Source organism: Megascapheus bottae, chromosome 13 (assembly GCF_031878675.1).
Source record: "Megascapheus bottae isolate mThoBot1 chromosome 13, mThoBot2.hap1, whole genome shotgun sequence".
Classification (NCBI taxonomy): domain Eukaryota; kingdom Metazoa; phylum Chordata; class Mammalia; order Rodentia; family Geomyidae; genus Megascapheus; species Megascapheus bottae.
In genome coordinates, this window is record NC_143521.1 from 35009445 (window position 1) to 35081533 (window position 72089).

At 36.4% G+C, this 72089-nt stretch overlaps 3 protein-coding genes across 5 annotated transcripts in view; 2 read left to right on the plus strand and 1 right to left on the minus strand.

The window, feature by feature from the left end:
* The first annotated feature begins 16568 nt into the window (after positions 1-16568).
* Gnpda2 (glucosamine-6-phosphate deaminase 2) lies at positions 16569-37395 on the plus strand. 2 transcript variants are annotated; one of them, XM_090343652.1, is made up of 9 exons: positions 16569-16666; positions 18812-18959; positions 20540-20641; positions 21397-21579; positions 27943-28127; positions 29720-29894; positions 35088-35427; positions 36082-36131; positions 37257-37395. In XM_090343652.1, the coding sequence occupies exons 2-7, from the start codon at positions 18836-18838 to the stop codon at positions 35147-35149; spliced, it is 831 nt and encodes a 276-aa protein (XP_090199778.1). In that variant the 5' UTR covers positions 16569-16666; positions 18812-18835; the 3' UTR covers positions 35150-35427; positions 36082-36131; positions 37257-37395. The 2 variants fall into 2 exon arrangements, with proteins under 2 accessions (XP_090199778.1, XP_090199779.1); XM_090343653.1 differs by lacking the exon at positions 35088-35427 and having other exon boundaries at positions 37257-37391.
* A 1404-nt stretch (positions 37396-38799) lies between these two features.
* Positions 38800-56443, minus strand: Guf1 (GTP binding elongation factor GUF1). 2 transcript variants are annotated; one of them, XM_090343650.1, is made up of 17 exons: positions 56195-56441; positions 55068-55179; positions 54758-54906; positions 54527-54607; positions 53329-53406; positions 52487-52570; positions 51108-51172; positions 50135-50338; positions 48377-48516; positions 47011-47134; positions 46566-46698; positions 45542-45685; positions 44618-44751; positions 43419-43520; positions 42093-42212; positions 39906-39942; positions 38800-39431 (listed from the first exon to the last, which is right to left on the minus strand). In XM_090343650.1, exons 1-17 carry the CDS (start codon positions 56357-56359, stop codon positions 39294-39296), a joined length of 2010 nt encoding a protein of 669 aa, XP_090199776.1. In that variant the 5' UTR covers positions 56360-56441; the 3' UTR covers positions 38800-39293. The 2 variants fall into 2 exon arrangements, with proteins under 2 accessions (XP_090199776.1, XP_090199777.1); XM_090343651.1 differs by lacking the exon at positions 39906-39942 and having other exon boundaries at positions 39309-39431; positions 56195-56443.
* A 10934-nt stretch (positions 56444-67377) lies between these two features.
* The window catches only part of Yipf7 (Yip1 domain family member 7), a 15225-nt gene continuing 10513 nt past the window's right edge, over positions 67378-72089 (plus strand). Inside the window, 2 exon segments of the mRNA XM_090344079.1 lie at positions 67378-67493; positions 69884-70062. Of these exon segments, the coding sequence (XP_090200205.1) occupies positions 67378-67493; positions 69884-70062 (295 nt within the window).

A 72089-nucleotide genomic window follows, 5' to 3' on the forward strand; every position in this document is an offset into this window, starting at 1 on the left:
ATTTGCATTTCTTTTATGACCAGAGATATTGAGCATTTCCTAATGTGTCTATAGGACATTTTTGTTTCTTCTTCAGAGAAGACTCTCTTTAAGTCTTTGGCCCATCTTTTAATGGGATGGTTGTTACTTTGGAGATTAGTTTTGGAGTGATTCAATTTTTTGAGCTGTTGACATATTTTAGATATGAGGCCTTTGTCCGTTGTATGGTTGGTGAAGATCTTCTCCCATTCTGTAGGCTTCCTAATTAATTTACTAGCTATGTCCTTTGCCATGCAAAAGCTCTGCAGTTTAATGCAGTTCCACTTATCCAGACTTTCTTTGATTTATTGTGTCTCTGGGTCCTTATTAAGAAAGTTTCTACCTGTGCCAAGGAGATCTAGTGTATCTCCTATTCCTTCTTGTAAAGTTTTCAGTGTATCTGCTTTTACCTCTAGGTCTTTGATCCATTTGGAGTTAATCCTGGTGCAGGGTGACAAAGAAGGGTCCAACTTTAGTTTTCTGCAGGTAATTAACCAGTTCTGCCAGCACCACTTGTTGACAGGGCTGTCTTTCTTCCATTCTATTTTTTTGGCTCCCTTATCAAAGATTAGGTGGCCATAGGTCTGTGGGTTAATGTCTGCGTCTTCAGTTCTATTCCATTGGTCCTTCAGCCTGTTCTTGTGCCAGTATTAAGCTGTTTTGGTTACTATAGCTCTAAAGTTTGGTATTGAAATTCCTCCTTAGCTGTTCTTTCTGCTAAGAAGTGTTTTTGCTATACGGGATCTTTTATTATTCCATGTGACATTGGGATATTGATGGGTATTGCGCTGAATTTATAGATAGTCCTTGGCAAGATTGTCATTTTCACGACGTTAATTCTTCCAGTCCAGGAGCATGGGAGGTTTTTCCATTTCCTCAGTTCTGCTTTAATTTCCTTTTTCAGGGTTTTAAAGTTTTCATCAAAAAGGTCCTTTACATTCTTAGTTATGTTAACTCCTAGACATTTTATTTATTTTTTGGGGGGGCTATTGCAAAAGGAGTTGCTTTCCTGATGTCTCATTCCTCTCATTGTTGGCATATAGAAAGGCAGTTAATTTTTTTTTTGGAGTCCTGGGCTTGAACTCAGGGACTGAGCACTGTCTGTGGGCTTTCTGAAGGCCAGAACTCTACCACTTGAGCCACAGCACCACTTCCGGCCTTTTCTATCTATGTGGTACTGACGAATTGAACCGGGTCTTTGTGCACGCTAGGCAAACACTCTACCACTAGGCCAAACTCCCAGCCCAAGGCAGTTGATTTTTGAGGGTTAATTATATACCCTCCTACCTTTCCAAATTTTTGAAACAGTTCAAAAACTTGGGAATGGAGTCCATAGGTTTTTAAAATACAGAATCTCTATATACTTTTTTTTTTTGCCTGTTTGAGGGCTTGAACTCAGGGCCTGAGTACTGTTAATGGACTTTCTCAAGGCTAGAGCTCTACCACTTGAGCTAGTCTGTATGTGATACTGAGGAATCAAACCCAGGTCTTCATGCATTGCTTGGCAAGCACTTTCCCACTAGGCCAAATTTTTAGTCCTCTCTACACACTTTTGTAAAATGAGTGTTTACATTTTTTTGTCAATGCCTGTAATATACAGCAAGTTGCTAGGTGTCAATGCTTACCCTTATATCCCTACCTGCTCAGTATCCTGAAGTCTAAGAATTACAGTTGGAAGCCAGCCCTGCCCACGAAATTCTTATCCCCAATCCTTCAGGAAGAAGTTGGTAGCATAGCTGTGGCTCAATGATAGAGCATTAGTCTTGAGAAAAACAAGCTCAGACACAGTGCCTAGGCACTGATTTCAAATCCCAGGACCAACACATACTACAGAGCGAGAGAGAATGAGAGAGAGAGAGAGAGAGAAAGAGAGAGAGAGAGAGAGAGAGAGAGAGAGAGAGAGAGAGAGAGAGAGAGAGAGAGAGAGAGAGAGAGAGAGGGAGAGAGAATATAAACTATGTAACTTGTACTGGGATGGAGGGAAATGGAAGAAAGGAAAGGAAGTGCTAACATTGTCCAAAAAAGTACTATACTCATTTTCTGACTATGAAATGGTAATCTCTCTGTCTAATACCCTAATAATAATAATAAAATTATATATTTTAAAGATAGGGCAAAAGCAAATCTAATTCTGATTTTGAAAGCTGTGTCTTCTGGACTCATCAATTGTCAAAGTTCTTTTGCTTTATGAAGAGATCAGTCGTCTCTGTGAAAAGACATACCTAACCATTGAAAGAATCTTTTGGAGAGACTCTAGCAAGCTTCTACGTATAGTTTACATTTTCTTGACTTGCTTCAAACTAAATTACTTAGCTACTGAGTCATGAAAGTCTCAAAGTTTCCCTGAGTTGGGTTAGATGAAATAGACCATTAATTTCATATTCCCAGTAAGGTATTTCAGTTCTGATGCTTCAATTTCTTCCACAAATCACTAGATAGAAAACCATAGTTACTTAACTTCCAAATATAACCAAATGCATTCATGTTCCATTTAGTCTGAAACTGGAACTGCTACAAAGTAAGGGTCTGTGTACATTAAGTGTTCATACTGGTGACATATTAACCATAACTCATCAGTCAATAACATACTTACATGCAGAGTTCCAGTTCATATTTGTAATCTGGAGCATCTCTCCATATACTTTCTGTAAGAATAATTGCAATGACTAGATATGGTGATGTACACCTATTTAATCTCTGCTTCCTGGAGGCTTATGGGAAGAGGACTATGTAAGGAAGCAGAAGGGCAGGGAGGGATAGGGAGAGGGAGGGGGAGTGGTGGGGAGAGGGGGAGGGAGAGGGAGAGAAAAAAAAGGGTAGATGTTATCTGAGAAAAATAAACTAAAAATCAAAAAGAACTTGGGGGTGTACCTACCAAGCAAGATGATGAGATAAATCTCCTTACCTCCAAAAAAAGTAAAAAAAAAAGATTAATGAAAATATTCATATAGTTTTGCATTGCTGAGATAACAAAAGTAACAGTAACATGATCATTAATAATAGAAGTAGCCACAACAACTTACAATTTTCAATCACTAGGTCTTGCTCATTGTCTGCATATCCACTGTATGAGGTTGTGTTAGGTGGAGTTTAGAAAATATGATTAGTAAAATTCTGTGACCGAGTTTCAACACATGTTAAGTGGGAAAGAATAATGAATCCAATGTCTTAATTAGACAATAGCAGAGTTTGTGTTTCTAAGATCATGTAAGTATTGAATAATAAAAGTCCTGATTGTGAGCTCTTATAGCATTATAGTATTGATGGGAGATAAATGGTAGGTATTTAAGATAGCCAGGGAGGCCAAGAGTTTGGCCTAGTGGTTAAAGTGCTTGCCTAGCATGCATGAAGCCCCGGGTTCAATTCCTAGGTACCACATATAGAAAAAAAAAGCCAGAAGTGGTGCTGAGGCTCAAGTGGTAGAGCTCTAGCCTTAGGAAAGTCCAAGGACAGTGCTCACGCCCCAAGCTCAAGCCCAGGACTGGCAAAAAAAAAAAAAAGATAGCTAGGGAATAACTGATAAGGCACTTATGGTAAATAGGTGATAAAAAGTAAAGTTATTTTGTTCAAAGTTCCTATATTGAAGCATTAGTTATTCTGGTGAAAATAAAATAGAAATTATTAAGACATTAAAAACAAAATAAACAGTAAATAAAATAGAAATTAATGGGAAATAAAAATTTTCTCTTCTACTTCTGTAGTCATACAGAGTAAGAAAGACTATACATCCAAGCCACAGAGGTATGATGTGGTAAAAGTTATTCAAGTTATAGAAGCTGGTTACACCACAGTTTTTTTCTCATTGGTCAATTGAAAGTCTTGGCCTAGGCCATTGTGTAAGATAATAGTAGACAACCTATTTCACCTTTGCTGGAATGGCAAAAGTATGATAGGGGACACAACCTACTAACCAGGACATACTTCACTGACTTGCTTAGTGTTTGAGTTCTTTCGATGGAATACCAACAGATGTGACACTTTGTAGGCATGGCTTGTAAAATCCTACACCAACCCCTGTATGAAGGATCCTATTGCGCTTACTGAAAGAGAGAAGCACCTGGAGCCAACGCTACTCAAGCTCCGGAGGGCAATTCCCTCCCGCCTTGTGCAGACATAGAGTATAAAAGAAGCTGGTCCCTGAGCATAGCCTGAAGCTTAGCTATTGGCCAGCATAGCTGGCTCACAACAGGTTAAAACCTGAAAGGGGGGAAAAAGTGCATTTTTATTTTCTTTCAGCCAGTAACTTTTACTGTCTTTTTGGAAGTTGTCAGTATTGCTTTAAATGGCATCATGAGTATTCAGTGTTTAAATTTTAAATGCCTAAAGTTCTAAATAAATGCAGAATGAATAATGTTGTGCTCATAAATTTAATATATATAGAAGAAAGGTTCAATAGAACAAAACTATCAAGCCCTGATTCCTTTCCCTATGACATTTTGTCTTGCTTGTCACTTCTGATCACTGGGTTCTAATCATTTTATCTCTCTTTATTAAGGCATCACTAAAGTGCAACCTTAACATCCCCTATTATATTTCCTAAGGTCTTAATTCTACTATAATATTAAGTGAAAACTGTAATAAGGAAATTATGGTATTTTATGGTAAAAAATTATGCCAAATCGATTTCTATTATTTAAACAACTTTGCATTCAAACTTCAGGGCTAAACTGAAATATTTTTTTCATAATAATCACCTTGAGTTTTAATAAATATAAAAGAAGGGATACATCAGTTCATTCTTCCTCTGAAAAACATTATACTACATATTGAAAGTTATATTATGTGAAACTTGTTTTATTTATTTCTATTGAAATTAAACCTATGGAAATTGCTGCCATATTGTTAAGGAGCAAACCTCTCACTTGCTGCATATTATTATGTAACAAAAACCCCATCTTTCCTTTTTGTACTTTTTTTTTCTGGTGCTGATGATAAAACCCATGGCTTAGGAGAGAAGCATTCTATCACTGAATTACACTCACAGCCCCCAATTCCACCTTTAAATCCTCACTGACTTACAATATCTATTAAGGATTCCATGGATCAAAGTTGTGACCTGAATGTGTCTGTGATGATTCTTATTTGTCTAATCAAGCTGAGGAGAGAAGTACATTTGATCTTAAATGGAAATGCGAAAGGCATTCATATGAAGAAATATTCAATGCATACATAAGTGCTTTGATGTAATTTTCCAGAACAGGAATGTTTTAATTTGAGCCCTGATTGACAGCAGAAAGATTATTTCATATCATGGAAAACACAGGATGAACTAAGTTAATAATGTAGTGATGAGGGGCCCTAAAAACATTAAAAAAACAACAAGAGAAGAGGTGGGACTTGGGCCTGACTGAGACATGACACAATATCAGAAGGATAAATTTTGATGGATTAAAGACTTAACAATGTGGACTCAGGATTGGTAATTTTTGAGACAGATAATTAATTATTTTCCAAAGAGCTGCTGGTTTAAACATTTTACAAATAGCAAAATGATAGTTTTATGGTAAAGGGACTGGAATGGTGAAAAATTAAAGACAAACAGACATTTTCATAAAATTTGAAAGATACATATTGATAGATAATAACAGGTGGGTGTTGGTTGAGCAATTATTTATACACCAAGGTTTTCTTTTAGGTGATAACTGTTATCAATAGAGATAGATAATGGTTTCATAACTCTGTTAGTATAGTAGCAACCATTGAATTTTACACTTTAAATAGTGAGTTCAATGGCAGATGCCTTATATTTCAATATATATACACATATATGTACATATAAGTATATATATATATATGAACAAAGATAACAAACCAGGCTGACCTTGCAATGCTTGATTTTCAAATATAGCTAGTACACTCTGTAGTAATGTAACACTAGAAATGCATGAAATAATAGTAAGCGCATTTTTCTTATTTCACATTAGTTGTATAAAGGAGGCTTTTACCGTGACATATCCACATAGGTGTGTGATGTGTCTCAATCGCCCTGACCTCCTCAATTACTCTCCCTGATCCCACATCTCCTTCTTAACTTCATACTTGCACCCTGGGCATCATCTCTTACTCCCCTTGTTACTTCCCCCGCCTCCCCCCATACCCACCATGGAGCTCATTTTACTTTCTTATCATAGTTTTCAGTGCACATTAATTGCACCAAGGAGTGCAATATGTGCATATGTAAGATATGCACATATTGCATTTTGCACAGAATAATACTATTTCTTTGTCTCCCTTATAGCCCTATTCTATTCAACACTTTGTACTGAGATTCTTTATGTTGTCTTCATACATGCATGCATGTGTTATATATTATATATGTGCATATATCATGTATATACATACAGACATGCCATTGTAAAGGTATGTCTATTAAGTCCAGCTTCTACATGTGAATGAAAATATGATATTTGGCTTTCTGAGCTTAGCTTATCTTGTTCAATTTGATGTTGTTCAATTTCGTCCATATTCCTGCAAAGGCCACAATTGCATTTTTCTCTATGGCTGTGTAATATTCTATAGTATGCACATGCTATTTTTTTACCCATTCATCTGTTGTTAGACACTTCAACTGAAGACACAGTTTAGCTTTTGTAATGAAAGCTATAATGACTGTGTATGTGCGTGTGTGTGGGGGGGGGAGTATCTCTCTTCTATATCCATTTAGACTCTTTCAGACACATAACCATCAGTGGCATGACAGGGTAATAGGTCTGTTTTTAAGGTTTTGAGAAGCCTCCATATTGACTTTCGTCGTGCTTGTTCTAGTTTACATTCCTGTCAACAGTATATGCAGGTTCCTTTTAACACTGCATCCTCGTCAACATTTGTTGTCATTTGCTTCCCTGAGAATGGCCATTATGATTATGGTAAAGTAAAAACCACATGTAATTTTGATCAGCATTTCCTTGTGACTGAGAATTTTTCGTGAGTAAATTTCATGCTAAAGATTAAAAACAAAAATATATTTTAGAATTTTACTTAACAATATTTTAAGCTAGGTATTGTTGGCCCAAGTCTGCAATCAGAGCTACTCAGGAAGCTGGGATCTTTGTTTACAGTCAGCTCAGGCAGAAAAGTTCATGAAATTTTAAAGGCCAATAAACAAGCAAAAAGACAGAAGAGGAACTGCGGCTTAAGTGGCAAAGCACCAGCCTTGAGCAAAAATTCCGGGCCAGAGATAATGGACCTGAGTTCAGTCTTCAATACTGGCACAAAAAATAATGAATATAAAATACTTGAGGGCTGAGAGTTTGGCCTAGTGGTAGAGTGCTTGCCTAGCATGCACAAAGACCCGGGCTCAATTCCTCGGTACCGCATACATAGAAAAAAAAAAAAAGCCAGAAGTGGTGCTGAGACTCAAGTGGTAGAGCTTTAGCCTTGAGAAAGTCCAAGGACAGTTCTCAGGCCCTGAGCTCAAGCCCAGGACTGGCTAAATAAATTAATAAATAAATAAAATAATTGAATATTTTTATATTTTATATTTGTTATTTTTATATTGTGTCAGTAGGTTTACCCAAACTGAATATCTAAATAGGAAAGGAAATTGATTGATCTCACCATCAATTTTCTGTGTGCAGTGTATTAAACCCAGGGCTTTGCTCAAGTACTCTATTATAGCCCTTCATTTTGTTTGTGTTTGCTGCAGTAGCATCAAGCTAGCAGGCCTTGAATGTATGCTTCTGTACTTCCACTTTGAGTAGCTAGAATTACAGATGCACACCATCACGTCCAGTTTAGACAGTTCCTCTTGTGGGAAGGACTTCCATTAGAAAGAGTGTGGAGATCGCGGTACCTATATACAGCAGAATTTTACCCAGTCATTAGAAATAACAATGTTATGTCATTTACAGGGAAATGGATGGGTCTAGAACAAATCATATCTAGTGAAGTAAACCAAGCTCAGAGAAACAGTGCATGGTTTTTCTCATATTCAAAAGCTAGATCTTAAAAAAAAACTATCACATCATAAATTACATAGATTTCTAGGCTTACACACATACAGTGAGATGAAAGGAGGATATTCTCAGGAGAGGAACACAATGGCTCAGTATTTATAAGCCTCTGGTTGTATAAAATAATATTTAACAAAATGAACTCCAGGAAATGCAAACAAGAGGTGCTTTCTTTGTGGAGGGGGTGAGTGACACATGGCAACACTTATAGGCGGATTCTTCCCAGAAAGTGAATAAAAGTTCCTTGCATATCTCCAGTAATCTGAAAGATAATCCATGCAAATGATACAACAAAAATAACTGCAAGAACCTGGGAAGAATGATAAATGTAATACGGAATTGAAGGGGGAAAAAGGTTGTTATTAAAACCCGGATGGCAGGCTGGCATGCGGTGCAACAGCAGAATTCATAAAACATTCAGAAGCACATTTGCAGAATGTGGCGGAGGGAGCCATGATTTCCTAGGGGATCTCCGATGCCATATACACTCTTTATCTTCACATCTGCCACTTCTTGTGGGAGTGTACCACAGTGAAACCATTCAAAGATGCCCCTGAAACTGGAGTTGTATTCACTGTGGTGTGCTCTGTTAAAAACATGTTAAAGATTCTCCTAGAAACTAGAGAATTGTACATGTGCTATTACAGATAAGAGCAGAGTAGGTTTGTGACATAATGCATTTCTGTGGAGAGAAAGGGATATGACTGAGGACAAGCATTGTTACCGAGGAAGACACACAACTATAACGACAGAGGTGGGTCAAAGTTGTTGTCAGAACACATTAGTTCCCAGTCCCTGAGTTCACTTATCAGCTTGCGCTCCCTCTCCCTGTCCCTCTCTCCCTGTCCCTCCCTCCCTCCCTCCCTCCCTCCCTCCCTCCCTCCCTCTCTCTCTCTCTCTCTCTCTGTCTCTCTCTCTCTCTCTCTCTCTCTCTCTCTCTCTCTCTCTCTCTCTCGTTCATGCATACATACACACACAGACACACACACATATTTTTTACATTTTTATTGTAATTAATAGAAGAGTTAGTCATATTTGCCAGATAGAAGGTGCATTACTTCACAAACATTGATACCCCTTCTCATGTTTTTGTCCCTATTTCCCTTCCCCTACCCCCTCTCCTCATCTTGTTTTCCCCCCTTCCCTTTCCTATTTCAAATAAACAAATAAATGTATATACAATATACCAGATAACAAGATACTGTAACAATATGAGATAACCAAGGGACTACAAAAGTGATGAGAAATAGCATTGTACATTAAGAACAACAATCACACATTATATGGCTCTTGTTTCTATATACTGGAGGTCCTTTCATTTAGCCTCATCCTACATGGTGTTATGTATCTAGGTTTTGTCCTATTGTAAACCTCTGCTGGGAGAGTCCAAGATTTGTACTGATTATTACAAATGAGGGAAAACATTGAGCCTATGTTCCTTTGGGTCTGGCTTACTTCACTTAATATCACAGTTGCTTCTGTAATCTCTAGGTCCAGAAATAATAAAGGCATAATTTCATTCCAAGGCTGAAGTTCTGAGATCCACAAGAACAAATGATGTAAGTTCTAGTCTGTGTCAAAAGGCCAAAGAACCAGAAGTGTTAGAATCCAAGGTGGGAGAAGACAACAGTCCACTTCAAGCAGAGAGCATGATTCATCATAAGCTTTTTCTCTACTTTTGTATTCCATTCGGGCCTTCAAAGGATTGGACAATATGTCCCACATTAGTGAGGGTAATAGTATTCAAATACAAATCTCTTTCAGAAACACCCAACCATCATAATGTCTCCTCGCTTGTGTGGTTAAACCCAATGAAGCTGACACATGATATTTGAAGTCAGAACAGAGTTGCGAGGTTCCTATCCAAACTCTTTTTTTTTTAATGTCTTTTTTTCATATATTTTTATTGTAATTAATAGAAGGCTTACATTATATTTGCCAGATAGAAGGTATATTGATTCACGTACATTGATACCCTTTCTCAGGTCTTGGTCCCCATTTCCCTCCCCCCCCACCTCCATCCCTCATCTTGTTTTCCCCCCTTCCCTATCCAATTTCAAATAACCAAATACAAATATATCCAACATATCAGATAACAAAGTAAGATACTGTAACAATATGAGATAATCAAGGGATAGCAAAAGAGATGAGCGATAACATAGTATGTTAAGGACAACAACAATCACTCATTATATGGCTTTTGTTTCTATATCCTAGAGGTCCTTTCATTTAGCGTCATACTATATGGCCTTATGTATCTAGGTTTTGCTCTATTGCAAATCTCTGCTAGGAGAGACCAAGGTTTCTACTGATTATGACAAATGGGGGAAAACATTGAGCCTATCTTCCTTTGAGTCTGGCTTACTTCACTTAATATGATTTTTTTCTAAGTCTTTCCATTTCCTAACAAATGGGGCAATGTCATTCTTTCTGACAGCAGCATAGAATTCCTATCCAAACTCTTGTGTTGACATTTCTATGCAGCTCTTGTCTTTACTTTGTAGTTTCCAGTAGCAACCTTTAGTAGTTGATGTGAGGTATAGGCTGAAAAAGAAGAAAAATCAAAATTAAAAATGAAGATATTCAGGCAAATTGATATTGACATTCACTAAAACTGAAGGACTTGTATGATCCAAAGAAAGTGTAGTTATTGTACTAGTGACCTAAAACAGAGACTGTCAGTTTATGTAGAAGAGTTATTCCAATAGTAAAAGTGCATCACTGGCATACACCCATTGCCAGATTTGGGGCTTGAACTCAGAGCCTTAGGTTATTCTGATCTTTTTACTCAAGGTTAATGCATTACTACTGGAGCCACATCTCTACCTCTGGCTCTTTTGGTAGTTAGAGATAATTCTCTCATGGACTTTCCTGCCCATTTTGGCTTTGAACCAGTCCTCAAATCTCAGCATCCTGGGTAGCTAGGATTACAACATAAGACATCAGTGCTTGGCTCTGTTTTTCTTTTTGAATGGTCTAGTAAGTGGATGTTAATTTTACGTTGTTGTATACTTGAGTTTAATATCTTTTGTATGATTTGCTGTTATTTCTATTCTGTGGAAGATTACTCAGAGTGGACAAGTACCTATGAAGATGCACAGGAAATAAAAAAAATGGGGTTTCATACACCATATATCTGCACAGCTTTTCTGTTTCTGTTTCCTTCATGCCCTCTTGTACATTCCTGTAGCCTGGTCACACATAACTAATTTGTAGAACCCTGGAATATTCTATATAAGCCAAGGTCTGTTTCAGGCGCTCATTGAAAAAGTGACTTAACAGTCTTCATGAAGATTATATAAGATTATACAGGAATTGCTTCAAACATTCTAAAAGTTTAATTTCCATTCTAAAATCTCCCTCCCCCAGGAAGATTAAACATCTGATCATAGGATCTAAACTATTCCTGATTTCTTTTATGTAAAACATTAAATTATTATTTCAGCTTGCCTCTAGCTTTTGCTTAGCTTCTAGTGGCATATATAGGTATATTAGAATATACTTATTTTTATAGCTGTTTGGGTACAAAAATATATTTGTCACTATAATATATCCTGATGTTTCATTCTAAAACTCTTATTTAATCTGTTGTCACTGAGAAGCCATTATAACTATCATTTCATATTTTATTATTCCCAGGAAAACTGTTTTTATTAAATTAGAGTCAAAATACATGTTTTATTGTTATTAAAACTGAAATTCCCTGAATCTCATTATATATTCTTACCATCTGCATGTTTATGATTGTTGTCTAAAGAAATCTTCTGAGAGTCTCAATGATGATATAAATTCCTCAAATTTTACTACAGGATTTTTGTGGCTTTCTAAAACAAAATGCTTTTGTTTTAATGTAAGGGAATAGTAACTCGACTGTGATGGCTGCAAATAGGTACTTTATTACATGCTCTACAATGAAACTTTCCATAATAAAAAATATATTTAATGATGTAAACCATAATAGGCAAATGGGGTAAAAATCCATTTTAATGAAACATTTAATGATCATTATCCCTGCTTTTGTTGATAAAAAATTTCTGCTTCAATCATTTTCCATATTTTTGTTAGTGTATATTAGTTGTTAAAATGAGGTATATAGTGATGGGTCCTTAATGCATACCACATACTCCAACCAAACCCACCTCCACAATCACAGACCTTTATTCCATCTCAGAACATATTTAATAGGTTTTATTGTTCTACTTTCAGAAGTAAATATAGAATATTTCGACCATGAGTACCCCCTTTATTTCTTCACTTCTGAGACTGAATGCCATTTGTTATGGTTCACTTAACCAACTATGCATTCCAGTTGATTTTTACTTGCTAAGCCTTTTTCCTACCTCATTATTCATTGCATTAATCCCTAATAAGTTTCGATCAAAATGTCTTTTGGCACATTTTTATTAGTGTATATTAGTCATAAAAAGAAGTTAAATTGGGGCTGGGAGTGTAGCCTACTGGTAGAGTACTCACCTAGCATGCCTGAAGCCCTGGGTTTGATTTCTCAATACCATATAATCAGAAAAAGCTGGAAGTCACACTGTGGCTCAAGGATAGAGTGCTAGCCTTGAGCAAAAAGTGTCCAAGGCCAGGGCCCAGATCCTGAGGTCAAGCCCCAGGACTGGGACAAAATAAAAAAAATAAAAATAAAAGGAGTTACATTATGATGAAATGCTACTGATAATGACATAAAGTCAAACCTGAAGTGCAATAGAATAAAAGTAAGAGTCAACTAATTTTTGATAAGGCTGCTGAGACTATTGAATAGGGGAAATTCAACTTTTGAATATACAGTGCTGTGATAAATGAATGCCTTCATATAAAAGAATGTAGTTGGACTCCTATCACATCTTACATACTGTAATTAGCTCAATAACCTAAATATAAAAAGGCAAAACTGGGGCCGGGAGTTTGGCCTAGTGGTAGAGTGCTTGCCTAGCATGCACGAAAACCTGGGTTCGATTCCTCGGTACCACATACATAGAAAAAAGCCAGAAATGGTGCTGAGACTCAACTGGTAGAGCCTTGAGACAGTCCAAGGACAGTGCTCAGACCTGGAGCTCAAGCCCACAACTGGCAAAAAAATAAAAAAGCAAAACTATAAAAGTGTGGGGGATTTTTGTGGGGGTCATGGGGCTTGAACTCAACCTGGGCACTGTCACTGAGCTCTTCAGCTCAAAACAACTACTCTACCCTTGAGCTAAAGCCCCACCTTTTGTTTTCTAGAGGTTAATTGGAGATAAGAGTCTTAAGTCCTTTTGTGCCTGAGCTGGCTTTGAATCTTGATCCTCAGATCTCAGCCTCCTGAGTAACTAGGATTACAGGCGTGAGCTACCATGACCAGCTTAAAACTATAAAAGTTTTAGCATACAATTTAGGTGTAAACTTCCTTGGTCTCGATTAGGCAATGACTTCTTAGTATTTAAAAATCATGAGCAAGAAATTAAAGATAGATAAATTCTACTTCTCTAAATTAAAACCTTTTTTCTTCAAAGGACACTATTAAGAAAAAGAGTTGGAGGGGGTGGAGGGAGGGAAATGGGGACAAAAACCTGAGAAAGGGTAACAATGTTTGTGAAGTAATGCACCTTCTATCTGGTGAATATAATGTAACCCTTCTATTACTTACAATAAAATACATTTTTAAAAAAGAAAGAGAAAAGAGGAGTTGGAAGCACAGCTTGGTTGATAGAGTGCTAGTCCCTAAGGGAAAGTGTCAGGTAATGAGTTTGAGTTTCTGCCTGAGATAGAAGAAAGAAAGGGAGGCAGTGGAGGGGGGAAGGGAGGTAAGAGACATCACAGAATGGGAGAAAATATTTATCCTACATATCTGATAAGGGACTCATCTTAGAGAATGCTTACAACTCAGTCATTTAAAAAAATAGCTGTTTCGGCCGGGAGTTTGGCCTAGTGGTAGAGTGCTTGCCTAACATGCACGAAGGTTCAACTCCTTGGTACCACATACATAGAAAAAAGCCAGAAGTGGTGCTGAGGCTCAAGTGGTAGAGCTCTAGCCTTCGGAAACTCCAAGGACAGTGCTCAGGCCCTGAGCTCAAGCCCAGGATTGGCAAAATAATAATAATAATAATAATAATAATAATAACCATTTTAAAAAAGAAATGAGATCTGGGAGCCAAAGTATTTTGCCTGCAATCCTAGCTACTCAGAAATCTAAACTCCAGTGGATCATGAGGCTTGAACTCAGGGCCTGGGTAATGTGCCTGAGCTTTTTGTTCAAGGATAGCACTCTATTACTCCAAGCCACAGCACTATTTTTGGATTTCTGGTGGTTAGTGAAGACAAGAGTCTCAAGGATGCTACTGCCCAGGCTGGTTTTGAACTGCATTCTGCAGATTTCAGCCTCCTGAGTAGCTCACAGGTGTGAGCCACTGGTGCCTGGCTGAAGGATCATGTTTTGAAGTCAGCTCAGGAAGACAAGTCTATGAAATTTCATTTCCCAAATAACCAGCCAAAAGCAGAACTGGAGGTCTGGTGCAACTAGCCAGCCAAGCAAGCAAGTAGGAATCCTTGCTGAATTCAAACCCCAAAACTGCCAAAACTAAACAATCAAGTACATAAAAGATTTGAATACAGTGTTCTTGAAGACTATGCAAAAACAGTCAACCATTACGGGAAAACATCTTTGGTATTTAGGAAAATGCATATTCAGACATCCAAATGCCACCACACAGCAGGATTTTCCCTATGGGCCTTTTCCTACGAAAGCAGAAAATATATCATGGGCCAAATTTAATTTTGCAATATCAGAAATGTATTTTACAAATGGGGCAATGTTGTTCTTTCTGATTGCAGCACAGAATTCCATTTTGTATAAATACCATATCTTGTTAATCCACTCATCAACTGAAGGGCATGTGAGTTGGTTCCATATCTTTGCTATGGTATGCTGAAATGAACATTGTTGTGCTAGTGGATTTAGTATGTCTTTGTTTTTGGACGATTGGGTAAATGACAAGCAGTGGAATTGCTGGGTTATAGGGGAGTTCTATGTAAGGAAATGGAAAGACTTAGAAAAAATCATATTAAGTGAAGTAAGCCAGACTCAAAGGAACATAGGCTCAATGGTTTCCCTCATCTGTCATAATCAGTAGAAACCTTGGGCTCTCCTAGCAGAGATTTGCAATAGAACAAAATGTAGATTCATAACGCCATATAGAATGATGCTAAATGAAAGGACCTCCAGGATATAGAAACAAAAGCCATATAATGAGTGATTGTTGTCCTTAATGTACTATGTTATCTTTCATCTCTTTTGCTGTCCCTTGGTTATCTCACATTGTTACAGTATTTCACCTTGTTATCTGATATTCTGGATATAGGCGTACTTGGTTATTTGAATTTGGATAGGGAAGGGAGGAAAACAAGATGAGGGGCTGGGATGGGGGGAGGGAAATGGGGACCCTGACATGAGAAAGGTTATCAATGTATGTGAAGTAATGCACTGTCTATCTGGCGAATATAATGTAACCCTTCTACTAATTACAATAAAAATATATGAAAAAACTAAGGAGAAAAAAGAGAGTGCTTCTGGAGACAGATGAATAAGGTGCTTTCAATGTTCTTTTGCTTCACTGAGTTGTATTATTTTTCTCTGTAGAATGCATTTTGTCCTTGTCATATAATAAATAAAATATTAAGAGAGTTGTCAATAAAGCATAATTCACAACTCAAAAAAAAAGAAATGTATTTCAAGGTAAAAACTAAACTTTGAGAAAAATATATCTCAAAAATGTCATTTATGTTCCAATATGTTCCCTGCCATTTTTGTTACTTTCAAGCTGCTTTCTTTCCTCCAGGGGTATAAACAATTATAAGATAATAAATGACAGTTCTGGGAAAGGGAAAGGCTGAAGACTGCCTTTGTAATTCAACTCAAAGCAATCTTGGGAAGAATCCCTTTCTTTTATCAGTGTATGATAAATGTTGCCCACTGAAGTCAATTCACCGAGAACAAAACATCTCACCCTGGCCAAAGGTGTATACAAGGTCATCTTTGACACACCCTGGTTTACAATCAGATTGTGCAGACAAATCTCAACATTTAGTTTCACTTAATAGTTCCCAGAGAAATAGGGTCTCAAGTTTGCCTGTGATCCCAAAGATGACAATCACTGTGACTTTTCAAACTAAGTTCTTGTTTGTATTGGTCCAGGAGTTTGAACTCCAGGCCTGTATCTGAGATACAGGAAGGAAGGAAAGCAGGCAGGCAGGCAGGCAGGCAGGCAAAGATTTGAGAGATGGAGGGAGGGAGAGGGGGAGGGGAGAGGGGAAGGGGAGAGGGAGAGGGGGAGAGAGAGAGAGAGAGAGGGAGAGAGAGAGACAGAGAGAGAGAGAGACAGAGAGAGAGAGAGAGACAGAGAGAGAGACAGAGAGAGACAGAGAGAGAGAGAGATATTAAAATCAAATTGTACAGAGATGCCCCAGGAAACAAAGGCCCGCCCTCCCCTCCCCTCCCCTCCCCTCCCCTTCCCTACCAGGCAGGTGGAGAGGACACACCTCGCCGCTCTGCCCGGACGCGCCCTGGCCGCGCGCACGCATGCGCAGTGCCTGCGCGCGCGTCTGCATCCGGGTCCTCGGGCGGGCGCACCCGGCGTAGGCTAGGGGCGTTCGCAGGTTGCCAGGTGTCGGCAGTTCCAGCTGTTCCGGCGCCCGCAGGGCCGGTGTGTGGTCCGCAGGTGAGTTTGGGGAGAAGGCCCGGTAAACGGGGCCGGGGCGGGGCCCCAGGGACCGTGGGCGTCCGCAGGCTGGGCAGGGCCGGTGGGCAGGGCCGGGGCGGGGTCGGGGGAGGGGGGGGAATCCCGTGGCGTCCGGGGCCTGGCTCCGTCCCAGCCGGGCAGACTCCGGGCGCTGGAATGGGGCGGTGGGGGGGGGGGCGCCTGGCCTTTCCCCCATCCCCTCTCCGGTTTCTCACGCCTTCCCCCTGACACCCCCACTCGCTCTCCTGGGAATTCCCAGGCAGCACCCTCATTTGCAGACTCTGCAGGCGCATGGGGTTGGACCCCTCCCCTGCTCCCTCCCCGTGAGGGTCCCGGCCCGAGCTCCGTTCCACGCCCCGGCCCCGTGGGCTGGATCCGGGGGAGAGCTCTCGTGCACCCCGAAGTGGGCAGGACGTGCCAGCCGCCGCCCCGACGGCCGGGGTCGACCCCTCCGACGGCGGCTGGGGCGCCCTGGAGACGGGGTGTCTTCCACGTCGGGTCTGGGTGAGGACAGTGCACTGAGGGTGTGGGGCGTGAACTCGGGGTCCGAACTGCACCACCACCGTAACCACAACTTTGCTGTTCTTTTCTCAGGGTGACCCACTTTTTTAAATTATTTTTTTAAAAAAGAAAATCACCTGTGGCTTTTATGTGACCCGTGTTGGATTTTATTTCAGAGGTACTGAGACCCTGGCCCTAAGAGAGGGGGCCTGAAGGTCTGTTTTGAAATAAGAAGTATCTTAAGTGATTTTTTTTTTTTCTTCTTTCCAATCTGTAAGGCATGTTGGGAACTTGATTTGAGTCTTGGAGTCCAGACACACTGAAGTCTAGCCTCCTCTCAAGACCCATCCAAAAATTAAAAAAAAAAAAAATCAGCCTTAGAAACTGCTGTGTACTGGTATGCCTTTTACCAGTGCCTTCCTTAATTTAATCTTGTCTATACTGGCTAGCACGGTTCTTACCGGGTGTGCTGAGTAAGTATGCCTCCGACAAGACACTTGAAACATCAAATACACTTTTCCTCCTCTCAATAATTCTTTTGTTAATAATCAGTTCACTGAATATTATTATTAGGTGTATATATACATATATACAGTTGCTTTTAATTTTTGGCATCAGTTTGAAGTTACTTTTTGATGTTAAATTATTGATAGACTTAAGTGGGAGGTGAATCCATTTATTAGAATGAATTCAGTCATCTAATTTTTTTTTTCTTTCCATAAGTGCTATCTTGTTACTATGACAGAAGTCTAGAAGGTCCAGGTCTTGGACTAATTATGATGGTCATAACTTCATTGTTGTGCCAAGATTCTAAATCATTACGTTCCTGAGATCATCCCCTAGATTCTATGTATTCATTGTAAAAACCTTCTATTCCCATTACATTCAAACATTTGGGTTTAAAACATTTGGCTTAATTACGTAGTAAATTAATGTATAAGGAGGCAGAATGCAGGAATGGTAAAGACCATTATGCTTAATGCTAAAGACATGTCACTTACAGTCACCTTAAGAATTAAAATCTGAGAATTACAATTATAGAATGCAGTTTACATGCTACAAGTCTTCATAACATAAAAGTAGTATTTCTTATATAAGCCAGGAGGTGTGAGTTAGTGCTGCTTCCCACAACTTTGATGACAGACAGTACATCAATCTACAGTCCTTATCTTACTACTCATGTAATAATCTTTACAAAACCACACTTGCTTTTTTAAGGAAGGGAGGAAAACAAGATTGGGGGGGGGGGCTGGGGAGAGAAATAGGAAGAAAAACATGAGAAGGGGTAGCAATGTTTGTGGCGAATATAATGTAACCTCTCTATTAATTACAATAAAAATATATTAAAGGGAAAAATTTCCCTTAAATATCAGCTGAATTTTTTATTCTGTTTAATTGACTTAAAATTTTGAAAAAAAAAAACAGTATCCTGGGACCTCAACTTGAGAATTATTTCTTTGCATTTCATTCAAATACACTAGATAATCTGGAATGGTATATAACTAATAATACTGACATTTTATTTCTGAGAGGTAGGATTTAGACACTTTTACCAGAAGGGAGATTTGGTTATTTCCATTTGTCTGTAAATGAATGACCTGTTTTCCAATGGCATTGTCTTAGGTTTGAAGTCCATATATCACCGTAATGAGACTTGTCATTCTGGATAACTATGACTTGGCCAGTGAATGGGCAGCCAAATACATCTGTAATCGTATCATTCAATTCAAACCTGGACAGGACAGATACTTCACACTGGGTTTACCAACCGGTAATAAAAGACATTTTCTATTGTAGATACTCATATTATCTAAGGGTGTAGAATTGTACGGTTTTCCTGAATGCTTTTCTTTTTCATTCCATGCCACATCATTGATTTAACATGTTAGTTTATAAACCAGAAATATGAATAAATTTTGTTACTATTTTTGTACTAAATTTCTATTTTAATTATTACAGCTAACTTAAGTGATGGTTGTAGTACTTATTGAATCTTTTTTAAGTATCCTTTTGTAGCATTGCTGTCACTATTCATATTACTTGTAAGTTGGTTTTAGCCCTTTGTACTCATGGTAGATGAGTATTGTCTCTTAATTTCACATGACTTGCTTTATACTATCTCTCACTGAACTTCTTTTTCTTCTACAATAGAAATATTCCAAGGCAAAAAATTTAAAGTTGTTATCTTCATAATATATGTAAGCAATAATTGCATATTATGTTAGATTTAGTTTTCTGTTCCGAATTGTCTTAAAAATATCCAGGTAGTGTCACATTGAGGTTTTTTTTTTTTTGGCTACATTATGATGATCCTAGGTATGCTTAAGAATGGCGTTGTTTCATGTGTTTGTTGTATTACACCTTCTGTTTGATATTCTTCACTCTCATTTCTTATTGTTAATCTTTTATTTGCAAAGAGTATTACATCTAGAATCAAAGTGCTCCTTACTGACTATAACACTATATCCTAAGCTTTGATTTTATTGCCTCTAAAAAAGATAAGAATAGTAATAGAATAAAATGCTGGTTGAGGCTCAGCTGAGATAGTTGTATAAGTCCTGTTTGTATTATAAATACTGTGTGTGTGTGTATAACTAATGACAAGATGACTTTTTTTTCTTTATGTCCCTTCTATATTAAACAAGAGTCCTCTTTCTCACTTACACTTTTTAGTGGATATGTGCTGAAGATGACAAGAAATATCAGAAACCAGAGCTTCAGATAATAAGCTGAATTAAAGTTCTTCTCAGTCCTTTTCTGAGTTTTGTGGTCAAGTTTGAAAGTAGAACAGTTAGGCAGTTTGGTTCTACTTTCTCTTTTGATTTTAGGAATTCGCCAACATTTAACCTAATTAGGTATCATTTATGCTAGAACTCAATTTTTTTTCCATATGTGGGTTTTTGTTTCTTTCAAATGTGTTCTGTAGAACATTTTCCTTTTTCAATTATATTTTTATTATCTTCAAGTAGTTATGCAAAAGTGTGACCATTTCACAAGTCAGTTTATGAATACAATGCATAGTGATTGATATTGGCCCTCATCATTCTCATCCAATCCTTCCAACCTAACTCCTCACATCAGTTTTCTCAGTGTTATAGGATATTTTTTAAATGTGCATTTTCTTTCACATACTCAGCAACTCAACAATATTCCAAACATTTTTTCAGTCTTGCTCAACACATTCTAGCTTATAAAGAGAGAACTTTAGCCTATTTTTGTTAGTTGACTCTGTATTTAAATTAATAATTATTTGCCTAATTCACTAGAAATATGGAATATTATGAAAAGCATAATTGATGGAAGTATTTTAATAGGTTTTTAAATAATTTTAGAAAATGAAATTTCTTTTAGGGAGTACACCTCTAGGATGCTATAAAAAACTAATAGAATATCACAAGAATGGAGACCTTTCTTTTAAATATGTGAAGACTTTTAATATGGATGAATATGTGGGTAAGTTATACTTGAATATATTGAATAAATTATCTGAGCACGTTTTATATTTTTCAAATAAAATGAAAGTATTTTTAGATTAATATATTTGTACCAGAATTTGTAATATACTTTAACTTACCCATTCACATTTCTCATTCTTCCTCTTCACTGCCTAAGCCCTTATTTTCATCTAAAAGCATTGGTATTATATGTATTATATATACATGTTGTATATATAAAAGTAATTAAAAACATAAGAAAATATATTTCTTTGAAATTAAGGACATAGAATTAACAGCCTTGAACATTGACTTGAAAGATGTTTTACTTACCTGGAAAGATCTCTAGTGCATAATAATTGTTAAAATGTAAGAATACCTTTTTTCTTGGTCACGTAAGTTCCAATTAGAATTATTATGATGAAATGTACTTCCCACAAGTCTGGAAGACTAGAGGACCATGGCTACATTGTAGTTGAATGGTTAGTTTTAATACTTAGGTTATTTCCTTAAAATGCATAAACTAAATTTTCTGCGTTTTCATCTTTGTGAATTGTAAACCTTAGGAACAGTTCTTTGTTATTCACTTGCTTGTATATAGAATAAGATCTATAATAGTGTTTCCATGGATGTTTGGCAGATAAATTTAAAATGATATCCTTCTTGAATATAGCAAGCATATATTCTGTATAACAATATTGAATTGAATGATATAAAAAAGTTAGATTTATTTCTGGTGATATTTTCATATTCGTTTATTTACTTCATACTTAGGACTTCCAAGAAATCATCCTGAAAGCTACCACTCTTATATGTGGAATAATTTTTTTAAGCACATTGATATAGATCCTAACAATGCTCATATCCTTGATGGGAATGCTGAAGATTTACAAGCGGAATGTGATGCATTTGAAAAGAAAATAAAAGATGCAGGAGGAATAGATCTTTTTGTTGGAGGTATGTAAAAAGATTTTAGTTAAGATGTTTAAAATTAGAAAAAAAAAATCTTGCCATTGCACAGCATAAAGAACGCCGTGACCTACTGTTAATGTCCACCAATTAAACACATAAAGGGTACTGAGAATACTGATGGAACATGAATGGGAAAAGGGAGGCAATCCATGGGAGGTGTGAAGGAAAGGAGGAGACCCTGAGTAGGGGAGGGAATTAAAAAGAGAGGCAACATAATGCAACCCACAAAATGCAGTTTAAAAGGTGGATGGATGGTGGGGAGAATGGGAATGTGGTGCAGGAGATAAATTTGTTAAAAGTGCACTGTGAGCATCTCTGCAAATAATACTGTGATACTCATATTACAAGTGAGTTACAGTATTGATTTAAAATAAAAGATTTTTATTTCATTAAAACTCCTTTTCTAATCTTTGAATTAGGTTGTTCAAACTTTTAAAGTAATCCTACATTGTACAACATAAAAAAAGTCTGACAATCTGTAATATTCAACTATTACAAACACAAATAAACTTTCATTTAACTTTATTTCATCAAATTATAGTTTTGAAATTCCAACAATGAAAAACAAGATTTAGGCCTTGAGAGGTAGATCCTAATCCCTGTTATTTATTTATTATTATTATTATTTTTTGGTCTCTTACCTGGACTCAAATTTGGTATCTGACATTTTTGCTCATTGCTACCCAAGCCCTCCCTCCAACCCCTTTAAGAGTGGTTTAGCTCCTTTTTTTTTTTTTTTTTTTTTCCAATCCCTGGTTATCTTTGCCAATTGTCCCTTTAAGGTTTGGTGATTTATCTAATCTTTAGCAATTAGGACTTGTTAATGTTCCTAAATGATAGCTTTGATGATTTATCTAATCTTTAACATTTAGGACCTGTTAATGTTCCTAAATGACAGCTTTATGTTTTTAAACTTCATTAAGACAATAGCATACTTGTTAAAATTTGAGTTAGTTTGGGAAATGGGTGGATTACAGCAGATCATTTAAATTGATTCATCCCACTGAGAAAAATTAGCAACAAATGATATAAGGTAGGTTTTTTTTTAATCAACAGTTTAGATAATAGCAGTTAAACTGTATAATTGCCTTCATAAATTCCAAAGTTGAGTATGTTTAATTGATCAATTTTGTTAGGTTTATAATAAGTATATGTGTATATGTGTTATACTGAATATGGAAGTTTCTTCCTTTCCAGTAACAATAAGGTTATCTGTAGTCATATGACATATATGAGGCAGCTGGCTAAAGCCAAATTTGTTTCTCCAGATTCTTGAGTTTTCAGCTAAAGTATGTCTAACAGTTCATTATGAAAGCTCAAAATTACATGAATTATATCTATTTAGACATTAATTGATTCTTAAAGTGGCTGAATACTATTGAGGTAGTAGTTCATTATTCTTATGCAAATTGAATTTTGCTATCAGACATAAATTAGCATCCTTCTTAGGACTCTTGGTCTCCTCTCTTTGGGTCCTGGTGGGTTTATTAAAGCTCAGTATAATTAAATCATTTGTCAAACAGGACTAGTATGAACCATTCTAAAATTTAATTGTGAAAACTGAATATACTGTAACATGCTTAAAATGCATGTAGTGATTAGCAAATAGCCCAGACATAGCGTACGTCAGTTTTGTCCTTTTCTAGAAGCTACCGTAGTTGTCCCTTAGTTTATTGGATTTCTTAAGATTTTTACTATCCAGAGAGACTGAAATCTTCTCTGAGGAGGATTAATCTTCCGTAGATAGAATGATTATTTACCCAAGCAAGAATGCAAGCTCACTAATTGGTATTTCAAAATAGAATGTCATCTGTGTTTTAAATAGTTTTTAAATAGTATTATTTTAGCAGTCCTTACTTGCACAGTCCAGTCTTTACAAATTTCTCAAATTTGAGATACTTACCATTTTTGCTTCCAATATTCAGGTTGAAACTTTAGGTGTTTGAGAGTGCTTAAGCAGTATGCTAACCACCTCTAGATTTTCTAAACTCCATCTCAAACTATATTAGAATTACTACAATATAGTATTCCTAAACTATCTTTCATCATAAAATGTTTTCATCCATTTACTGTTCTCCTTCCCCACAAAAAGCATATTAGCTGTTAGAGGTTAATCAGTAAAACAGAATGACTCTTGAGTCTGTAGATGCAGTGGTTCAAGCCTGTAATCCATACTAATAATGGTTCAAGGCTAATCTGAGCAAAAAGTTGGGCCCACACTGTCTCCCTCTATAAAAAGTTGGGTGTCATGGTAGGTACCTGTCTTCTAGGCTGTACAGGAAGTGTAAATAGAATTGTAGTACAGACCAACGAGCAAATAAGTACAAGACCTGACATGAAAAACAAGAAAGTAAAAGGAATGGGCCATGGCTAAAGTATTAGAGTAATTGCATGGCAAACTTGAAACCTGGAGTCCAAACTCTACTACCATTACCTCCTACCCACCCCTCCAAAAAAAAAAAAAGTGGGTTTGAAAAACATTTCATCATTTTGGACATTTTGTTTTCTGTTAATTCATTGGTTTTACATGAGGCTCCATGTGGTAAATCCCTTGAAGACTCAATGCCAGCAGGCAGAATTTACAGAGGGGAAAAATACCTGATCAGGACCCTGGACCTTCTTTAACTAGCTTTCCAGAAAGCTTTCATAGTGTAGTGTGATGTTTAAGAATGTGGCTCTGGGGTGGGGAGGTTGCCTAGTGATGAAGTGCTTGCCTAGCATGCATGAAGACCTCAGTACCACATACATACAAAAAAGTGGTGCTGTGGCTCAAGTAGTAGAGCACTAGCCTTGAGGAAAAGGCCCAAGACTGCCAATATATATATATATAGTACAGCACTCAGCATCCTCCATATGTTTAAGTCATTTAAAACCTATTTAATTAAATTTCTAAACATTTAGTATATTTCTTCACCACATACCACCTTATTTCTCCCTTCAAAGTAAATGAAATATACATTCTATTTATATATATCTTCTTTTCTAACCAATCTGGGTAAAGCTTCCTTTTGCTCTTATTTTCCCTCTTTTCCTCCTCCAAAAAGAAAAAGGGAACAGTTTTAAGAAAGTTCCTGGCTTTCCTACCCATGTCTTCAGTGTGATCTGATGATCCAAGTTCTGATCTTATTTATCAGGAATAATTACTAGAGGACATAATTACACTATGCATGAAGATAGGAGTTACCTATGTTTATATTTCCTATTTGGAATAACTTAATTATTTCTGCACTGGAGGGAATCTCATTTGATTATTGGCATTTGTTGATTAGGTTTTTATAATTGGAATTTCAAGATGAGGCTTAGTATCTGGGTCTTACCACTTGCCCTTCTTTTATTCCAGGGCTTGGTTAATAAACACTAAGAACTGTGCCAAGTGGGATCAAAATGTCAGCTTTATTGAAGGTAAAGTGGGAATAGAGATTGTAGGTGGGGCTTGAAGCCGAAATGGGGTTTTCTTCTCCCTTTGAACTGCAGATATGACTAGAGGAGCTCAAGATTGCTGACTACTGTTGGTCACCTGGGGAATTAGAGTAGACATTCTTTTTACTTGATAGAAGAGAGAGGGGAGAGAACACATACTCTAGAAACTTATTCTTCCACTTATGGTTAACATGCTGGGAGAAATGTCAATATATAAGAATATTTTAATATTTTGATTTCATGAAGTAGGAAGGGGACAATGGGAAGTTTTTGTTGTTCTGTTTTGTTTCACAAATGATTACTTGGTTTATAGTAACAAGGACTAATAAATAGGACCAGAAGTGAGTAAACTGGAATAATGCTTGGGGTAATACACAAAACAGAAAGAAGAGTTCAGACAACCAAGTCTTTAGAAAAACAAGAACCAGAGAACCACAGGACTCAGAAGTAGGAATTCGTCAGCCTTCTCTTTGCAATTCTGTCTCGTACTACCTCGGTCCTATTTGATTTCTTTTCTATATAATACGTTCAGATTGACATCAAGAGAGCTATTCTGACTGCTTCAACTTGGGACAAAGTGCTCATCTTTAGATTCCAGTAAATAGCAGAAAAATGCTTGTTTTAGCCACTCTATAGTGAGAAGAATAGAGCAGATGAAACGGGAAATAATAATGAGCTTTTCAAAGCAAAAGCAGTCATCTCTTCACTCATTCAACCATTTTCCTTAAGTACTTCCTATTTAGAACAATTATTCTGTATGGTTAAGATACAGTAATGAACATAAAGTCTTTATGTTCTATCTAGAAAATTGAAGGAGCAAGAAAAGACATATACTGCAGATGAAAGTTGTTTAGATATTTCATAGAGTCAATGTTTAATTTAGTGTTAAAGACCAATAAAAATTAGCCAGATTATTCTTATAAAATGTCAGGAGCGTCAGTTCTTGAGTTATTTATAACCAATAAGTAAAACTGTTGGCCCTTCTGTTATTACCCTTAAATTATAATTCCAAGATAGCTATAAATTTCTGTTGGTTCCAGATCATCAGAAAGAAAAGCAGGGTTAATCCTCATAGCTTTCCTATTCTGAAGCTTTTTTAGTCCTACACATGTAAAGAGAAGTACAAGTATTTGTATACAAGAGGAGAAATAATACTTCTACAAAGCTAGAAATAAATGGATAACTATAATGCAAACTTGTATTTACAGGCAATTGTATTAAAGCAGTTTGCACTTAAGAGTGCAAATGTTCTTTGGTATTTCAGTCATCTGTATTTGCTTCATATATTTTTTCTTCAACCTTCAAAACTAGATAGATTACACTTTGGCATATTTCACTTTATTGTAGTTTACTTCTAGAAATTTGTGTTTGATTTGTATGTGATATGTACCTTTTTGTTAAATATGTAGAATATAGATGTAAAGGACTCTTTAGTTAGGATAATCACTGACACCTTTTAGTTTGAGTTTTTTATTCAAGTTGTCATGATTACTAAGATAGGGTTATTAAAAGGATTTCTTTTATAGCATCTAGATTTTATGTAAAGAATTATCTGCCCTTTTGTCGAAAGGGATACCATATTGTTATCTATATTTTAGAATTAATCCCAGAAAATTACAGCTCTCTGTGGGTCACTTCAAAGCAGTATTTTTCACTCACATCATGAATCACATCCAGCATTTGTTTTTGCTTTATTTTGCTTTATTTGTGAAATGGAATATGGTAGAATAGTTTGCTGAGCACCATTCACTTATACCTATCATTCTTTTTTGTTTTGTTTTGTTTTGATTTTTTTGCCAGTCCTGGGCTTGAACTCTTTGTGCTTTCTCAAGGCTAAGAGCTCTACCACTTGAGCCACAGCTCCACTTCTGGCTTTTTCTCTGTATGTGGCACCGAGAAATCGAACCCAGGTCTTTGTACATGCTAGGCAGGCACTCTACCACTAGGCTAAGCTCCCGGCCCTTTGTACCAATAATTCTATAATTGTATTCAGGAGGTTGAGATCCATGGGTCACAATTTGAAACTAAAGTGGAGATGTAGCTCAAAGCATTGAGCCATGAGCAGAGAGTCAAGGGAGAGAAGTCCTAAGTTCAAGTCCTGGTACTAGTATCGTGCATGCATGCACACACACACACACACACACACAAACTCACAAAACATATAAAACAAGAGTGAGTGAAAAAGAGAGGGAAAAGAAAGGAGAGATGGAAGAGTAGAGAGAAGACAGGAGAGGAGAGGCTGTGTAGCTTCTAGTAAGGCTAAGAGTGTGTATGTGTGTGTGTGCGCGCGTGTGTGCGTGTGCGCGCACGCGCATGCATGCACGTGCACACGCGCACGGATGCATGTGTGCATGCTTGAGCATAGTTTAAATGTTTATTTCTTAAAACACCCTGCAGTGAGAATATTTGGAAATACAACTGAATATTATCTTGTTTAGTCTGTTTTCATGAGTGAGGAAATAAAGCTGCAAAGAGGTTCTTTATTTAATTATCCCATCGGGACTCAAGCAGAAGACTTCTGACCTTGAATGAGTAGCATATTTCCTTGAGTATCAACATTTTCTGTTCATGTTTACAAAAAGGAGATAAGAGAAATAGGTGTGTGTCTGTCTGTGTAAACCAGATTGTTAGGTATATGGCTTGTGATGATGTATGTGGAAATGCTTATGAAATGTTATATTCAGATGATAATTAGTTCTGTGCTATTCTAAGAATTATACCAGCTCAGTACTATGCATATAGGAAATAATGAAACATTTTGTTGAGTGAAGCACAGAAACACTATTTCAATGCAATGTTAGAAATGCAGCAGTGTTAGAAATAAGACAAGGTAGGTGTTTTTATGATTATTTGTTTGCCCTTGAGCCATGTTCATTTCTAGAAGATTCTTTATATGTGCTATCTGTATATCTGTTTCTTTTGAAAAAGGAATAGGTCCAGATGGCCATATTGCTTTCAATGAACCAGGATCCAGTTTAGTATCAAGGACAAGATTAAAGACGCTGGCAATGGACACCATTTTGGCAAATGCTAAATATTTTAATGGAGATTTATCGAAAGTACCAACTATGGCTCTGACTGTTGGTGTGGGGACAGTGATGGATGCTCGAGAGGTAATAATGAAATCATATTTGTGCTTTTTTCTTCGATATTTATTTTGTAGTGATTATGCACCCTATGAATCTTACATACAATGTAACAACTATGATTTTAGGGCTAGGAGGTATTTTAGTGGTGGAGCACTTGCCTCGCAAGTGTGAATTCCTGGATTCTATCCCTTGTAACTAAAAAAGACTCCCCCCCTCCTCCAAAAAAAAAAAAAAAAAAAAAAGAAATAGCCAGGCTCGATAATCCCTAGCTACACAGGAGGCTGAGATCTGAGGATCAAAGCCAGTGTGGGCACTAAAATCCTTGAGACTCTTATCTCCAATTAACCACCAGAAAACCAAAAGTGGGGCTGTGGCTCAAGGGGTGGGGTGGTAGCCATGATCTGAAGAGCTCAGGGAGAATGCCCAGACCCAGACCAAAACAAAACAATCCTGTGATTTAACTTTCAGGGATTCCATTTTGTCTATTTTCTTGATATATGTAGGAATCACTTAATTTAACTATAAACTAAGAATTTGCTACTTTAAAATATAGTTTATTTTTATTTGAAGCAGTTCAGAAGAAGGACTCGGGCATCATAGGTGAAGTAGCACAGTACATAGTACTGGAGCCCTCAGGATGACTTAGCATGAAGTCCTTCTTGATATGTAGTTTCCAGATGAAGATGAATCCATTTTGGGCTGGATCTGTCCTATATTTAATACATTTAAGAATATAAGAACTCTGGATCAGAAGACCTTGCCTATTTTTTAAGTTGTTAATTTCACTATGATCGCCTTCCTTGAGCATTACAGGTCTAATTATAGTCAATTTTCAGTGGCTCATTACTTGGAAATTCTTTGCTGGTAGCAAGACTATAAAAAGATTCATAGAAAAAGGATAGACAAGCCATGATGTGTAATTATGTCTAGATGTACAGTCAGAACTCACTTAAAACATGAGTTTCTTATAACCATCAAGAGAATTAGAATTTCATAGTAAATACAGTAGAAAGGATTTTAGTGTTGTATCTGTCGGAGTCTTTCGTCCCCCAGTCCCTCTCGATCAGCAGGAGGGATAGGGCGACCAGGATGAGCTAAGCGAGGAGAGGGCTCACTGGCCACCCGCACCCAGCCCTCCTTCTCTGGAGCCCAAACAGATGTGTCAGACAGGTTCGTCAAGGCAGGAATCGCCCCTATTCAGGAAGTCCCTCCAGCTAATATACCCTTACTCTAGGTCTCAGCAGAGTGATAAAGCAATAACAAATTTGTAACCAATGGTAATCAAGTCTTGCACCCTGCCTCTTGTGCCTTGCCTTGTCTCTTGCCTTTTGCCTCTTATGGGTTGCCTGTGTCTCAGCGGAAAGTTATTAGACATACATTACTCGGTTCCCAGCAGTATCTATGCCCTAGACCTAGATAAACCTCAAAATGACTGATTATTCATCCCATCCTTAGTTTCCACCAGCCCTCCTTAGTTCTTCTCTCTTCATATGGTCAGTGCTAGTTTTGCGAGGCCGCACTGTTCGTTTCATTTTCCTTTCTGCTGGGCTCCTCCAAAGACCAGTGTCATAGTCCTCTTGACTGTGAACTAACAAGTGGTTCTTACGATTTTTCAGGTGATGATCCTCATAACAGGTGCACACAAGGCGTTTGCCCTGTACAAAGCCATAGAAGAAGGAGTCAGCCACATGTGGACAGTTTCAGCTTTTCAGCAGCATCCTCGAACTATTTTTGTGTGTGATGAAGATGCTACTTTAGAACTAAGGGTTAAAACTGTGAAATACTTTAAAGGTGAGCTTTGACACCAAAAACATAATGTGAGATAGTCTGTTGTAAATGATAAAACCTCCTGTGACCAGAGGTAAATCCCACATGTGGCCTGTTCAAAACTGACATTGTGCTGGTACGCTAGCCAATCTTCCGTAGAAACAAAACTTTCACTTCAGAGAATAGTAGCTTACAGAGATGTTTCCAATTTTGTTTGATGAAGGAATCGCTTCTATATATGTTACTATTTTTGAAATCCAAAATTAAGTAAAATATTTTCTTTCCTGTTGATTATACAAGATTAAGCAGATATTCTATCCTTTTGAGATTCTTCCACACTTACTAGTCCTATCTGAACCATCACCTAATTTGTGGTTAAGGTGTGCTTCCACTATCCTATTTAATCTTTAGGATTTCAGATAATTGGTTTTTTTTTTTTTTTGCCAGTCGTTTGGGGCCTGAGCACTGTCCTTGGACTTTCTCAAGGCTAGTGCTCTATCACTTAAGCCTAAGCACCACTTCAGGCATTTTTCTATGTATGTAGGACCAGGCAAATGTATGTGGTTTTCGTGCATACGAAGCAAGAACTGTACTGCTAGGCCAAACTCCCAGCCCACAGGCAATTGTATTTCTATATATCAAAATTTATGTTAGGAAAGCTATCCTCATTACCTGGACATGCACATGCTAATTTTCCTTATGTTTTTTGTTATTCTTGTTGTTGTGGTTGGGTTTTTTTGTGTTTGTTTGTTTTTTTTCCTATAGTGCAGTTTAGTAATTCACAAATCTAACTGAACTAGATTGTGTATTAAATTACCAAGGATCTCTGGCAGAATGGGTGGTTAGGAGATTTTTCAAGGAACATTTTAACTACACTAAGTATGGTGCCATTCTTTGAGTAATAAGTGTGGTCCATATGGTAACCCAAACTGCATACACCATTAAAGCCATGTATTTAAAGCAGCAATATATTACATATGCTATTCCTGTTACATAGGTGAATATGCTTCTTTTTTTTCCTGAAGTTTAACAGGTATTGGAAAAATGTACTGACAAATCAAAACTGTTTCATGACTATCATTTCTTAAGTCAAGGTTAAGAAAGTTATATCTCCCGGGCACTGGTGGCTCATGCCTGTAATCCTAGCTACTCAGGAGGCTGAGATTTGAGGAGCGAGGTTCAAAGCCATCCCAGGTACAAAAGACCATGAGACTCTTATCTCCAATTAATAAGCAGAAAACCAGAAGTGGTGCTGTAGCTCAAGTGGTAGAGAGATAGCCTTGAGCTGAAGAGCTCTGGGACAGCATCCAGGCCCCAGAGTTCAAGCCCCATGGCCAGCTAAAAAAAAGAAAAGAAAAAGTTGTTTCTGATTGTCTCTAAGTGCATTGATCTTGATGGAAATTGATATATGTGTTAAAATCTGTTGTCATAGCATGTGTACTCATAATATTGTAATGATAAAATGGTGTATAGCATAGCAATCCTCTATTTAGAAATTTAGTATATTAAATTTACAATTCAGTTTTCCAAGGAAACTAATAAAGTATAGTGTATGTAATAAATATTTCAAAATCATGAAGGTGCCGTGTACAAATGATCAGAAGTTTGGCAAACACTGAAAATAATACTTGGAAACAAAGTTTTAAACATGCTGTGCACATATTATATTTGTATTTAACATTTTGTATTTTACTCTTTTAAAAAATACTCTTCAGAAGCATTTTAAACAAATACCTAGACAAGTAGATGCATCATATTTAATTTTATTATCTATATTATCATTTAGTGTATGCAAACCACACATTTATTAAACTAAAATAGTAAACTTGGCTTTTTTGTACTTTGAAAAGTAGAAGCAGAGAGCACTTGAATGAGTTTTATTCATATATTTTCCTGTAGTCTTCCAAACTGATATTAATTCAGGAAATCTTTTTGTTGTTGTTGTTGTTGTTGTTTTGCTTTAACACATTTAATGCCAGCTTTAATGTGTTTAACAAGTCTGTTTTCCAGTAATCAATCCTCAGATAAACCCTGCCTCTTCCCAAACCTGTTCTAGGTTCTTAGTGATTCTTAATGACTTGGAAAATTTAACTAGTTTCTTTAGCTTGCAAAGTGTACAGTCTTCAGTTTATTCCCTAAGACAATGTTAATTTTACCAACTTTTTCTTCTCTATCAGTAGGATGATTGTCACATTTTTTTTATCAGAAGACTTTTACATTTCAGTGGTTACTAATAGCACTGCTTTTATGACCTGAAGCTAAACTAAATGCACTGTATTAGTCTATATACTCAATTCTTACAAGAGTAAGTACTATGAGGCAATTTCTTTTTTACTTCCATTTTTCAAGTGTATTAACATGCCTAACAGACAGAGGGTAAGTAACTACTAAAATAAGTTCCTCATCTGTGAGAAGTGCTGGAAAATTAATTGATGGGCTCATATGGAGTCTGCGCTTTGGTCCACTCTGTTGTACTTCGTTCTAGAACAGTATATCCAATCTGCATTTCTCTGTAATGCTGTAAACATGGCTTCTTACAAAAGTGTAGACAAGTAGTTTAGAGAAACATATATTTTATACACATTTAGATTTAGATCTCCACAGACCCTAAGCTCTTCTAGGACATGTTGACACATGAAGTATTGGTGAATGGACTGTTGCTTTGCTATAGAGGACATTGCATCTTCCATTCAGGAGCTATATTTCTGATGAGCTTTTAAGACATCTGATAAAAAATGGGATCAAGTTACTCATTGGGCTGGGTTATCTCTTGAATCCCATGTTACACTATTTATACATATTCACAGTAATTGACTATGTATACACTTTACTTAGCATTTCCTATAGTTCATCATATCAAAATATGCAAGGTATTCTATGTGTGGTTGTTATTTGTAATATTTCAAATTTTCACCCTTTTTGTCTGTTATCACTAAAACATGCCAACATAAATCTTAAAAGTATTGTATTTATTTAGTTCCCAAATAAAAAGTAATTAATAGTGCTAAAACACTAACAGTTATTAGTAAATGGAACTTTATTTCATTATACATGTTTTGAAAGACACAAGTTAAATCCTTGTAAATTTTATACCTGCTTGTTTATTTCCTTTCTGTAGATTTTATGTAATTGTGTTAAGATATTTTTTCATAACATTAGTATTCTGTTTAACCTTTTTTTTCTGTTACTTTCTATTTAGGCCAACCTCTTGACAGGGAAAAGTGAGTTGCTACTTCAGGAAGTATAGTGTATTTTTTATCAGTACTGAGAAATATTTACTTAATACTAATTATATGAATTTTTGCCCATCTTGGGGCTTGAACTCAGGATCTGAGCACTGTCCTTGGGCTTTCTCAAGGCTAGAGCTCTACCACTTGAGCCACAGCACCACTTCTGGCTTTTTCTATGTAAGTAGAACGGATGAATCCAACACAGCTCTTCGTGTATACTAGGCAAGCACTCTCAGCCCTAATTATATGAATTTTTTATGTCGATACTGTACAGTTTAAAAACTAACCACTAGGCCAAACTCTCAGCCCTAATTATATGAATTTTTTATGTCAATACTTGTATAGTTTAAAAACCAAAAATTTGGTTTTTAGTGTTTATCTTAATGTCTTAGTGAATTTTAAAGTACTACCGCATTCTGTAATCAGAATTGTTGGCAAGGGCTGGGAGTTTGACCTAGTGGTAGAGTGCTCTCCTAGCATGCACAAAGACCTGGGTTCGACCTGAGTACCATATACATAGAAAAAGCTGGAAGTGGTAATGTGGCTGAAGTGGTAGAGTGCTAGCCATGAGGAAAAAGCCCAAGGACTTCTCCTTGACCCTGAGTTCAAGCCCCATAACTGGCAAAAAAAATTATTGGCAAATGATAGATGAATTCTCTAAGTGAAAAACTGCCCTAAGGTGACTCTAGAATATGGCAATTCTTCTGAAACTACCCTTTGTTGTATCCTCTCCCACTAGACCTTGCAAAGATTAGAATGCTGGGTACACCCTGAAGTAGCCAGCTGAGAACTCAACACTGTTCCTTTCAGTTGCACTTCCTGTTTGGAAGACTTCTGTTAGGGTTTTCTCTCTCCTACATTGGTCTTTGCTTATTCAATAGGAGTAGGTTTTGGGGGCACAAGCGTGCACGCACGTGTGTAGCTGTGTCCTTCCTATCTCCCCAACAGTACAGTTTTTTGTAGAAACTGCCAACCTTTCCTAGGTTCCTAATGATTCTTACTGACCAGGAAAATTTAACTAGTTTCTTTATAGCTTGAAAGTGTAGTCTTTAGTTTATTGCCAAAGTCAGTTTCTTTTTATTTTTACCAACTTTTTATTTCCAAATAAATATAATACCTACACAATGACATATGATTAACTGGAAGATAAGTTGTTTACCAGGATTTTGTAGATTAGAGTGATTCACAAACATGTATAAACCTTACAAAAATGAAATTTAAAATGAATGTAAAACTTATATTTAGATACTGTAATTTAATACAGGTTTCTACCATTTTCCTTTAGGAAAGCTCCCTCAACTTGTAATGGTTAAAAATGGTAATTGACGGCCTGGGAGATTGGCCTAGTGGTTAAAGTGCTTGCCAAGCATGCATGAAGACCCAGGTTCGATTCCTTGGTACCACATACATAGAAAAAAAAAGCTGGAAGTGGTGCTGAGGCTCAAGTGGTAGAGCTCTAGCCTTGAGAAAGTCCAAGGACAGTGCTCAGGCCCTGAGCTCAAGCCCAAGACTGGCAAAAAAAAAAAAATGGTAATTGACCCTTTTTATAAATACATATTCTAGAGTAGTAGAAACTACTTAAGACAATTGAACGCATACCAAATATTTTTTAGGACTGAAACTGTTGTGGATGTCATAGCAATTTTTAAACTCATTAATAGAATATAGTAGAGGAATTGCCATATCAAAATCAGCATGAGCTTTTAGGTGTAATATATTTTTTATTATCAATTTGATAAATTTATTAATCCATACTCAACTAGAATTCCATCTAGTTCTAGTTACTTCTACTATAGCTGTATACATTCTAGAGCTACACTGTTAGATATTTAGAAGAAGACAGAGCATTTCTATTTTTCCTTTTTCAATAACTATACTTATTTTGTAACAGATGGACCATATATGCCTAAAAAATGTTTTCTGAAGGAAATGAGATAGGGCAATATTAACAAAACACAACTGGAACTGTGGCTTTTTTTTCTTTAAGGTTTAATGCATGTGCACAATAAACTTGTGGATCCACTATACAGTATGAAAGAAGGCATTTGAAGGAGACTGGAGCAAAATTCTGCTTGAAAGAAAGAACATTTTTTTATTAGAGGAGTTTTCTGCTATGCAATATGATAAACACGGGAAATTTTGAAGATTGCCATTTAAAAATAACTATGTTCAACATTCCATCTTTTGATTTAGAAGTAGTTTGCCTCTTAAACTTGGTTGGCTGTTTTTTAGAAAGTATACCTCAATAGCCTTCTGAAAAAATACTGTAGAAATGAAAGTCTGCCCATTTAAAAGCTTGTTTTAGAACAGAAGATTCTGCACATCAGGTATCATTTGAATCAAAACTGTCACAGATGTCTATTTTTAAATTATGAAACATTTCACATCTTTCAGAGGTCCAGTTGCTCTCATTATAGACCTTTGCTTAGGAAGAAGCTTGTATTTCCTGTCAGTCACATACATTTCTGCACGTGGATGCCTTAGTCACCGATCTTGCTGTAGTAGTATCGGGACAGCAAAAGTCTTACTATATATTGCTGGTTAAGGAAATCCGAAGAGATAACAGTGCCTAAAAGTACAGTTTACATTGTTTTTTTGGAAACTATGTGTAAATGTGTCCTTGTGCATCTTCTATTGCACTTTTTTTTTTACAAATATGCTTATTTTTCATTTAATGGTCTCATATCCTTAATGTAAGTATTTTGGCAGTTATGAGCTTTATACTTAGTTAGCTTCAAATTGAAGATTATTCTTTAGAAAAAATATTTTGATTACTGTTAAACATCATTAACTTTTGTTTCATATATGTGAAAATCTAAAGAGTTAAAATGAAGCATATATAAAAGGAATCACTGTATACTATTTAAAATTGCTCTAACAACTTGCAGAATTAAAATTGTAAATAAAATTATATTGTTTTTTATCTTTAACTCAAATAAAACTTTTAACAATAATAAAGATTATTTAAATTTTATTTGCAGAAGTGAAATAAAGAAAACATGCACTTGGGAGATTCCACTGTTAATAGTCTGTGAGTCCAAATTTACTTTTGATTGTTGTCATCGTGTAGTTAGGAAATTCAAAACAGTGTTTCTGCCCATGGTTTCTCAGTCTTGCTCCAGGGGTCGTAAAGTGTTTCCCATCTTTTGTGTATTTTATATTCTATAAACACATCCTTTCTTATCTTTGTGACTGGTACAGAATAAAATAGTGCTATATTATTTCCATATTATGATGTACTAATAGTCTTTACTTTTTTGCTCTTAAAATGTACTTATAAAAGCTGGCCATGAAAAAATAGTAAACGTATTACACAAATGTATGAAATCTGGTAAACCCTGTACCAAGAGATTTTACATGGCCTCAAGTCATTTAAATATTATCTATTACAGCTGGGCACACTGAAAATCTTGGCTCAAAGTCCCCTGAACAGAAGAGGCAGTGAGATTTGTATTTCCAATTAAAGAGCAAAGTGGCGCCGCTAAATGGTGTGGTAGAGTGCTAACTTTAAGCAAAAAAAGTTGAGAACTTCAGGTCCCGAATTTAAGCCCAAGTATTCCCATACACAAATACAAAAATTTTAGGACATGACTCCCTCTTTGGTTCATAGTTCTAAAGTGTCTTCAGTTTACAATTCATATGTGCAGTATAGCCTTCTGGAAAGCTGGCCACATTTCAATGCATTGAAAATAAATCTGAGCTGTCCTCTCCCTAGCCAGTTTCTTCTTGCTCCAGTCAGGAGTTTTGACCAAATACTAAGGAAACAATGGTGTGTTCTTCCTTCTGCATCACCTTCCTGCCTCACCCCTAACTAGAATCCTAGCCAAGCTATTATGTGTTACATTTCTCATGACATATACTTGACAGAAACAACTTAAAGAGGATTTGTTCAGCTCATGGTTTTACTTCATCATGATACAAAGGGGGTGGCAGAACACAATTCAATATGGTGATCAGGAAGTACATAAATGCCAGTGTCCTTGCCACTGAAGTTGTTTCCTAAAGATAGCTCTTACTATAAGTCATATAGTAACACAGTGTAAAAGCTATAGGTGTCTTTTCTGTTATTTCTGAAATTTAAAGGTATAGGGATTATAGCAAGGATTATGTTCAGGTCCTCAAGTACTTCAGCAAAACTGTTCTCTGGCTATTACAGCTCCTAACTCAGAAGATACAATGCTTTAAAGAACATAGACGCTATGAAAGACATTTCACAAGGAGCAGTAGTTGTTTACCTTTGAAGAAGGAAACCACTTTCATGTTGTTTGTCAATAAGACCTTGACAATAAATGTCAGTTTCTTTCCACCTGTTGTTATACAATTTTTATGTTGTTTTATAGACTAAACAAAGGAAGCATGTGGGACTGCATACCAAATTTAAGGTTTGCTGGCCTAATAACCATAAAACTGTTAGCAAGAAGGTGAGGTGTTCTCTGGGGGACACATTTCAGAGGCAAACAATTACCAATCACTAATATCAACTAAAAGCTAAAAGCTAAAAAATGCTTTCCCTGAACTACTGTTACAGGTAAAATTATTTCTTAGAATCATATAGAATAAAACTTGCTGAAATTAAAAAAAGCCTAGAATCATAGTGTATATCATATGCCAAGTACCAGCTTGTGACTTTCCCTTGGCATTATTTCCCTAGATCCAAATTTAATGCCCTATCTCAAAACTACTGTCACAAGTTTCATATTTCTGCTTCACAGGGAGATGTTTATATAATTTGGATACTCCAAACCTTTAAGTCTCATTATTCATAATTATCTCAATGTAAGCACCTTATAAAATGTAAATTCCTCATTCAAAGTAGAAGACAACTCAGTGGCTAAATTATTTTTTATAGTCTGTATGCTAGTACTGAGTGAATGTATTAGCTAAGAGATTTGAATTAATATGACCACTTACTGGTTATGTGAAATGAGGTCTGAAATGTAATTACTGAAGTAGTAGTAGCTGCTATTACCAAACACCTGTATTTTGAATATCAGAACTAAAACAGTTCCTTCCCTTAATGTAACCTATATGTACACTGTAAACCATCCAATTTCAAACAAAACTATGTTGTTTTTTTTTGGGGGGGAGGGTTGACCTGGGGGCTTTAAACTCTCAGCTGGGCACTGTCCCTAAGCTTTTCAGACCCCAAGGCTACCACCCTATCCTTGGAGCCATAGCACCATTTGCTGTTTTCTAGAGGTGAATTGGAGATAAGAGTCTCATGGACTTTAGTGCCTGGGCTGGCTTTGAACCTTGATCCTCAGATCTCAGCCCCCTCAGTAGCTAGGATTACAGGCCGGAGCCATCATGCCCAGAAAACAAAGGTATGTTTAGGCACTAGGTTGTTTACTTTTCTAATAAATGTTTTATAAATATGAGGTAAATTGATCTAGATAACAAATTTGTGGACTTAAAACATTTACTTTAATCAGATGGAATCTCACCAATGGGTAGCCCTTCTAACTGGAAGGAAACAAAATGTGCATTTAAAAAATGGTTAAAATTGGCCTGGAGTGTGGCCTAGCGGTAGAGTGCCTGCCTAGCATGCAGGAAGACCCAGGTTTGCTCCCTGGGTACCATATACCTAGAAAAAGCCAGAAGTGGTGCTGTTGTGGCTCTAGTGGTAGAGTGCTAACCTTGCGAAAGCCCAAAGGCAGTGGCCAGGCCCCTGTGTTAAAAGCGCCAGAACTGGCAAAAAAAAAAAAAGTTAAAATTCATTGTGTAAACATGCATTTTTCTGAATAATTTAAAATGTATTATCCATATCAACCTGGAAAGGTACTATGAAGTATTACAAGCTCCATTTTCCTAATATGGAATGGATTAAGTGTAGATAATTTTGACTCATTGCTACTAGTCAGTGATGGAACTGAAGTATGAGACATGGCAATATAGCTTTAGAATCTCTTATCTCTATATACCCACTAATTCCTTTCAAAGAAAGTCTACTAGAGGGAAATGGGGCTGTGGCTCTGGAGTAGGGCAGTAGCCTTGAGGTAAGGAGCTCAGGGACAATGACCAGGCCCAGAGTTCAAGCCCCATGACCAACCAAAAAAAAAAGTCTACTAGATTATTTAATTGGAAACCCTTAAGGTAATAAACATATTTCAAAGCTTTTCATCCCAACACATTATGAGTTACTAAAAAAATACATCACTAATTGTAATTTACTAAATTTCTTTGGTTCCATAAATTATTTATTAGGTTGTGTCTTCAAAACTTTGATAAAGGCATCTTTTGGAACTTCAATGTTGCCAATTTTCCTTAGCTTCTTTTTTCCTTCTGCTTGTCTCTTCAAAAGTTTCATTTTTCGGGTAATATCACCACCATACTGCAAAGTATTTTGAAACATCAGAAGTTCAATTCACTTCATAGAAAAATAATCATATAATTACATAAGGCATGAATACAATCATCTTACTATTTATGAGACAGACATCTGGAAAATTACTTCTTGCATTACCTTGCAATCATGGCTGATAATCACTTCAGATAGGTACATGGTTTGCAGGGTTTACAGCCTAGCCTTTGCTAGTTAATTGGAGATGAAGTCTTAAGGACTTTTTCTCCCTTAGAATGACTTCAGATCTTGTCCCCTTGTAACACTTCATTTATATTTCAGATAGAGCCCCATGGAAACAGTTATCAATCACATTATTGATTCTGAGCTTGGAATTTTAGATTATGCAACTCTAGTCCCATATAGACTCTACTGGATAGATATAAATATGCCAGAAACTCATGGAGCATTTAGATAAAAGTCACAAAACAGACATATAAGAATGTAAAATAGCCATATACGTACACATTTTGCCAAAACATTTTTTCTATAGGCTTTCACACTGTAAAAGAAATGTTTAAGTAAGTAATTTTTTAAGTGGTCAAAAATTCTTTCCTCAAACAATTTTTCCTTTAATGATTGTTTTTACTAATGTAAAATTGTAAATAATTATACTATAAATCCTTGCAGGACAACAGCAGATAAACTCATACATTATCACCAGCTTTTATTTTATGAAGAAGAAAAATGTTTTCAAATTAGTTTTAAATAGTTGTAGAAAAAGATTTGAACAGGTCCGTTTATGTGTACAGTGTGCCTTCATCAGTACTACTTTTCCATCGCCATTCTGCTCCCAGTCTAACCTGGCCCACTCATCCCCTCACGTCTCCTGGTTCCATTTTCAAGTATAGATATTGAATATCAGGACTGTATATGCCTGTCACTACCCTCTCCATCTGCTCTTCTCTCCTTAAGTCCTAGCTCCCTCCAACAAGGCGTATTTCAGCTTTGGTAGTTCAACTTCTGGTATTCATTTTATTCAACTGTCCAAAGTGGAAATCCACCCTACATATACTGTACTTTGGTCAGTTTGACAGTATATATATATATATATATATATATATATATATATATATATATATGCATCTGGCCCTATACATATCCATGAATGTTTATCCACAAATGACTAACTTCACTCAACATATTAAACACACATACTCTTTTCAGTTGTATGGCATCTGAGCTGTTTCTGAGCTTGACTATAATGAATAATGCAGCAGTGACCATGAGTGTGTGGGTGTTTTTCTTGTATTCTGACTTCCAATTTTTTAGACAGATACCCAAGATGGGGAAGTCTGCTTTTAGTTTTCTCAGGAAGTGCTATCATGCCTCCCAGACTTTAGCTGCCTTAAGTTTACTTTCCTACCAATAGTGCTAACAGGGTTCCCCCCATCTTTATTGCCATTCTAACTGCAGTAAGATGGGATTTCAGTGTTGTTTTGCATTACCTTTAAAAAGGTCCTATTTTGTATCAGTCAGGCTTTATTAGATCAAACCTGAACTTTCTGACGGTCATAAAAGAATTTTAACAGGTTACTTCTGGCTTAACCTAGAAATACTGTTAATACTTGTAAAAATTTTTAAATGGTTATTCTCATACTACAATACATATATGTATGTAGACTAGGCAGTAAAATAAAAGAATATGTTACAAGATTTAGACTTTTTAAAAACCTATTTCAAGACAAACTAATTTTATATGTTATACTATTTTAATACTTAAGAGATTTGCAGATCACTATAACTTTGGAAAGCAGCTCCCTATTTTAGGCATTTTTTTAAGATAAAATAATTTGTTTCCTTAAAAGTATCTGCAATATAATTATGGTAGAATGTCATCAACCTGGTATGGTACCCTTGTTTTAACTTGCACTTTCTAGGATGTTCTCTAGCTATCAATTCCACCTTATACCTTTATTTGAGATGAACAAAACTATTATAAATGTTCTAAAATCTCTCTATAAAACTGACACATTTCAGCAGTACTGGTAAGTTAAATTAGGCATTAGCTAGAATTTAGTAGCAATTTCCAACTTTTCATAACTGAAGATGTCCTACTAATTTCCAGAGCTCAGAGGATTCGTAAGGCTGGGAAGAGGGGAGTGCTGCAGGAGACTTTCTGCACTTACTGTTTCAAGTGGAGCAGCTCCCTTAGCATCCTCTTTACACACTGCATTTCGTTTCCTACAAAAATTAACTCTGCCTTCCATGTCTATTATAAACTGGTAGGGGATCCTAAAAGTGATACTCATCTATTTCTGTAATTTATAGCCTCATAGTGAAGTGATACTAAATGCTTCAGGTTAAAAATAACCTTCGGGTTCTGTTTCTAGACTTAAAATTTACCTGAATAGATTCTAAACTACGTAGTTATAAATCTTAAAAGAAAGAAACACACACAAAAAAAGACCACTTATCTTGGAAACTTTATAGTCATTCTATGAAGATGAATGGAAAAACGTTTATGCCCACATACATCACTTGATGATATATATATATAATTAAAGTAATTGTCTGAGAATCAGCACTATTTTTACTGTTTATATAAATAAGATAAACAGGTGAATGAAGTTAAAATTTTTAAATATTTTTTAGTTTTCTAGAAATACCATTTCTAAGTAACACTGGGATCAAAAATGAATTTCAACTCACGTTTCTCTTGCAATGACTTTACTTCCTATAGAAGCTTGAATCGCTATTTCAAACAGCTGCCTAGGAAGAGAATCCCTTAGGCGTTCACATATAGTTTTGCCAACAGAGTATGCTTTATCTCTGAAACAAGTAAAAAGAAAAAACATGTTTAATCAATGTAAATAATATTTTAATCCTTAATTTCTAAATTCTTGATACTTGCAGTTCTGGGGATCATTCCCAGGGCCTTTCCACATACAGAGATACAGGCAAGCCCTGATCCATATCACCCATCTTAAGAAAATAGTTTCTATGCCTTCCTCTCACAGAAAAAAAAATCAGTATTAATATTTCCAAAATTTAAACATATGATCTTCAAGTCATTTTTCTGTGTACGTTTTTTGGCAGATAAGAATGTATGTATCCTATTTTCCTAATAGGCGTTTTTTTTTTGGGGGGGGGGGAGCCACTCCTGGGGCTTGAACTCAGCGCTAAAGCACTGTCCTTGGGTTTTCTCAAAGCTAGTGCTCTACCACTTGAGCCATAGCACCACTTCCGGCTTTTCCTATTACATATGTGGTACTGAGGAATTGAACCCAGGTTTTCGTGCATGCTAGGCAAGCACTCTACCATTAGGTCAAACTTCCAGTCCCCTAATAGGTATTTTTGTCACAAAACATTCCATAATAATTTAAATTACAAACTACAGTAGTTATAAAAGTGCATCATAATTTATTGTAAACAATATGGCAGTTTGTACATATGTATTTAACTTTCAAATGTTTATAATACAAAAATTATTTTCAACCCTAAAAACAGCATAATAATGATTAAAAAAACATTTTCTTGTACTTTTATATGGTAAGAGAAACATTTCTCCCCTTAACCCAGTTTTTTACCACTGTAATTATATTATTTATATTTTCAATAGTTGAAGTACAGAAAACAACAAAAGAAAAACTGGGAGTAAAACCTATTTAAATTGACTTAAGGAAGATTTATTCTTTTTTGTTAGCCTAATTGTACAAAGCAGTTTTACAATACAAACATATTAATATACCTTGATCAAAGTCATATACATGTATATAACATACTTTCATCAAGTTTACCTCTGTTTTAATCTTAAGGAGATTTTAGTGCATTATATTATGTTTTTTTCAGGCATATACAATACATTTCTACATTTCAACCGCCTCTTTACCTTCTACTTTCTCCTCCCCGCAGCTTCTAAGTACCCCCCCCCCCCGCTCTTTCAAAAGCAATTCTGAAATAAAAAGGAGAAGCCCATAGCTTAAGAAAAACATGAAAGTGATTATTTTCTTCATGATTAATTTCTAGCCAACTTACTTGTGTACAACAGTTGTTAGCTCCTCTACAACATTTCCATTTAGTAGAATATCCATCTTTACAAGTTCTGTAGTCTGGTAACCTGCGTCTTCATAATCAAAACTAACAAGGAAAAAAAGACCAAAGTATGATAACAGATACCATACTTCCCTAAAGATTACACTTTTTTTTTTTAAAAGAAAAGACACTGTACATATGCAGGCTCTCCACTAAGAAGCTTATTTTATAAACTTAAAATTTCCAAGTTGGATAAGTGATATCTATATATTACTTGGATGAATGAAAACTTCATTGTACATCTACTTAGATTAAAATTTTTTTAAATTACAAGACAAGTATTCCTAGTTACTGGAACATACCCTCTAATGTAAGATTTGGGGAATGCCTACATGGACATCTAAAAATAAATCTTAACTCTCCTTTTACTTTTTGACTGGTTGGGCTCAATGTACTCACATTGGATATTTATGATATGAATCATATTTCCAGGAAGTTCAAATTCATTAATGCAGTATTCATTAATGCAGACTTTATATCTGCTTTTCAAATACAGAATACAATTTTGTTTTTTGTTTTTTGGCCAGTGCTGGGGCTTGAAATCAGGGCCTGGCCATTGTCCTTGTGCTTTCTCAAGGCCAATCTCAACCACTTGAGCCACAGCACCACTTCCAGCTTTTTCTGTGTATGTGGAATCGAACCTAGGGCTTCATGCATGCGCTAGGCAAGCACTCTACCACTAGGCCACACTCCCAGCCTCTAGAGTACAACTCTTAATGAAGGAGGTAATAAACATTTTTAATTTTGGTACAGTACTGGGGGCTTACACTCAGGGCTTCCCTGAGCTTGCTCAAAGACTAGTGCTCTACCACTTGAAGATGAGTCTCATGGTCAATTTCTTGCCCAAGCTGGCTTCAAATTACGATCCTTAGAACTCATTCTTCTGAGTAGCAAGGATTACAGGTGTGAACTACTAGAGCCCAGCTAACCCAACTAACCTTTTCATTAAAAGAAGTCATAATTTCCTGATTAACGAAGTTCTTTTTCTCCTACTTAAGTTTCAAGAAGGCTGAACACCTGTAGGTGTTCCAAGTCTTCTTAACTGACAATGATATTCAGTATGTGACTATGTTAAATATTAGCATATTCTTATTAGTTCTAAAAAGTTGTCCAGGAAGGATTTCACTCTCTTGCTTTTTTACCTAGCATAGCCAGAAGACAGAGATTTCAAGGAGTCATAGAAGTCTACCACAATTTCATTCAAAGGGAAGAGATATTTGAGCATAATTCTATTTTGATCAATAAATGTCATATTTTTCTGAACTGCTCTTCGAGCCTATAAAGGAAAGAAAAAGTACAATTAATTACAGCCAACTCAAATACTGTTTTAGACTGGTAAAATAGATGTTATCTACCAAATTTCAGGTAATATCAATAAATGACAGGATTAGGAACAAAGGAAGGAATATTAAGTTGTCTAGTAAAAACAATGAGCAGTGTCTTTAACACAGCAAAAACCAGATTATGTTGTGTTTCAATTATATTATGCTCTTAATTTGATTTTATCCAGTAGTTTTAAGATTATGCACTAATTCATTAAGCAATAAATCAGATGTAACTATAAAGTTCTACTTTCTTTTATAAAAAAATTAAAGAAATTAGAGTCAGTGAAATTAAGCGACTAAACTTACAACCTAATTTGGCAGCAAAACTAAACCTCAAGTCTCACAGCTACGATTTGAGACACTAGCAAGAAGGATAAAACAAAACAAACACTTTCTACTTTAAGGTCTCTTATCAATTTCAACTACTTTTAAAAAGTAAGAGAAATGTATGCTTTTACCTTACCAGAGTAACTATGAAATTTCTTCTAGCTATAGAAGTTAGTCATTTAATATGATTATAAAAATACTGATTATATTTTTTATAATAGTTGATAAATAGCTATACTACCACATATACATGTATGGATACAGACAGATCTATTTATGAATGTATCTATGTACAAAGACACATATGAAATCTCTTAATTATTAAATTTAATCTGATATCTTTTAAAACCTAAGCTTGCTACATTTTCTGGAAGACTTAAACACATTTTGTATTAGGTTGAATTACATTTCTACCTGGCAAAGACCCATTATTTTTCCAGAGTATTCATCTGGTGTTATAATAGTGCCTAAAACAATTGGCTCCAAATATTCTGTTACTTTGGACTTGTCAGGGAACTGTGCAGGGTTGATGATTGTGATTTCTTTTTCTCTGTATTCCTAAGAATTAAAAATAAAAAGAAACGTTAATAGTGAAATAGTTTGCTTTTAACTTACAATTTTTATACAATTATTTTGTTACTGATTATCAAAATAAAAACACAATTTCCTAAAGGTTATGATTCTAACATGCTTTTCAAAGAAAATCTTCCAATGATAAACATTTATGTTGTTATAAAATATAGAAAATTATGACAAAGGATTATATTATATTTTTAAAGACTACATTTAAATGTGAGCTTTATAATGCATTTAGCTAATTAATAAATTTTGTTAAAATATATTCCAAAATTAATAAATTGTAATTCACATATTATCTCTCATTAAGTTAAAATTTAAATTTTGCTTTTGACAGCTAGGGGCTTGAATTCTGGCACTGTCCCTAAGCTCTTTAGCTCAGGGCTTACTGCTCTAACCCTGGAGCCACAGCGTCACTTCTGGTGGTTAAATAGAACAGGCTCATGGACTTTCGTGCCTGGGCTGGCTTTGAACCTCGACCTTCAGATCTTAGCCTGCTGAATAGCTAGGATTACAGGCGTGGGCCACCAGTGCCTGGCTAATGCATTGCTTTGTATAAGTTATAAGTTATTTATGATGAAAATAATAGCTTTCATGTTTGTGTTGGATTTTGAATAATATTTTGATGACTAAACCTACTATCAGAAACAGACCAGATTTTATAATGTGGAAATCAGTTTTGAGAATGTTCCTTTATAAAAGAGAATTTAATCTTTATTACTAATAAACAATAATGTATTTTAATACATTGTAAGTTTAAAAAAAAACTAATAAAAAATAATCTTGAATTCTACATAGTTACATTTACTTGTAAAGTTTTACCATTTATGTTCATGCAAAATGGTATTAAATATTATACTACCTTTATCAACTTGGCTGATGAAAGAACAGCTTTGTATGGCACAGTGGGGGTTGTCAAAATAACAGAAGCGTTATATTCTTGTTCTAGTCGCTGATTAAAAACTTCCATGTGTAAAAGTCCAAGAAATCCCAACCTAAGGCAGAAACAAAGACACTCCAAATTATTTATGTTGTAGCCTAGGCTCTATTATATCAGAATGGAGTGGTACCAGAAGAGTTATCTATCCAAGCAATTCATATCTCAAATAATTTTATTAAATAGGATTTAAGTCTTCCACTGACAATCTATTTTAAATTCACTGTAAAACCTACAAAACATGAACGTATAGTGTGAAATACAAAGTATTTTTTATTTTTTTCACAGCAAGGGATCTTCAGTAATTTGAAAACCTTTTAAACTTTATTTTCCTGTAAAAACATGACTCTACTATGCAATCAGATCTTACCTCCAGCCAGCTCCTAGGGCAAGGCTACTGTCCCGGTGAACTGTCACACTGGAGTCATTTAAAGTCAGCTTTTCTATAGCACTCTTCAGGTTATTGTATTCAGATTGATCTATGGGGTACATTCCTGAGGACACAAAAATTATTACAGCACAATTCACTACCTCACAAACCAAACCTACTATGTAGAGCTGCAAAGTGCAAGATGAATATTACGTTCCTACTTCTGACTGACCGAACATTATTAATGCTAAGAGAAACGCCTTGCAAAGTACTTGCACATCATTACTTGTAAAACAAGTGTCTTCATACTCCAACCAATGTTTATGGTACTGTAGAAATGCAGGAAAAAGAAAAGCAATAACTATGGGAAGTTGGGAATTAGGCCTACTCAACATTAGATAATTGTGTGTTTCCTGAAACAAGCCTAAGTTTTCCTTGGCTACAAAAATGTGAGCCAAGTAAAAAATACACTGAACTGTTACTTTCTAGGGCAGATTTCTATTAAAATCAAAGATAAATTTTGTTAATTCAGTGACAAAAAAAACTTTTGAAGATACAGATTTGTCAGGTTTTCTTTTATCTCAGACCTGTGAACCTGGCATCAATACAAGTGCTCTAAAATTCAGAAGACTGGCTTTATAGAGATAGGAACTTCAGGGAGAAAACCTAGGCACCCAGTGTACAGAGAGATCTGGTAACCTCCTGTCATGGTTTTCTTTTTCCAAATATCCCTAACAGCACATGTAGTAAAAGGTTCCAAAGTTACACACTTGAAGCTACACTATTCTTCCAATTCAACCTTGTACCATACAATACTCAGGAGAGCCTGGTTAAGAGGGGGGCAATTATGCCAGTGGATAGATGTAATAAAAATGCTGCAACTAGAAAAAAATAATGCTCAAACATAATAATTAACTTCTTAGAGATATAAGATGGAAATTCCTATACCCAAGCTCTTGTAAGCATCAACTCACTTCTATAAGGTATCCTAAATGATTTCTCACATAAAATTTCATCCTATACATCAGAAATGTGTATGTTTTATGCATATTATCCATGTATTCATTGTTGAGATAGTCTTGCTATGTAGGCTAAGCTGCTTTCAAATTCACAATCACCTTGCTTCAGCCTTTCAATTATTAGAAATCATGTGTGCACTACTCCTGGACATAAACTGCTATTTAAACAGAAATAAAGCAAACACACACACACACACACACACACACACACACACTTGATTATGAAGCAGAGTATCCTGCCATGAGCAATTACTTATATAGATCCTCTAATAAGTTTATTTTTATTGCAGCTATACTTTGTTTTAAAATATTTTAGTCCTCAAACTTTGATTTTGTGAGCTCCTCACCTGCAAATACCATTGGTTTCGCGGATTTAAACCCAGGCAAGGGCTCCACTGGATGCTTATGTAAATACAATGTATCTCCTATTTGTGCTTCAGTGACATCTTTCATCCCAGCAATCAGATAGCCCACCTGTCCTGCATATCTAAATAAAATTATTATAGGCAAATATTTACTGCTTTCATGTTTAAGTGCAGACTCACAATTAGTTCTGTTGTCCCTGGAAACTAAAACATACTTTCCAAGCAAAATCTGATCAAATTGCAAGTATCAATTCCTGAAGGCCCTTCAACAACAACAAAAAAACATAGCCTATCCATTATCTACAATCTCTGCTCAAGCTTCTAAAACCTCCATCTTATCTCCTTTTTGCAATTCAAAATGCATAGCTTACTACCTGAGATCTAACCAGTTACATATGTTCTTTAGCAACAAAAGTACATTTTATCCCCAGCCAAAAAACAAAAAAACAAAAAAAAAACAGAAGCCAGGTATTGTGGCTCACACCTGTAATTTTAGCTATTCAGGAGGCTGAGATATCTGAGGATCGAGGTTCAAAGCCAGCCCAGGAACAAAAGGACTTGAGACGTCAATTAACCTCTAGAAAACAGGAAGTGGGGCTTGGCTCAAGGGTAGGGTGGTAGCCTTGAGCTGAAGAGCTCAGGGACAACGCCCAGGCCAAGTTCAAGCCTCATGACCCACGCAAAAAAAAAAAAAATTACAAACCTGATACTTTATTTGATATTCATAAAAAATTCTAAATGTCAAAAAATTATTTTTATTTTCTTTTGCCAGTCCCAGGGCTTGAACTCAAGGCCTGGGCACTATCCCTGAGCTGCTTTTGTTCAAGGCTGGCACTTTACCATTTAAGCCACCACACTGCTTCCAGCTTTATCTAAATATTTAGAGATATGAGTCTCTCACACTTTCCTGCCCTGGCTAGCTTCAAACCATAATCCTCAGATCTCAGCCTCCTGAGTAGCTGGGATTACAGGTGTGAGCCACCAGTACCCAGCTCAAACAAATTTTTATTTCTTTGTACTGTATTTCAATTGTGATGTGTTCAATTGTCCCATCAAACACATTAATATGGGATCTAGTCCATCCTAGATCATTAAATTAGCTTTATAAAATGTCCTACATAACAAAGTTGTTTATATGTAGGAAGAGATAAAAGAACCTTAAATAAAGATAATACTGAATACATATAACAGGAGATAAGCAGGCTGTAGAAATGTTTCAATAAGCTTAAGGCTTTCTACTTAAAAATTAACATACTGCTTTTTAGACCTACAACATTAAACCCTCAAACCTGATCTGCAAAGCCATTTGGTTCAATACGTTAGCTAGCTCAGATCTGTTTTTCTCTAGTGCACTGTCTTGTTAATCCCATGATTAGTCAACCAAAGTTTTACCATAAATTTTACACTATACAAAAAAAAAGAATTGTTAACTTTTTCCTATATACTTTTATACTGGAAAATTTAATGGTAATGAAATATCAAAACAAAACCTTAAACAATGCACATGGCGATTAACTCACCCTCCCGTCAAACACTTCAGTACAGGCCGCATTCAACCCCGAACATTAGTTACAGAGTTCTCATTTCCCTTCATACATGAGAACTTTTTTTGATAGAATATTTGCTGTATATCTACATTGATCGAGTTTTATTTTTTGTTAGCAAGTTGAGATTCTTCTTACTGAAAGCAACAGAAATCTAAACATATATGACATATTCAACTGCGGACAGATTACTTACAATTTATGAGCTGCCTTCTCATTAGGAACCAAAATTCCTACTTCATTAACTTCATATGTCTTTTGAGTATGTGCAGATACAATTTTATCTCCTTTGGAAACCATGCCATCAAATAAGGCCACGTTGGCTATCACACCTCTATACTGGTCAAAGGTTGAATCAAATACCAATGCTTTCAGTGTATTGTTGCGATGCACTTTAGGCCTATGAGATATAAGTTAAAATACACATATACACACATATGGAATTGCAATCTTCATCTGTAAAATTCCTGTTTTCAATTATTTTTTATTTAATATTTATTCATTATTATATAAACCCAAACAAGAGCCCAATATGATAGATTTAATTTAATCTCCGCTTTTAAGTAAATGACCATTTGATTTATTTTCAGTACTAAGGTTTGAAGAATTTTAAACCCAGTGCCTCTTGCATGTTAGGAACCACATTACTTTGCCACTTGAATCACACACTCACCCCTTTGAGCTTTAGACTTTTCAGATCCATTCTCACAATTCTACCCAGACTGAACCTTGATTAGCATCAACTAGCCTGAACTGTAGTGAGGATCACACCAGTGTATCACTATGGCACTGCCTGCCTCTGAGATAAGGCTCCACTAACTCATAAACTACATTCAAACCATGATCCTACTACTTCTGCCTCCTGAATAGCTATAATTACAAGTACAGGATACGGTGGTTAAGCTCATGTCTTAATTATGTATACATTTCATTATACTTCAATATAAGGCAAGAAATACCAATGTATTTAAGTGTTCGGTATTAACTGAGAAACGATTCCTATTCTTGCCTTTTAAATTATATTGCATTTGCTTTATTCATGTTGTTAAAACAACATTTCTTTTCATTCACTGGAACTTAGTGCTTTCACACTAAGTTACAACGAGAGGTCAAATTGATTATCTTGAACTAATCTTAAATGAATAGTATAAAATTAGTAAAATGCTTACGGAGGTATCCTTTCAATAACTGCCTGAAGAACACTTTCAACATTTGTTCCAAGTTTAGCAGAAATCTGAAAATACACATATGAAAAGTACAAAACTTTAAATAAATTCAGGAATACAATTGTTTATAATCAGAAGTTAGAAATCTAACAGTGATACATTGCTTAAATACAACCAAAATATAATCCACAACATTACAAGGGTACACAGACGAATACCTTTTTGCATTCAAGTGAAGCAAATCTAAATCTGAATTACAAGAACAATTTTATTATGGAGTTAAGAGAGCAATTAATAGAGTTCAATGAATCTGAGGAACAATCAGTGCTGTAGAGTTGGGGAATAGATATCACTGATCAATACTTTTTGTCTTCCTCTTTTTTTTTTTTTTGTCAGTTGTGGGGCTTGAACTCTGGGCTGGGATGCTGTCCCTGAGCTCTTCATATGAAGTCTTCCACCCTATCCCTAGAACCAAAGTGCCACTTCTGGTTTTTTACTGGTTAATTGGAGATAATTAGAGATAAGAGTCTCATGGACTTTAGTGTCCCGGCTAGCTTTGAACCATGATCCTCAGATTTCAGCCTCCTGAGTAGCTAGGATCACATTCATAAGCTACCATGCTTTCTTGAGCTTCACTTTGCTCATATGACAAATGATATTCTACTAAAATCTCAAAAACTGAAAGATTATTTCATGCTTTCAACACCCACACTTTCCATCTTGACAAGTTTACTTTCAGGTGATGCCTTTGCTTCTTTCTTAAGAAAAGGCTAACATATATAATAATGTATTGTGTTTAGGCTAAAAACAATTTGACACTTGAAACTTGCTTTTAAAAATAAAGTAAGACAGAGAAAAAAAATGACACACTGCTGAAATGCTACAATACACTACCAGATAGCACAGCAGTCTGTTTGTGGCTAGTAATGAGCAAACTATCATCTGACAATTAGATTGTTTCTCATAATTATTATAGCTGGCTTTTATAACTAGCCTTTTTCAGTTTTAAGAAAAATACACAAATGTTTTGAAATTAGTGTGGACCTGCTTTTCAAAGACAGTATTTCCACAGGAGGAAAAGGGCACAGAAGAAGTAATGTTGCAAAGAGTTTATTAAAAGACATACGTGTTAGTCTGGGCACATTGGTTAACTAAGCCAGGGATCTTGGGAGAATGATAAAATCTTTGGGCTTTAATTTCTTCATTGGAACACAATTATTTCTATATGTCTTAATAACAGAAAATGGGTCACTGGTAAGAATCAAATGAAGTAGAAGAGCTCTGTACAACTACTATACAAACAAACACTATAATACTTCATTTAGGCCAAGTACCTAAGTTATTTCCAAGTATAATCAATGTCTTCCAAGAAATGATTTTACCTTAATACATTCCTCAGATGGAATATCAAACAGTTTTTCAATCTGCTTTTCAACCCTTTCAGGGTCAGCATTCTTCAGATCTATCTTAGAAAAAAAATCCAGCTAGTGTTAGTATAATAAAAATAAAATTCTCACTAATAATCTTTGGTGATAGATTATAAGCTTGTTTGACTAAACCATCCTGGCCCCTATAACTTTTTTTCAAAAAAATTACCTATGATCAAAGCAGTTTTAATGAGTACTGAAAACTAGAAGTCAAGCAGCAAAGCAAGCACAACAACAAAGACAGGGCCAAGTATATGTTAACAACATAATCAGCACTGTGTGAGAATTGATTTTAAAAGTTAAGCAGAGCTAGACGCTGGGGGCTCATGCCCATAATCCTAGTTACTCAGGAGGCTGAGATGTAATTTGAACCCAGCCTAGGCAGGGAAGTCTGTGAGAGTCTATCTTCTATTAACTACATAGAAAGTTGGAATAGGACCTATGGCTGAAGTAGTAGAGCACTACTACTCTTAAGCAAAAAAGCTAGGGATAGAGAATCACATACAGGTATGTACTTAGAAAAGCTAGAGGACAAAGGGCTGGAGGCTGGCTCAAACAGTAGATCACATGGCTATCAAGCACAAAAAAAGTGACCTTAAACTTTGGTTCAGAGAGACTATCTTTTCAACCATGGTAAAGCTGTAGTAGTTTGTCTTGCAGTTCTGTCACATGAAACTAAGATGAATTCTGCACACATAATAAATATCCTGAGAGATCCCTCAGAGAAGAAACAGTATGCCTCACATTTAACACTAGATAAAGTGAACTAATAAGCAGTATTTTCTCAGTGCAATTACCTTATTTATAACTGGAATTACTGACAGCTGTGCTTCAAAGGCAAGAAAGAAGTTGGCTACTGTTTGGGCCTGGATACCCTGGAAAGATCAAAGCATGACATAGAGAAGATTACATTACTTTCTGTTGCAAAATTTATCATTCAAAACAATTCCATCTATCTTCATGAAAACCAAGATTTTGGGCCAGGAACGTGGGTTGCTTGCTTAGCATGCACGAAGCCCTGGGTTTAATTCCTCAGCACAAAGAAAATGCTGGAAGTGGTGCTATGCCTTAAGTGGTACAGCACTAGCCTTGAGAAAGCCCAAGGTCAGTGCCCAGGCCCTAAGTTCAAGCCCAGGACTGGCCAAGAACAAAACAAAACAAAAACAAACAACCCTAAGGTTTTGGCCATTCTCACCCTAGAGATAACTCACTTTCAATCTATTGGAAGTGTATTCCTTTTCTAGTAAACTTCCAAAATGCTTTCATTGCATGAATAAAAAAAAATGAATAAGAACCTGAGTTTTTATATCACTCTAAAAATACAAAAAACAAAATGCCATATATTCGAATGCCTCCCTCCCAAAGCTCCTGTGTTAAAAGTCTTTTTGTCCTGATGGTTAGGAGACAGGACCTAGTGGGAGGTGCCTATATCACAGGAGGTGTCCCTTTGCAGGGGACTGTAGGATCTTGGTCTTTCCCCATCCTTTCTTTGGCCCAACAAGTACTCTCACCATGACAGGTTGTTTTGCCCCAAGCCCAAAACAGTGAAAACAATCTATTATGGACAGAAACTTGTAAAACAAATATCACTGAAACCTAATACTTCATACATTATTGCATTAAAATCACCTAACATGACTTATAAACTAATAATTTAAAGCTTTGCTAAAAACTACTAGAGAAACTTCAGTTAAGAAGTTTTGATATAGTGCATTGATAATAGAATGCACTTCAACAAAAACTACAGCAATCTTTTGAACAATTCCTCTAGTCTTAAAAAAAGTAAGAGGTTTAAATGTAAGACTCAACCCCATGGAATGCTTTAGTGTAATAGATCTTCAACTCATCAATATCAAAGCTTATGATCTGGGATAATTAATACAATATAGCTTTTAAGTCAAATACAAAGATTTTATTCTTGAAACACTTTTTAAGAAAAACCTTCCAAAATAACCAAATAAGCATTTCACATCAATTAAAATGAAAAAGTCTTACCTCATTTGCATCGACCACCAGTAAAACTCCCTGGCAAGCAGAAAGTGACCTGGATACCTCATAGCTAAAATCAACATGTCCCTAAGAAACAGAAAGACTGGTATATTTAAACACATTCATTGTAATTTTTAAATTTTTTTAACATAAGGATATTAGAACAAATCTGACTCTACTTGAAGAACTCATGTTATTAATACAAGGCTAACTATAACAGTTCATGCATGAACTTACTGGAGTATCAATGAGATTTAAAAGATACTGCTTTCCTCCAAAACTGTAAAACAGTGATGCAGTCTGTGCCTTAACAGTGATTCCTCTTTCTCGTTCCACTTGTAATTTATCAAGAACTTGCTTGTTCTTCTTCGTCTTATCAATTGTTCCTAGAACCAAACAACAACAAAAAATCAATTATATTTCCAAAGATTTACAAAAGAAAACACCACATATGAAAGTTGAACTAAATATTAAAAAGTATGTGGCAATAGTAAAAACATCCAATTACACACAGTCCATTAAACTTATGGTGTGAGATTGACAATACCTGTCAGTTCTAGGAGTCTGTCAGCTAAAGTACTTTTGCCATGGTCCACGTGTGCAATGATACTGAAATTTCTGATATTTTCAACAGAAAATCTAGACATGTCAAGTTTTTCCTAGGAAGGGAAAAGAAACACCACAGTAAGATAAATTTAGCATAAAACAAGTATTTCATTCACTATAACTTAAAAAGTGCTTATATTTAATTTTTCTGAAAATAAAGATATATGACTAAGCTCATAATATGAAAAACAAATTACAAGAGAAATATGGCAGGTAATCAGGACCAGAATTTATCTTCATGAATAGAAAATACATGGTGGTTCATGTTTATAATCCAAGAATTCTGGGGGATGAGGCAGGATGACTACCAGAAGTTCCAGGCTAGCCTGTGCTACACAAAGAAACTGATTTAGAAAAAAAAAAAAAGAAAACTCATTCAGGTAAAATGTCCTCCCCCCCCCCCCCGCTTTTTTAAAAATATTCTAAACATTTAATTTTCCCAGTCTAGTCCGTATTACATAATCCGCGAATATTGGGAAATTATAATATAAAATTCACCTCAGTTCTATAATCGTTTCAAGATAAGCAGATAAAAGTATGACTATCCTCAAAGAAGTCTGTGCACACACGAACAGGTGACATTTTGTACTGTCCTCCCTTTTATTCCCTCCCACACCTCCAAGCCAAAACATTATACTGAATGGTATCATTTTATGAAATACATACAAATCCCATGTTAGAACAGAAGCTTCTGAAAAGGTGGAGGTTGGTAAGTTGTATTTTTTTTTTTTCGACTAATTGAGAACTTGCATTCAACCACCTTTCCACCTCAACTTGTAGCACTTTGGTGTTCTCGAACAGTGCTAGTGTCATCTAGAGCTGTTGAACGTCCCCTTCTTCCAAGGAGGGAGTCCAAACGCCAGGTCTATCCCTGGAGGGGTCCCTGGAGGGGTGAGGGTTTGGAGCGGGGGGGGGGGGGCGGGGGGGGGGGGCTCCTGCGCCCAGGGCGCTCGGGGAAGTCCGGGTCTGCGCGCGGCTGGGACCTGGAGGCCCTGGAGGCCTTGTCACCCCCTCCCCGCGCGGCGGGACGTCCCCAGAGTCTAAACCCCGGCTGGTCGTGGCGGTCACCTTGAGCTCGGCCGAGCCATAGGGCCGGTGAGGCGCCTGGGACTCCGCGGCGACCGCGTGGGTAGGCGCCAGCCTGGACCTGGGCAGCCCGGGTCGGGAGGGCCCTGCAGCCCAGGGCACGAGCACCCGACCGCGCCAACAGCTCCGACCCGCCGGGATCCACATGCCCTGGGCGGGAGGAGGCGTCAAGGGAGAATCCTGAGACGTGACAGCGACATAGCAGGAAGCTCGGGTCCCGATCCACAAGCCGCGCCGCGCGTCCCGGCAGCCAGGACTGGAGGAAAGCCGCGCCAGCCAATGAGGGGCGCTCGAGGCTCGTCGACGCGCGCCACCACGGCGTCGTGACGTCAGTAGCGACGAGTCACGTGAGAGGGGGTGTGGCTGCGGCTTCCGGTCCCGCGCGGGGCGTGCCTGCGTTCGGATTTGTCTGATCCTCCGTGCTCCCGTAGGAGATCTAGACCTAGAGAGCCCCGAGAACGCCCGGCACGCCGGACGCGGGCGCGGGACCAGCCCGCAGCCCACACCCAGGAAGACAGGGCTGGTTCCTGGGCCGCACGGATGGTGTCCTTAGCCGCAAGCAGTGCCTTGATGGGGGCCTTAAAACTGCACGCGAACTGCGCCGCCTGGTGGTCGGAGGCTGCCTAGACCGAGCCGCGTCCCGGTGAATCTGGGCCATCTGGTGAAGGAGAGTCGAGGAGGAGAGATCCTGTCCCCGATTCATCATAGGGTTACCCGGCAGACAGGAGGTCTGTCCCAGTGAGAAAGGGGCGTGATGACAGAGGTGAAGACGCAGAGCCTTCCACCACGCCCCTGGTTCTTCGCAGGCCTGGGTAGCCTTTGTGCCACGGGAAGGGTGGGAGAGATAGGGAGGGGCCAAGTCTGTTGCCCAGATTTTAATTATTTCAGTTTCTTACTCCTTGGATACACAAGGCCTAGCATGAGTGAAAATGATAAGGACAGATTTGTAAAAATAGAAAATACAGGCCAGAGTGAATTAACTCAACTTACACTTGGCAGTGATGAGTGTGTGTTTTAATGGGAGTTGAAGGGGGGGGGGGGTTGTAACACTGGACTTGAGCACAAGCAGGAATGTACCCTTAATCACGCCATTAAACTCTGCTTTACTGAGTCAGGTACAGATGAGGGGAAAACATAATTATAAAACGTATCATTGGCAGCGAATCATCCTTAATTCAAGGCAGTGATATTTTCAAGAAAGAACTTCTGAGTTAATATAATTTTAAAACACATAAACGATTCATTTTTACCTAAAAGTAAATGTGCCACTGAGAGATTTTTCTTACAAAAATACTAGTTTGCTAGAGTTATTATAACAAAGTACCACAAAGGAAGTAGTATTGTTATTTTTTTCATTTGGTTCCAAAAGCTAGAAATCCAAGATAAAGGTATCTGAAATTAGACCAACATCCCAAATTTATAGGTCTCTCACATGTCAGAGCATCCTCACATGGTCTTTCTCTTCTAAGAAGGACACAAATATGTTTGATTTAGGCCCACAATAATTTCCCCATTTGAACTATTATTACCTCTTTCAAGATGCCTATCTCCTAATACCTTTACATTCTGAGGAACTGGGGAACAGGCTTCTACATAAAAATCAAGGTGGGAAGGAGGTAGAATTCAGCCTATAATACTTGCAATGATACATAAAAACATATTACATAAACAGCAACCTCATCACCTCTAAATTGTTTCAATGTCAATATTGTGGAATATTTTTACATTATAAATACCACTAATAATGTTTAAAATAACACCACAATCGTCATTTAAAGCACATTCACAGTTTCATAGCATGTTCCATGAACTGCATACTTTATTTACTATGATTTTTTCCAAGTCTTTCCATTTCCTTACAAGTAGAGCAAGGTCATTCTTTCTGATGGCAGCATAGAATTCCATTATGTATAAATACCACATCTTGTTGATCCACTCATCAATTGAGGGGCATCTGGGTTGGTTCCATATCTTTACTATGGTAAATAGTGCTACAATGAACATCATTGTGCTAGTGGATTTAGTATATCCTTGTTTCTGGATGATTGGGTAAATACCAAGTAGTGAAATTTCTGGGTCATAGGGGAGCTCTATATTTAGTCTTTTGAGGAAAGGCCATACTGCTTTCCTTAGTGGTTGAATGAGTTTACACTCCCAGCCACAGTGTAGTAGTGATCCCTTCTGGCCACATCCCCACCAGCATCTGTTGTTATTGGATTTCTTAATAGTGGCCATTCTAACTGGAGTGAGGTAGAATCTTAGAGTTGTTTTGATTTGCATTTCTTTTATGGCCAGAGATGTTGAGCATTTCTTCATATGTCTATAGGCCATTCAGGACCATCTTGTCTTTCTCTAAAACGTTGCTTGAAAGTCAAATCTCTGCTTTTAAAACCACTCCCACATTTTTAAAGTTTATTATGGTAGCATTCCATGATATGTTACCAAAGTCTGTATTGAAGCCCCACAATAGAATAGAAATATATTTTCTCAATGCTAAGGCCAAAAGTCTAAATTAAAAGGTGTAGGAAAGATAGAGTGTCTCTGAGAGTGGAGAAGAGAAAGATTTTTGTTCAACTCTACTGGCATCTGATGTTCAGCAAAAACTTTTGACCTTACTTAGTGTTAAGAAAGTGAAGGATGTATAAATCAGCCCGGCATATTTTTTAAGTTATTTTATTTATTTTTTCAGTTTTTATTGGAGAGGCAATGTATGGAGGAGTTATAGTTACATAAGTCAGTATTGAGTAAATTTCTTTTTGAACAGTGTCACCTCTTCCCTAGTTTTCGCCCAAGTTTCCCCCATCAAGTTGTAAAATTAATTTCCAACACGATGTCTAGATAATATCACTGATGAATTAGTCCATGCTTTGTCCCACCATTTTTGTGCTTCCTGTCACCTACCCAAACCAGAAAAATTTACCCACAAGACAAATGGTAGAGAAATAAAACACAGAGACAAAAGGGAAGAAACAGAAAAAAACACAGAAAAATAAAATTAAAATCTTTATTTTCATTTCTTGGAGTTCTTGTTGATAAACGTCATTTTATTGATCATATGCAGCAATCCCACTTCTGGGCATCTAACCAGGGCACACTAAATCTACCACCACAACTATGTTCATTGCAGCATTGTTCAGATGCCCTTCAGCAGGTGAAGGGATTAAGAAAATGTGGTATATATCACACAAAGTAATTCTAATTGTTTCCATCAGAAACAATGACATTGCCCCACTCACAAGGAAAAATTATATTCATAAGGAAAAATTATATTATGTGAAGTATGTCAGACTCAGGGAAACATAGGTTGCATGGTTTCCCTCATTTATAGCCATTGGAATGTGCCTATAAAATACAAGGAAATCCAATGAATCTTAACAGGGTGGAACATAAACCTAGAAAACTATAATAGGTAGTAAGAGCTAGTAACAATGAGATATAGAAAGGAAAAAAATTCTAACTTCAAGCATTAATTGTTTATGATACAGTTTGATTAAATGCTGTACTTTGCCACATATGGCCATAACCATGGGAAACTGGGACGCCACCATAGGATTGGAGCACACTTACCAGTCACCCCTGATAATTGAACGATGACGTTGAGTGGCTCCAGAATATCTGACCATCACTAGATATAAGTGAAGACTCTTTAGGATCAGTGAATAGCAGGTCTTGCTTTGTAACTAACCTGACATACACTAATGGACCCCTGTGCCCTATGAAGAAGGTAAACATTAATTCTTTATTAGCATAACCACCAAGAACTCCCATCATGTCTCTAGCTCCCAGTTCTCCTTGATGTTGTCCCCTGTAAAAAAACTGCCTTGAATTTGTCATTCCCATGCTTCCAAAATCAGTCAGCCCTTGGTTAACTTTGATTTTGATTGAATTTTGGAAATCAGAGCAAAAGCCTCATATCTATCTTCAAGAGAGGAAGACTATCTAGACTTCTGCTCTTAAGTCCTGTCTTACTTTAAGAATGTTTTGCTGAGAAAGTCTAGGATTGACAAAATCATTTTAGTTTCAAACTAAGAAGTCTTGACTATTAAATTTTCTCTAAATTCTGTTCAAAATCTTAAAAATTTCTATGTGAGTTCATCTCTCTTATTTTCTCTCAAAAATTGCTGCTAGAAGCTGGTAGGCATTTTCTGATTCCTTTCTGGAATGGTTCCGTTTCTATTTTTCACAGTAGCATTGCAACAGAATTGGTAAACTTTCTATCCTATATAAAATGAGTTCCATTTTTTTAACTATCCTCCAAAAAAATACATTTTTTTTATTGTCCTTCAACTCTTTTCTCCAGAGCCCTTTGAGCTTTTACTAACAATCTCTTAGAGGCACTTTCAGGTTTTGATTGTGGCCTGATGCCAGAGCCAATGTAGCATTTTCAAACAAATTCCACACATAAAATATAATCATGTATTGCTTTGTTACAAGACTCTCCAAAGTTTTGCAACTTAAAACAGCGATCATTCATTTTTCTCACCTATCAGCAATTTGGGCAGGCCTTGACAGGGATGACTGTTCTATTTCCTATCTGTGGATTTCACTGGGATGACTGGATATGCCTAGCATTACTTCTTGTGTCTCAGGCTTGTCCAGCATCCAGTCTCTCTCCAGAGACTGATCCAACCTGACCAACTCAAGATAATGGTTGAACAAGTGTTCAAATGCTCAGTGACCTATCATCTAAACTTGAAATTCTGATAATAGCATGGTGATGTTTTTCTAAAGCATTCTCATTTAAGTTACAGTAACTGAATTATTTCTCATGCCAAAAGAACACAGACATGTTATTTATAAAACAAAATTTGTATACTGACAAGTAGATTTAAACATATTTAAGTTGCCTCCTTGAATCTATTATGAGCAGTTCCATCTACTAGTCATAATAAATGATTCAAATTAACCTGGAAACATCTAGAAAATACTATAAAGAGGAACAGTCACATGATTTATAAAATAATAATGTGATTAAAATACATAATTATGATGTAGCATTGGAATAGATTTCTATAGGAAATCTGCATTGTGTTCTTCAACATGCAATGTAGCAATCAGGTGATCTGTGAATGAAAAATATTTAACTGCATTTGCGTATTTTCAAAGTGTTACGTTTATGAGTAGCATTAAACTGCACTTCCATATGCATTAATGACCTTCAGATGGAATTTTCGGGACATTAGAGTCATTTTTGTCTTCAGTGTTCCATGGTTTATAGTTCACTGGAGACTTTCATTTCTACATGTCAAGTTTTGGTTTCTATATTTTTGCAGTTCATTTAATCAAATGAATTTTTTATGAGAAAATTATGTAGCAAAATATACAACCACAAAATGTCTAGCATTTATTTAATGAAATAAGATTGAAAATATATTGTCTTTTTTCTCTTTAAGTATATTAAAGAATAAAAGTATGTTCTCCTGAGTCTCAGCTGTTCTCACGGGCACTTTGATCCATGCTCATAAGAATAAAGTCATCAAGTAAGACAAATCTTGAGAGAAAGGAGAAAAAGAATTGTCCAAATAATGGCTATTGTACAACAATTTGCAGCTTTTGCAGACCTTTATACATCTGAACAGAATACTTGCCAGACTCGAAATGACTATCCTTAAAAATTTCCTTCCTGTTCCACCTATGTAATACAAATTGTATCCTATGGAGTATACTTTCACAGTTCCCTCTATTATCCCTGCCTAAGTTCAAGTAGCCCATAGTCTCCTGAAGTGTCTTTTTTATAGACACGGTTGCTTTTTATTTAGTTCATCCTTCCTTCCACCGCCATGACTTTTGTTAAAGTTCTCCCAGTTCTGACTGTAACCAACCTCAATCTCCTTGTCCTCATTCCTGGACCTTACCTTCCAGTTTCCCTTTGCTATTTCTGCATAACCCTGATCAAATCATTCCACTGTTTAGAACTCTTCATTGCCATGTCATTTCAATTGCAATAACATATAGGCTGTTACCATGAACTTCAGACTCCTTTGAGATGTAACCACTGCTTTTCCTCTGACACATCTCACTTAACCTTTCCATGGTATGAAATCACTGCCTACTATGACTTTCAGTTTGAATCACAGATTCCTAAAATATTTACCATCTCCGAATCTGCTGAACAGATCTGCCGAGTCTTCCTTACTAATACATTTTTTATCCAAAGGAGCATTTCAGCAGATCTTCCTGGACTATTCAAATCCTTTCCCCTTAACACTCTCCAGCTTAATATATTAGTCTACAAAACCAATTCCTAAATTATATCAAATAAGAGTTCAAGTTTCAGACTACTCTTTCTAGGCTTCAAACATTGTCTCTTCCACTCATTAGCTGATAGCCTCAAACAAGTCAGTCTCTATTTCTTGTCCACTAATGGGACACTACATAATGTGTTATTAAAATTGAGTGACTTAAGGTTATACTTACTAGAACAAGACCTCACTAGCCATTTTAGTAGTTGTAGATGTAATATAATCAATTTTAAAATATTTATCTTTAAGTGCATGTGTGTTTGATTTGTCTTCTGTCCCCAAGCATTAAGAATATGGTCTGAACTTGATAAATGTATGACCCACCTTTATTTGACAGTCATTTGACTACTGACCTAGAAAGGGACATTCTCATTTTAAAATTTTTTAAAAAACAATATGGAAAAAAGACATTCTGCTTTCATTTCTGTTGATCATTCCTCAATACCAAGTAACTTACCCATGGACAGAAAATTTCATTTACTGGAATTTGGATCCCCCAAGAGGTATCAAGCCCTAGCAAGAAGAATCAGCATAAAGTAGACCAGAGGGAAATTTGAGCAGTGCCCATGAGGTGAGCATTAGGTAGTGCATCAGCTAAATTTTATCACTGTAAATAATTTCTACAAGAAACTGTTTCAAGGAGTAAAGATTTCTTTACCTCCAGGTTTAGAGCTTTCTGACTGTGGACATTTTGCTCCATTTTTATGTTCTTGGGGTGAGGCAGAATGCTAGGGCAACAGGAGCCTGTCATGAAACAATTTTGTTCACAATAGCCAGAAAACAGCATAAAACAAAACAAAACAAAACAGAAAAGGACTGGAGATCAGGAATAACCTTCAAATGCACACCTGTAGTGCCCTACTTCCCCCAGAGAATCTCCACCTCCTGAACTTTCAGCCATTTCTCCAATAGTGCCACCAGCTAGTTATTAAGCCTAGAGGAAGAGCATTTCAGATTCAAATAATAACAGATACGGAAACACTAAGTTTAGATAGAATTCAGTTATGAGCCAGATAACCTGAGTGGCAAGTAGGAGTACAAGTAGGAGTCTCCTCTTAGAGACTGGGTGATAAGAGGGAGCCAACTGAGGTAGCCTTCTGGGATAAGGATGAGTTAAAAAGCTTCCAGTGGATAAAGGAGGAAAACAAGATGAGGGGTGGGGGAGGGGGAGGGAAATAGAGACATGAGAAAGGGTATCAATGTATGTGAAGTAATGCACCTTCTATCTGGTGAATATAATGTAACCCTTCTATTAAATACAGTAAAAATATATGAAAAGAAAAAGCTTCCAATGGGCCAGTCGCCAGTGGCTCATGCCTATAACTGTAGGTACTCAGGAGGCTGAGATCTGAGGATCAAGATTCAAAGTCAGCCAGGGCAGGAAAGTCTGTGAAATTCTTATCTCCAATTAAGTACCAGAAAACCTCAAGTGGAGATGTGGCTCAAAGTGGCAGAGCTCTAGCCTTGAGGGAAAAAGTGCTGGTACACCCCCCCCCCACACACACACACAAAGTTTACAGTGGATAGTATAATATTGGCTTGAAAATGAGATACAACATGCCTTTATGTAAAAGCAGTGGGTCACATGAATATGCATCTCTTAGTCTCCATTGGAGGAGTAAGAAACAAGAAAAATATAAGAGACAGATCATATAGTCTGCTTAAAGGTTACTCATATAATTGAATAGTTCAGATTTAGATAAAACTGACAGTAACTATTTTCATTGTGAAGCTGAAATCTTAATACTAAGATTCTGTATCACATATCTTGATGTTTTATTACATTTTTATCTATGAAAACCAAAGAAGGAGAAAATTGAATCACTTGTTTCCCCCACTTGCCTCAAATAACTGATCTAACCTCCAAGTGCAGCTGACATGTACATAAGGAAAATGCCTTTACTTATGCATATTACTAAATTTATGGCTCTATGCTATACACTCTGTTTGTAAACCATAAAAGTGTTATAAGACACTGTCTGGCTTTTGGCAGGCTTTTCTTTTGGCTGTAGCATCTGTTCAGAGTGTCAGAGTACAAATTTAGAAATTTAAATATAGCCAGCTCATCTTTTCACCAACTGATTTGCTTTAAATTTCCCAAGTAAAGCAACATTTGCTGGTGATTCTTTCCTCCTAAAATACACAGAGGTATGTGTCTCTTTTTCATTGGATTTCTAAAAGATGTGGCACATAAATCAAATATGAAACTGGGTTGTTCAAGGACTAATGCCATAGTCAAGTTACATAAAACCTTGTGTGTTATGAAAGTTAGAGCAGTTGGGTGAAACAATTCCTTTTGCTTTAAAATGAATATATTATGGACTGAGAAGGATATAGTATTTAATTTCAAGTTCTTTCTAAATTGATAAAAGATTTATTACTGTCTTGATTTTAGTTTGAAAAATTCATAGCTAATTTTATACATATTACTAATTAAAAATTCTGATTTGTTAAATCAGTTGGATGAATTGCAGCATCTAATTTTAGAAAAGCTTTCTGTATTTGAAATGAACTGAACAAATTTGATATATTTTATAATTGTTCCTTGACTACTTCTGATTAATAAAACTCTTACAGTTAAAGTTGCTTATGCCGCTGCAATTGAAATTCCTAATATTCTTTAAGTGATTATAATGATAGAGATTGATGCTAAGATTTGTAAATTCACTATTTTTAGGGTGAAATGTTGTCAATGAAAAAGTAAGCTTAGCATGTAGAGTGGAATACCCACATCTGTTCAATTGTGAAGTTCCTTCTTGTGTCTCCTTTGTATTCATAATACCACTATTATTTATCTAACATCTCAAATCTCTTCTCTGAAACTTCTCTTTTTCTATCTGGTACTCTTAACCACAAGGTATAAGCCAAGGTCATACACTTCTCCTAGCAATATGGAGTCTTTCTCTCTCTGGCCCAGCTAGAGGACCAGGTGCCACATCCTGGCTAAAAGATGAAAATGTACTAAATGCTTATGGAGAATACTCAAGGACAACTAGAAAATAGGTGTTTTTTTGTTTGTTGTTGTTTTGTTTTGCCAGTCCTGGAGACAGAACTTAGGGCCTGAGCACTGTCCTTGGACTTTCTCAAGGCTAGAGCTCTACTACTTGAGCCACAGTACCATGTCTGGCTTTTTTTTGTATGTATGTGGTATTGAGAAGTTGAACCTAGGCCTTCATGTATGCTAGGCAAGCATTCTACCACTAGGCAAAACTCCCAGCCTCTAGAAAGTAGGTTTATATAGGTTTATTTCCTGTTTTAGAGAGAAGGAATGAAAGACTGTAAGCAAATCTTAAATCTCTAGGAAAATAAAATTAAAACAGTATTACTATTACAAATTACATTTTGGACACTGCTGTGTGAGAAACTAAATTGGCATTGCTTAAAGGGAAACTTTTCAGATATGCACTGTGTTTTAAAATTTTCTCCTTAAACTCCTAAGAATAATGTATTCGGGGTAAGAATGTACACACTTTTAGATCGGTTAAAATCAATTCTATCAGTCATAAATGAGATATGTAAAGACTTTAAAAATAGCTGACCACACATCCCTGGCCATAAAAGAAATGCAAATCAGAACAACTCTGAGATTCCACCTCACTCCAGTTAGAATGACCAAGATCAAGAAATCTGATAACAACAGATGCTGGTGGGGATGTGGCCAGGAGGGATTCCTACTACTGTGTTGGTGGGAGTGCAAACTCATTCAACCACTAGGGAAAGCTGTATGGCCTTTCCTCAAAAGACTAAACATAGAGCTTCCCTATGACCCAGCAATTCTACTACTTGGCATATACCCAATGGTCCAGAAACAAGGACATACTAAACCACTACCACAACGATGCTCACTGCAGCACTATTTACCATAGCAAAGATATGGAACCAACCCAGATGCCTCTCAGTAGATGATTGGATCAACAAGATGTGGTATTTCTACATAATGGAATTCTATGCTGCTGTCAGAAAGAATGACATTGCCCCATTTGTAAGGAAATGGAAAGACTTGGAAAAAATCATACTAAGTAAAGTAAGCCATACCCAAAGGAACATAGGCTCAATGGTTTCCCTCATTTGTAACAATTTGTACAAACATCTTAATTACAATAGCTCAAAACCTAGATACATAAGGTCATGTAGGGTGAGATTAAATGAAAGGACCTTGAGGATATGGAAACAAGAGCCATATAATGTGTGATTGTTGTTCTTAATGTACTATGTTATTTCTCATCTCTCCTGTTGCCCCTTGGTTAATCTCATATTGTTACAATATCTTACCTTGTTATCTTGTATCTTGTATATATGTTTATCTGTTTATTTGAAATAGGAAAGTGAATGGGGGGAAAGCAAGATGAGGGGAAGGTTGGGGGGACGGAAATGGGGCCAAAAACATAGAAGGGTTATCAATATGTGTGAAGTAATGAACCTTCTATCTGGTGAATAGAACTGTAATCCTTCTATAAATTACAATAAAAAATAAAATAAATAAAAATAGCTGACATCAGCATGTTTTGTAAGTACCTTTCACTCTCTGTTGATCTTTTGGTGCCTGGACTGGGCTTGAACTCCAGGGTCTTGTGCTCTTGCTTGGCCTTTTAGCTCGAGACTGGTGCTCTACTTCTTGAGGCATACCTCTATTTTTGGCTTTGTACTTTTAACTGGAGATAATAATCTGATTTGTCTGCTTAAACAGGCTTAAAACTATGATCCACATCTCTTAGTCTCCTAGTAGCTAGAGTTAGAAAAATAAGTTACCAGTGCCTTACTGTAAGTGATTTTTTAATCATACCTTTCCATATGTTCCCCAATTCTTATTTACTCTTCCTTCTTCTCTGATAGGAATCTAGTCATAATTACATAATCAATTATAAATGCCTCAAAATTGCATTGACTCATGACCTAACTAATAAAGCACTGGTTTTTTCCAGGATGTCAAACTTGGAACAATTCAACACTGACTTTTATCAATCTAATTATACTATTGATAATCTGGAGCAGAGCTATACTGCTTCTGATACCTATGGGAACCCTTATGGAGCTAGTGGGTAGGTATACTTCATTTATGTTTTATTATCTTTATGTAGCTGTACAAAGGAGTTGGCATTTAACACAATTTATGTCATTTCTATTTTGAACAATATTAATATCACAAGGGCCTTCAGCCTGGGAGCTATTTTTAGGCAGACAATTTATTCTCAAGCATATCTCAGTAAAGTATCCAAAAAGACATGGTATAAAAGAGCAGTGAAGTGGTTCTTTGGCAAAGTCCTTTATTATTTGAGGCCTACTTATTCTTTTCAGGAGCTCTTAACAGAGCTTGCATACAGCCACTACAAAAGTAGAGTTTTGGCTGTGAAGTTGGCTTAGTGGTAGAATGCTTGCCTACCACACATGAAGCCCTGGGTTTGATTCCTCAGTATTATATAAACAGCAAAAGCCAGAAGTTTCACTGTGGCTCAAGAGGCACTAGCCTTGAGCAAAAGAAGCTGGGAGAGTGCCCAGCCAGAGTTCAAGTCCCAAGACGGGCAAAGAATGAAAAAACAAGCCCTAACAACCCAAAATAAAAATTTCAAGATAGAATTTTCTTTTCATCTGTTATTGGTCATTACACTAAGAGAAACAATGCTCCTTCAATTTACTAGACATTTATGAAATAACTGCTTGCTTTGTGTCAAGAGTAGAGCACAAAGCCCACATGGGAGAAATCTAGCATCTTTTCCCTCAGGAAATGTAGGGTTTCCTGGGGGCGGGGAGTTGTACCTGTTCCTTTGCAATGCACCGCAGTTTGAACCTGCTATGAAGGCATTGACATGAAACATATTTAGAAATAGTTATTTGAAGGGAAATGTTTATTGATGTAGAAAAAAACAAAAATGAATGAAAATGTGGTATCTGCCTTTAATAATGGAAAAAATTACATATTCAAGTCAAGGTGAATTGTTTTCAATTCTGCTCTAGTGTTGGTTATCTTCATGACATCCGCAGGAATTTCTCTTCTCCTTTGTTGTCCTTTGGTTAATCTCATATTGTTACTATATCTGACTTTGTTACCTGGCATATTGTATATACATTTATTTGTTTATTTGAAATAGGAAAGGAAAGGGGGAAAACAAGATGATTGGGAGGGGGGAGAGCATGGGAACAAAAACATGAGAAGGGGTATCAATGTGTGAGAAGTAATACACCTACTATCTGGTGAATATAACTGTAACCCCTCTATACATTACAGTAAAAAATAAATAAAGGAAAGTTTTTAGCTGTGGTCATTTTAGGAAGTACAAGGGACATCAGCTCTGGTCAATAATTATGAATGTACCTCAGAGGAATTCCAGAATTTTTGTCTCCATTTTGTTCTATGAATAATTTAATAAAGTATACATCAAATTGGAAGAAGATGCTGAGCATCCTGGGGAAAAATTGCATCCAGAGGATATTGTGGCCAAAGGTATAGAGTTAGGAGGTTATTTATAAGTAACCAATCAGTTCTGACTTCCCATCCTTCCTTTCTTCTTCCACACATGGGAGTTCAGAGTTTCAGCCAGAATCTGACATCTTCAGTGCTTGATTCCTGCAGATGGTAGATTCCTTCAGTACTTGATGCTAGATGAATTGCTTGGTGTCTATGAAACAATATTTCTTTTGCTCTAAAATAAAATTTAAATAGAATACTAACCCTGTAGAGTTTTAATTGAAAAAATATATGTAGGGACTTGGGCCCAGCATGTTACACGTGCTAAGATAATATTGTTGGTATATACTTTTCTTCTAGAAGCCTTTTCATGTTTTATTTCATTTATTTATTTATTTATTGAGCATGGGCATTGAACTCAGGGCCTGGGCACTGTCTCTGAGCTCTTTTGCTCAAAGCCAATGCTCTATCACTTTGAGCTACAACACCACTTCCTGTTTTTTTGGTGCTTAATTAGGGGTAAGGGTCTCATGGACTTTCCTGTCTAGCTGACTTCAAACCCTGATCCTCAAAACTCAGCCTCCTGCAAAGCTAGGATTACAGTCATGAACTACCTGCACCTGGCCAGTTATTTTACTTTTTTGGATTGAAGTTTAATTAGTTTTATTTCTTCTGTGGTAAAAAATCTTTCTTTTTCTTGGTGCCAGACATGGGGCTTTTATGAGCTTTTATGCTCAAAGCTAGCCTATCACTTGAGCCAGAGATCCATTTCTGCACTTTGGTGCTTTATTGGAGACAGGGCTTGCATGTGCCTTCTGCCCTGGATGACTTTGAACCATGGTCCTCAGATCCTAAAATCCTCGTATCTCAGCCTCCAGAGTCACTAGGATTATAGGAGTGAGACATTCATGACATTCATATCATTTAAAGTAGGTGAATGTATGAAAGGCAAATTAGAGTCTATCTTGACTTGTCATATAGTCATTGCCTAGCTGTACAAACAGCAGTCTTTTTTTTCCTATCTAGACAACAAGCCCGTGAGCAGTCCCAGTCCGGTCCCTGTGTTCCTCCGGAGACGTTCCTGCCATCAAGGCACACAGGACAATTTTTTCAGCCAGTATCCAATGTGGATTATTATCCACAATCTCCTTACATTGACAGTTTTGATGAAGAGCCTCCGTTGCTAGAAGATAAGTTAAGGAAATGTTATTAATGTGTGTACACCTCAGAGAATAATAGCAATAATTATCGCTTAATATGTGCTGTCAGCATGCAGCATGGAATGTTTTAGGTATAATTGTTCTATATATTACAAGAGTCTACCCAACCATGACACATAAACCACTGAGGGGTTGTTGTGTGTTTATATAGAGAAATATGGCAGTAGATACTAGATACATGTAATATTATGGTGCTGCTGAAGTTATTTAATATTTCTTCACTGTTTCTTGAATTGGAACCTGCTGTCTACATATAAATAGTAATAAAGGCATCTTTTGACCATCTGCTTATATCAAAGTGACCACTCTTTCCAGCCCAATCAATGAGCCAATTCCTAACAGCATGTTTTATCTTTAGTTGTTTGCCCTGAAAGCAAACAGGATAGTTTACTTAGATTAGGATTTTATATATACTGCTTAAATATAAATAATTCATATATTTTATAATATGCATAATAGATAATATATAAATACAATATACAAACAATATGTATTTATTATACAACATACAGTTTATAGTATTTATATTTACAAATCTATAGTTATTATAAAGGTAATATCCAGAAGGCTTACAGTTATATAAGTCAAGTAATGAGTACATTTCTTTTTGAACACTGTCAGCCCTTCCCTCCCTCTTTCCCAGTTTTTCTCTGTTGTTGGTATGGAAATAAGCCATTTTTTAAAAAAGGGAATAATTTATACACTGTAGCAGCATAGAAAATATTTTGATTGAATTGTTGATTTTGTAAGAGGCCATTAAGACTTTTGGTTGGTTAAATATACTTAACCAGTTCATTCTGTTTTTCTACAATTAATAAACTACTTTTATGAGACATTTTACTAGACTCCCTCATCTGTGATTTTAATAATTTACCAACTAAGTATATTCACTACATAGTTTAGAAAACATTGAAATACATAAATGAAAATATAAAACTTCAATTCTTATGTTTAGGACATGGCTTCCATAAACACTCTGAAATATTTCTTTCTGTTCTTTAACGATTAGTCTGTGGATGTGTATATTTTCCCATTGTGTTTGACATGAAATTTCCAATGAGCCTATGGGCATATGTAAATGTCAGTAATTAAACTTTAAACTCTGCAATATTTGGGGGTTCTTTTTTTTGCATTTTTTATTGTAATTAGTAAAAGAGTTACATGATATTTGCCAGATAGAAGGTGCATTAATTCACGTACATTGATACCCTTTCACATGTCTTGGTCCCGATTCCCCCCCCCCACATCCCCCACCGTCTTGGTTTTCCCCCCTTCCCTATCGAATTTCAAATAACCAAATACAAATAAATTCAATATATCAGATAACAAAGTGAGATACTATACCAATATGAGAGAACCAAGGGACAGCAAAGGAGATGAGAGACAACATAGTACATTAAGGACAACAATCATTCGTTATATGGCTTTTGTTTCAGTATCCTGGAGGTCCTTTCAATTAGCTTCATACTATATGGCCTTATGTATCAAGATTTTGCTCTATTGCAGATCTCTGCTAGTAGAGCCCAAAGTTTCTACTGATTATGACAAATGAGGGAAACCATTGAGCCTAAGTTCCTTTGAGTCTGGCTTACTTCACTTAATATGATTTTTTCTAAGTCTTTCCATTTCCTAACAAATGGGGCGATGTCATTCTTTCTGACAGCAGCATAGAATTCCGTTGTGTACAAATACCACAACTTGTTGATCCACTCATCAACTGAGGGACATCTAGGTTGGGCTAAACATAGAACTCCCCTATGACCCAGCAATTCCACTACTTGGCATTTACCCAACCATCCAGAATCTAGGGCATACTAAATCCACTAGCACAACAATGTTCATTGCAGCACTATTCACCATAGCAAAGATATGGAACTTTTCTTTCTTATTGATCTTTTGTTTGGAATCTATTTCCCTAGATTCAGAAAATGCTTTAATATATTTCCAAATTTTAATTTAATCTTTCTGTTTCGTTTAGAGTTTTTAATTCAAGAATTGTCTTACCTTACCTA

Coding starts and splice junctions, on each gene's coding strand:
- Guf1 (XM_090343650.1), bottom strand. CDS start 56,359: ATGTGGATCCCGGCGGGTCGGAGCTGTTGGCGCGGTCGGGTGCTCGTG. Junction 52,571..53,328: donor TAATTCCAGTTATAAATAAG/GTAATTGCACTG, acceptor TTTTTTTCTAAG/ATAGATCTGAAGAATGCTGA. Junction 46,699..47,010: donor GCCCTAGGAGCTGGCTGGAG/GTAAGATCTGAT, acceptor TTTCTGCCTTAG/GTTGGGATTTCTTGGACTTT.
- Gnpda2 (XM_090343652.1), top strand. CDS start 18,836: ATGAGACTTGTCATTCTGGATAACTATGACTTGGCCAGTGAATGGGCA. Junction 21,580..27,942: donor AATAGATCTTTTTGTTGGAG/GTATGTAAAAAG, acceptor CTTTTGAAAAAG/GAATAGGTCCAGATGGCCAT. Junction 29,895..35,087: donor AACTGTGAAATACTTTAAAG/GTGAGCTTTGAC, acceptor TTTTTCTTTAAG/GTTTAATGCATGTGCACAAT.